Source organism: Cyanistes caeruleus, chromosome 10 (genome assembly GCF_971803275.1).
Source record: "Cyanistes caeruleus chromosome 10, bCyaCae1.hap1.1, whole genome shotgun sequence".
Lineage (NCBI taxonomy): Eukaryota > Metazoa > Chordata > Aves > Passeriformes > Paridae > Cyanistes > Cyanistes caeruleus.
Window position 1 is genome coordinate 12,060,114 of NC_141710.1, and position 69,917 is coordinate 12,130,030.

The 69,917-nt window shown below is 49.8% G+C and overlaps 2 protein-coding genes and 1 long non-coding RNA gene across 7 annotated transcripts; 1 reads left to right on the top strand and 2 right to left on the bottom strand.

The window, feature by feature from the left end:
• Positions 1-28,589: 28,589 nt before the first annotated feature.
• On the bottom strand, positions 28,590-39,533 carry ZIC4 (Zic family zinc finger 4). 5 transcript variants are annotated; one of them, XR_015274306.1, is made up of 5 exons: positions 38,767-39,530; positions 38,041-38,658; positions 33,292-33,616; positions 31,327-31,449; positions 28,590-31,123 (listed from the first exon to the last, which is right to left on the bottom strand). XR_015274306.1 is itself a non-coding variant. In XM_086843401.1 (4 exons), coding segments are annotated over exons 1-4 (1,425 nt in total). In that variant the 5' UTR covers positions 39,248-39,533; the 3' UTR covers positions 28,590-31,448. The 5 variants fall into 5 exon arrangements, 3 of the variants coding, with proteins under 3 accessions (XP_086699527.1, XP_086699526.1, XP_023789051.2); XR_015274304.1 differs by having other exon boundaries at positions 38,041-39,314; XM_086843401.1 differs by having other exon boundaries at positions 28,590-31,449; positions 38,767-39,533.
• A 492-nt stretch (positions 39,534-40,025) lies between these two features.
• Positions 40,026-48,559, bottom strand: LOC147651301 (uncharacterized). Its single transcript, XR_015274307.1, has 3 exons — positions 46,538-48,559; positions 43,625-43,709; positions 40,026-41,504 (listed from the first exon to the last, which is right to left on the bottom strand). It is a non-coding gene; the product is annotated as an uncharacterized LOC147651301 (long non-coding RNA).
• Positions 48,560-49,767: 1,208 nt separating this feature from the next.
• On the top strand, positions 49,768-54,115 carry ZIC1 (Zic family zinc finger 1). The gene is made up of 3 exons (XM_086843402.1): positions 49,768-51,013; positions 52,188-52,351; positions 52,782-54,115. The coding sequence occupies exons 1-3, from the start codon at positions 50,038-50,040 to the stop codon at positions 52,977-52,979; spliced, it is 1,338 nt and encodes a 445-aa protein (XP_086699528.1). The 5' UTR covers positions 49,768-50,037; the 3' UTR covers positions 52,980-54,115.
• Positions 54,116-69,917: the final 15,802 nt, after the last annotated feature.

Sequence of the window (69,917 nt, forward strand, 5' to 3'; positions counted from 1 at the left end):
TGTGCCAGATGGGATTGCTATTTCAGGGTGAGCAAGTGGCCAGAGATGGCGGCAAGCCTCGCAGAAGGACAATCTTTGAAGCTGCCCGGGAGGGAGAGGAAGAGGGGTCGGGACACGGGCTCCACTCGTGGCTCCGGGGAGCCGGGGAGTGCTGAGTGCTCCCCTTCTAGCAAAGAGATGCGCAGCCCCTTCAGAGATCTCCTCCTCCTCCTCCTCCTCCTCCTCCTCCTCCTCGGTGCTGCCATGTGCTGCAAAAGCCCGGAGCGGCCTCAGCTGTACCTGCCCTCTGTGCTTAGCACCGCTCCGGCGTGGAGAGAAGAGCTGATCAGCTGCTCCCTTCTGAAACCTGGGCCCCACTTTGCTGCGCTTTTCTCTTTCCCGTGTTCTCTATAAAGCCAAGCAAAATCAAACCCAGTTGATCAAAAGATGTACCAGACCAAGTCCGTTCTTAGCAGAAATGTCCTTGTTTCAATTTCCGCTGAAGTCTATTGCTTTTTCTTCTCAGGCAGGCAGCCGTGCAGCCACTGTTTTAATGTGCGGGGTGAACTGTAAGGTCATCGGGGTTTTCGGGTTTTCCTGTGCTCTAGGAAACTTTTAAATCTTTGTTTACAAGGGGATGAACGAGAGAGGTCCCCGGTCAATCCCTCTCCCGTTAAAACATTAGTAATTTAGACCCTGCCTGTTGACTTTATCTGTCTGTGATGGGGCGGTGTTACGGGGAAGAACCTCTAAAAAAGAAATCCAAACCCTCCTTCAAGTGGCCAGTTTGGCAGGGCTGAGGTCTGCTCTGCTGTAAATACAGTCTAGTCCCCGCTATTTATACTGTACTCTCCAAAGCTTGCAGGCTTCACGGATGAGAAGCGAAGTGTTCCTGGAATCGGTTCAGAACGTGTTCTGATCTACAGATAAACTTCTGGAAAGTATCTAACCATTGTGCCCGAGTGCACTGACCCGCCTCCCATCGTTGGGAATAAAGCGAAAGCGTTCGACTTAAAGAAAGCCGCAGAACTTAATTAATTCAATGCTTAAATGATTATAGTATCTGCAAAACACTAGTATTAATTTAGACCCCGGCATCTGGTTCCACTGAAGTTCATGTCGATGCGCGCACTGCCCACCCCAGCGCTGCGGCTACCGCGGGCGGGCGGCGAGGGGAAGGTGCCTGGGGCCGGGCAGGCAGGGCTGGGCACGGCTGGGCACGGCTGGGCACGGCTGGGCACGGCTGGGCACGGCTGGGCACGGCTGCAGGGCAGCCCGCTGGGCACGGAGGGGCTGGGCACGGGTAGGAGCAGAGCCCCTGGGCATGGAAGGGCCGGGCACGGCTGGGAGCAGAGCCCCTGGGCATGGCTGGGAGCGGAGCCCCTGGGCATGGGAGGGCTGCGCACGGGTGGGACAGGAGCCCCTGGGCACGGCTGGGAGAGGAGCCCGGCACACACGCAGCCGCAGCCCGCCGAGAGCCGCCCGGCACCGAGAGCCGCCCGGCACCGAGAGCCGCCCGGCGCCGAGAGCCGCCCGGCACCGAGAGCCGCCCGGCACCGCGGCCGCGCAGAGCCCGCGGAGCAGCGCGCCCGGAGCTCGCTGCGGCTCCTGCAGCCGGCCGCGCCGCTGGCTCCGGGCCCCGCGTGTCCTCGGAAGGGCTTTTAGCGCCATGCACACGCCCGCGGGGCTGTTTGTCCACGCTTCCGAAATCACGCAGCGGTGTGAGTCTAGTCGGCTTTTTCCGATTGTGAAATCTTTAAGACAAAGAGTCTCCTTAAATCATGAGACTGACAACTTGAAAGAGAAAATTGATAATGTTAATAAGTGGCGTTTTCTGGGAAGATGACATTTAGAAATTGGTGAGATGCCTCAAATTGAATATTCACTGGTGAAACAAGGCGATTCTAAAAGGCCACAGATGCGATTATTTTTATTAAACGTTTGCACTATTTTAGAAGTTAAACCATAATTCATCTGCACTAAAATTTAACGACTTCGATTCATCAGAAAAGTTTACTCTTGGACTCCGCTTCAAAGACAGAACTGCAACCCAAATGACAGGCTGTAATGATTTTGCCTCCCTGATTTGCAATGGGCTGGCGTGTTCTTGTGCCCAGACCCAAGATTCATATTCAAATCCCAAGGTCATAAAATTTAGACTTTCGCATTTGTCTTTTTCAAACGAAAACTTGTCTAAACCAGAGTCCAGGATCAAAAGCGCACAAGAGCTATCACTTTCTCAGGGGACTGCAAAAGACACTCTCCGCACATACTCTGGCTGTATTGAGGACAATTTGGGAAACATTGGGCAACACGTGTTGTCCCTGGGAACCAAGCTGCACTGCTTCTCCTGAGGTTCCTGTCAGCTCCGGTTTAACAAAAGTTGTCTCCGAGAAGGTTTCCCGGGAAAGGCGTGCAGGGCTCCATAATAGACAGGGGATGAGCAGAGTCAGGGAGATCTGCGTGCTCTTGGGACTTTGGTACTGATCCCGGTTTGGCATCGTTTTTCCCCCAACCCCGGATCCTTTTTAACTATTTTTTTTTTTCCTCCGGTGGCATTAAATCAAGAAAGACAAGTGCAGAACTAAAGATGAGTTCAAGGTGGTGATGCCGAGGCTTTGGCTAAGAAGTGAAACATCATTCCCTAAACATGCATCCTTTCCTGGGGAGCGGTGCCAGGAGGAAGTGATGTGTTCTTACACGACAATATGATCACCCAAGGGAGAAAATCACCTGGATGACAGCCCCGAGACTCAGCCCGGCTCCCACGGCCGGGACAGCTCAGCCCTGGCACCTCAGCTGCCCTGCCGGGAAAAGTGTGTTCTGTCACTGATGGGGGTGTTCCCAACACCACCCTGGCGCGGACAGCTCAGACGCGAGCAGGGCTCGGCAGAAAACTACCTGGCCCGTGTTTATTCTCCAGACTTGGAATAAAAAGATACCGGCTCGTTGCTTCTTGATCTTTTCATTTCCTTTCTCTGGCCAGGGCGGAATCCCCTGCCCGCCCCGCACATTTAAAGCCATGTCTGCGGGACTCCAACTAACCCCAGATCTGGTTTTTCAAACGTATTTAAGCTGCAGAATTTGCTGACACATAAATAAGCCATCAAGGCTCTTGGAAGCTCATGAATCTTTGACTGAAGTATGTGTAAGGACTTACACACTTGTTCCACGTCGTGATACTTTAAAAACTTTCACAAAGACTACTCTGGACCAAAAAAAAAAGCACCTCTGTTTAACAAGATAATTCTTGCTTTCAGTTTTATTTCTGTTTTCAACTTCCTATTCTTTTGTCCCGTGACATGGCGCTTTTTTCTCCCTCGGGGACTCCTTTCTCTTCTTTCTCCCCTTCCATTCTGAACTGTTTTACAGCCCCGCTTTGTTACTGTCAGGAAAAAATGTCTGGAGAGCCCTGTCTCCTAAAGAAGGAACAGAAAAGGGAGGACTGGAGCTGCAATGTTGCCTATGCATGCAGAACATCCCAATCTGTTTTTGTGCATTGAGTTGGGGAGAGGGCAGCAGGGAGCGTGCACCCAGCCTCCTCCCGGACAAAGGGAGGCCGGACAGCTGCGCACCCGCCACAAAAGATTCACTCTTCTGTCAACTCTGTTTACTTAGTGTTGTTTCTGACCTCTGTGCTACACTTGTTGCTAATACATATGCTTATCAAACCATTTTAATTGGCTTTCTTCATAGCAGTAGTCCCAGCGCTTTTTTTTTTTTTTTTCTGCATGTGTTTCCAAACAACTTAATTGACTTCTCTAATATTCATCTTCTTGGGCTCTAAACAACGCGTTTGTCCCTCCACGCTTCCCAGCCTCCGAGAAAAAGGGCCAGAGGTGCCTGCACGGAAAATCTTCACCTTTCGGAAGGCATGGCAGTGCAGGGAGATGAGTACCCGCACCCCAAGGGGACAGCCCTGTCGCCGGCGTCGCTCCGGCTGGCAGAGAGGATCGGGGCAGCTCTTGATGGAGACAGGCGAGCTGACCGTCCCCGACACCTTTTAAATGTGTTTTTGCTTTCTTGGCGGCTCGGCGGACCGGTGCCAACGCGAGAAGAGCCGGAGCCAGGCTGGTGGCTGGCCAGGGATGGGGAGCGGGCTGAGCGGGTGTGCCCAGCCCCAGCAGCGCAGGCAGAGCCCGCAGGCTCGGGGCCGCCCCTCCGGCAGGATCCGCCGGCCCGGGATGCTGGCATGCAGGAGAGCAGCCAACCTGCCCCACAAAGCACAGAGCCCCGAACACCACTCCCCGCAGCCTTTGCCATCTACATTCATCTCTTCGCTTGAGCCTCGCCTTTTTTTTTTTTTTTTTTTTCCTCAATTTCGTAATTAATTGTTGCACTCGGGTTAGTAATGGAAACAATCCTGCCAGGCCGGATGGTTGTTATGATTTGCTTTCTTTAGCTTTCCTTCCCCTTTGCGAGCATTGTTCGTGGTGACTGTCTGGGCTCAGATATGATGTTGGGACAGCGCCTCCCTTGAAATGGAAACAGAGGCCTGAATAAAGAAGGGTGGAAAAAAAGTACTTTGTAGTCTGCATCGTCCATCTTTAATTCAGAGACGCATCTATACTCCTGGGAGCGCCGCCTTTGATCTCTTTGATTTTTACACCAGATCTGTTATGGACTAAAATTCCTAGGTTTTCCATAGAAACATCTCCATTCCTTCGGGATATTGATGTTTTCTTCTTCCTAGGGGTTATGATATGGTAAATCAGATTCAGAAAAGCATGGACAATGCCAGCATTCATGGGTCGGGGGGCGGGGGTGGGGGGGCGGGAGCCTCTCTCTCTTCTCCCAATGAATCAAAATATTGTTTATTCTGTTGCTCTTTAAGCCCAGTCACTTCAGCTGCCTTTCAGTGCCTTCAACTCTGGAAGAGGGGCAGCAGCAGCAGCAGCAGCAGGTTGCGTTGCCATGGGGACCCTACTGTATGGCAGCAGCGCCAGCCCCAAAGACAATGCCTCGCAAAGGGGCTTGAAAAGTGAGGTTTCTCCCTTTGCCACGCAGCCACTTCCGATGGAGCAAGCATTCTCCTTTCGGGACCCTCATCTTGTCACTAGAACAATGTCTATCTTCGCCTGCCAATTTTTTTTTTCTCTATCCTGCCTTTGATCTATAAAAAATCAAAAGAACAAAGTCAGGGGAGAATAGGGGGCTTTTTTTGTTGTTGTTGTTGTTGCTGATGCACAGAACAGGCTTTTATAATTTGGGCCTACTTTTGTGCCTGAGAATTTCAGGGGCAGGGAATGAAGGTAGTTTATTAGTGTGTTGGGCTCTCTCCAGTCCCGACGACCCTGGGCATGGCGTGTGCCAAAGGCCCCCCTCCCTGTCCCCTCCTCCTCCCCAGAGCAGCCAGGAATAAGCACGGGTGCTGCCCAGCCTGGGTGTCCCCCACTCCTCAGCCTTGGCCCTGAGACTCTCCTGCAGGTTGGGGCCTTCCCACCTGCTGGGCCCAGGACACCACTGCAAGGGATGACAGCCACCCTTGCTTAGGGCCCAGAGAAGATCACCCAAGTCTGCTAATGAATGCTGATGTTAATAACAGATGTGTGCAATGAAAAGCATGCCCATCACACTACATTTCAACAAATAACGCAACACGATGCTGTTTCCCAAGTTATGGTTTTGTGTAAATGTTAGAGGCATGAATGTGAGACTAACACCCTTCTCCAAAAACTCAGACAATTCTGGACCATGTGAGGCCATGAGATGCTGAAATGTTGGAAAAAGAACTGGAGTGTCCATGCAAATACGCCAGTGTGCATTTGATTCTTTGTTTGTAAGTGGCAACAGTCATTTTCACATGTGTAGGACAGGCTATAAATAATCCTAGATGAAAAACTGGGGCTAGTTTTGGTTCTTTGCAGGAGGACAAGTGGCTGGTTGAGGTCACATGTGACTGCGTGCATGTAACCCTCCCAAATCTAACCCTCATGATCTGAACCCAGCTCAGCTCCTTGCCTCGCTTCGAACAGCGGGAAGTGTTGATTTCTCCAAGAGGATTGCGTTACAGATACTTCCTTCTCGTTAAAATGCCAGCAGAGGAAATAACAGAAATGACTGGTCTGTGCTGTATCAGTTTCACTGGCTTTGGTGCCCTGGCTAAAACGTGCTCCTGCACGATGTGCTGATTAGCCATCACAGGCTGGTTTCCTACTCTGAAGGAGTCAGTTTCTGGGCAAGAGAATATGGTAGGTTGGGAAGAGAGTGGAAGATAGAGGAAGGTTTATTATGAGACTCAGACATCCTTTGTGAGAGCTTATTCTCTCTCTGCCTACCTTTTCTTACTTATTTTTGAAAGTAAAACACCAGCTTCAAAATGCCTAGTTGAAGTCAATTAACTTAGACCAGGGCATAAGCCCCTTGTCTGGATTTATGCTGCTGGGAAAGATTTGGTGTGGACTGCAAATGGAGGCAGATACATCCCTCACTGGAGGGCTGTGAACAGGGATTGGGACTTGGACAGCTTTCTGGGGCTCAGGGACCTCACTTAATTTATGTCAGACAGACGTGAAACAGGGTGACTGAGGCTTTTTCCAGCAGGACAGTCATGGGTGGGCACATGGCTGTTAGAGCATCATATGTCCCAGCAATACGCTCTAGTGATTTCAAGTCTGGCTGTAGATCACAACTGGAATGTTCTGGGTGCACCATCCAATACATGGAGAGAGACAAGTCCCCACTGCTGCATCTCCCTGGCATCACCGAACCTCGTCTCCCAGTGTCTCCCAGCAATTGCCTACAACCTGTATTGGATATTTGAACCCAGATCCCATGCCATGCCAACAAAATCCTCCCCTCAGTGCCCAAGAGTTGACCCTTTACCATCTGGAGCATCCCCGTTCCTCACAGAAACCACAGAAGTGAGTCTGTCATGAAAATGGTCACTGAGGTGGTGGGTTTGCATGGTGCTGGGCGGGCTTGAGGACACATCCACACCATCCACATCCACACCATCCACATCCACACCATCCACATCCACACTATCCACATCCTCACCATCCATATCCTCACCATCCACATCCACACCATCCACATCCACACCATCCATATCCTCACCATCCACATCCTCACCATCCATATCCTCACCATCCACATCCACACCATCCACATCCACACCATCCATATCCTCACCATCCACATCCACACCATCCCTATCCACACCATCCACATCCACACCATCCACATCCACACCATCCACATCCACACCATCCACATCCACATCCACACCATCCACATCCACATCCACACCGTCCACATCCACACCATCCACATCCACACCATCCATATCCACACCATCCACATCCACACCATCCACATCCACACCATCCCTATCCACACCAACCACTTGCAGGCCGTACCTGTGCCTTACAGAGAAGAGATTGGTGAGGGCTGTGTTTCACCTCTCTGAAAGATAACCACTGGAAGAAGATGTGGCAGGCCTAGGGCTCAAGATCAATTCCTCTTCCCTCCTCCTCCTGTCCTGCACACCCACCCCGGGGAATCGACTTCCCATCCTATCTGGTCACATTCTCTTCCCAAGATTAATTGTTGGGTCAGGGAGGATTCACCATTGTGGCAGCCTGCAAGTGCCTTTCTCCTTTATCTATCTATTTTTTTCTTTTTTTATGTTTTTTTAAGAGTGTTTCAGTCAAATTTCAGGCCCCCCTCTTTTCCCTCCTCCCTCATATTTTAGGACGGGGGGCTGCTACCCTGATCCAACCTTCTGAGCTGAGATGCATCAGCCATGCCTTTTAACTGTACAATTATGCACACTCCCTAAATGTTGCTTTAATAACAGAGTTCGAAAAAAGCCGCAGCGGGTCGGTGTTTAGGAAAGCTGCGAGATGCCTGGAGCAGCTCGTTCTCCCCATCACACACACAGACAGGCTTGGGACAGCTTTGCGGGGGTAAAGCGCACCCACCCCGAGACAGTGACACCATCTCCGCGGGAGCCCCGGCTCCCTCCGGGCTGCATCGGCCCTGGAAGGCGCGGGCGGGGGGATACAGGGAGGTGGTCTGGGGAAGCAGAGTTGGAGTTGGGATCCACGGAGAGCCACGCACGGCCCCCAGGAGAGCCGAGGGCGCGGGGCGGCGGTGTCCCCGCGCTGACTTCAGCGCAGTGGATGGGACCAGGGGATTCGGCTGGGGCCGAAAGCATCGCCCTCCGCAGCCGGCAGAGCCCCGCAGCTCGGTGGGGAACGGGGCAGGACTGCCGTGAGCATCTCCAGCCTCTCGCCGCCCTCCGCACCTGCCCCTTCGCCCCGCCACCGGCACGGGCACAGCGGGGCCCCGGCAGCCGCGTCCGGCAGCCCAGCGGGAGGGGACAGCCCCTGGGCACAGCGGGGAGAGCCCCTGGGAGCTGGGGGAGCCCCTGGGAGCGGGGGGAGCCCCTGGGCACAGCGGGGAGAGCCCCTGGGAGCTGGGGGAGCCCCTGGGAGCTGGGGGAGCCCCTGGGCACAGCGGGGAGAGCCCCTGGGAGCTGGGGGAGCCCCTGGGAGCTGGGGGAGCCCCTGGGAGCAGGGGGAACCCCTGGGAGCTGGGAGAGCCCCTGGGAGCTGGGAGAGCCCCTGGGAGCGGGGAGAGCCCCTGGGAGCTGGGGGAGCCCCTGGGAGCTGGGAGAGCCCCTGGGAGCTGGGGGAGCCCCTCGGAGCAGGGAGAACCCCTCGGTTCGGGGAGAGCCCCTGGGAGCTGGGGGAGCCCCTGGGAGCGGGGGGAGCCCCTGGGAGCTGGGGAAGCCCCTGGGAGCTGGGGGAGCCCCTCGGAGCAGGGAGAGCCCCTGGGAGCTGGGGGAGCCCCTCGGAGCAGGGAGAACCCCCCGAGCGGGGCTCCCCAGGGCTCCCCCGGCCCCGCCGCTCACGGGGCTCTGTCCCGAGGGAAATTCCCACCCGGCTCCCGCTGCCGTGTGAAACTCCAGAGCCTGCCACTCACTTTCTTTCCAAAGCCGCCCTGTAAGGGGTGTTAAGAAGGAGACCCAGACACCTTCATATCTCAATTTTTCTTCTTTGGACAGGAAATGTGTGTGGAGGGGGGTATCGAGATCGTAAATTTCATTGATTACTTGCAGACTGTACAGAGTATATTCAAGCTTTCGTGACAGCTTCTGGAGACATAACGACTGGACAATATTGCCCGAGCACTGCAAACTCTCTTTAACAACTACAAAGAAATCAGCAGGTAATTATAGGCTCGATTGTATACATAATAGGCATCGGAAATCGGAGAATAAGTGTAGGCAGCGATTTTGAGCCAGAAGAAGAGCTGTCGTGCTTCAAACTCTCATTCAATAGCTGCTCATTGTGCTGGGTGTCTTATTCTAATTACAGATACCTGCACAGCATAGCAAATATAGAAGAGAGACACTTCCTTGATCTTCCTGCCAGCAATACTCATCCTTTAGAAATTAAAGATATAAAGGCAAAGCAAGTAATGTGGGTATTCCTGAAACAGGCGATGATGCTGAGCTGTGCCCTCTGCTCTCGAAGAGAGCTTTAGTTCGCAAAAGGAGCAGAATTTCTGACCGGAACTGGACTGCTAGCAAAACAAAACAAAACAAACAAACAAAACAAAACAAAACAAAATTTCACAAACTTCACAAACTTTCCTCGAGGTGCCTAGAAAAGTATCTTTTCCACAGAAAAAGCTAATATATATAAAAGAGCGCCCGACCAAAATTAGCCAAAAACAACAATCGCTTCGGAAACACATCAAGCCCTTATTTAAAGTAGAAGTTATAACATTCGAAATTATTTTTTTCTTGATACTAGGAAAAAAATTGGCAAGCTTGCTTTTCTATACCTAAAGGAATATAAATATTTAATTCTGATATAGAGATTGTTCTCTTTTTAAAATACGGTTTTGTTTTGAAATCATTATGGACAGTGCCCGCGCAGAATAATCTGTCTCTCCCTTAACCGATGATTTCTCCTTCCAAAGGACTCAAAATCCCAGCAAAAACAAGGAGAACACTTCTAAACACTGTAAAACCTCTGTCGGTGTCGATGCCCCTCAGCTGCCGTTTCTCCCAGGGGAGGTTTCCCGAGGAGCTCGGTGCAGGAGCCGGGGCGGTGCGTGCCCTGTGCGCGGCTGCAGCCCCGCACCGCCGCTCCCATCCCTGCTCTCTGCTCCACAAACCAGCCCGCCGGGCTCCGCACAACTTCGCTTTCAATATCATCCGGCCTCAAAGTTCACTTCGGTTGTTTTGCCTCTAGGGGTACGCGCTATGTTATTCTAGGTCACTCGTGACTTACAAGCTTAAGTAAACATGTGTTCACATCAAAACCCAGCAACACAGACGCGAATAATCCAAGGTATCATTTCAGCCTGTGGGTTGTTTGTGGGAAGGTTGTTTGCAGCAGGTCGGGTTTGGCTGTGTCAGGAGGCAGAGCGGAGGGAGCCGGGGGGTGCCGAGCAGGGGCGGCGGGCTCCGACCTTCGCTGCCCGGGTGACTCCGGGGTGACCCGCGGGGCCCGGCGCGCCCCCCACGCGTGTCCGTGGGACGGGAAATGCGCTCATCGGGGAGCAACCAGCCTCCAAAGAAATTACATTCCCGTTCCTTTCCACTGCCAATATCTTATTTGTAAAGTCCGATTGCTGTTTTTCTAAACATCATTTTCCGCATAGTTGTAAACGAGATAATAAAATTGTCGATTTAAAAATATCAAATGATTTATAGAAATAAATTCTCTGTCTAGCTGGCAACGAGTAATAGCTAAATGTCTCGCTCGGTGCCACTCAATCCCGCTTCTGCAACCACTGTTTTGGCTAAACTAGGTTGCTGGTTTCAGCCTATCTCTTTGAGTTTAATGTCAAGTTAACGTTGGATCTGAAGAAAGAGGTTCGTATAAACATGAACCAATTTTTTTTTTTTTTTTTTTCCAAAATGCTCCTGACTAAATCGTGAGGCGAAAATAAAACACACAGAGAGAGGAGGGGAAGTGCTGTTTCCCAAAATTGAAAGACAGTAAGAAATTTATCATCAAAAAGAAAAAGTCTCCAGATGAAGACAGTAAAGGTAAATCAAAGCAGAGCAACTGTTTGCAATATTACTTGTACTTTTCCTGTTGGGCTGCGCAGTATTTTACAGACTGGAAGTACTAGCAAGATGTGCAGGTATCCACTTACATCAGAAACTGCATTTGGTATAAATATTCTGTTCCCGAGAACCGCTTTATCACGTTTCCAAACAATATAAAGTATCCTTTGAAACAAAAGCCGCACATCAGGTGTCATTCTATCAATGAATGATGCGCCGCCTCATAAATACGGAGGGTGACTGTATTTATGCAAGGTGACTGTTTCCTGCTCCCTGCCCCTCTCTCTCCCATTCCTTCTCGTCCGGTCCGCTCCGCTCCGCTCCGCTCCGCTCCGGTGCCGAGCTGTGCCGGGTGAGGCGGAGCGGGGAGCCCCGGCCGCCGCTCTGCCTGTCCGGCAGGCACCCAGAGCCCGCAGCCGGCTCCTCCCTGCCTCCCGAGCAGCCTTCAGGGCGCTGCCTCGGACTCCAGCCTTCAGCCATCAAATTCACGCACAAAACACTCCCGCCAAATGGCAACTTTTGTTTGTTCCCCAAAAGTTTTGTCCGATTTCAGCAAGAGAGGCTAGTGAGAAGAAGGATAGGTCAGATTTACATCAGGGTAACCTGCCTGCCCCCATCCTTTCGCCCGGGTGACCTATGAATTTCTCAGGTGCGCGATTGCACCTCTGCCCTCACATCTGTGCCAGCAGCGGTGCCGGGACAGAGCCTGACCCGAGAGGATGCGTGCCATGACACGTTTGCCATAGCCGGTCCCAAAGCCCAGCTGCCAGTGCAGCTCGACAAAGCCACGCTGTGAATTGGGCAGATTAAGAATCTGTTCATCGTCCTGGCCACAAGTTCGCTTTTCTGACCTTATATCCCTGTACAGCCGATCCTTTGGTTTGGTCTGGTTTGGGCTTTTCTAAGCCGACTTATTTTACGTGTTAAATAGTCGGCTCTTTAACCAGCAACTAGCAATCATCAGACATTAATTTATACGGCTTTTACAAATACCTAAGCTATTTAAAATGCTGAACTGGGTTGTGTGTGGCAGGGAACATCTATCTATTGAATAGGCAGTGTCACACGGTAGCATGCTCTCTTGTCAAGGGTGATTGTGTTTTAGGCAAACATTTGAGCAAACATAAAGGCAAAGGTCAAGTACTGTTCAGTTGCAGTGTGTGCTAATTCACCTAGCTAACCAATGGGGCAAAAGTTGCATTTTCTGCGAGCACCGCAGACCAAACCTCTGCGAAGGGCATTATTAGCTGTGATCCGGCTGTGATCGTTTCCAGACAGCTCCCGGGTGGAAGGGCTGGAAGCTCGGAGGGTGCCCGGGGTGCAGCTACTGCACCATCACCTCCCGTTGCTAACAAGTGCCTTTCCAATAAGCTGGTGGTTTTTGTACTGTTCTGACCTCATCCTTCTTTTCTTTTTTTTTTTTTTTTTTCTTTTTTTTTTCTTCCTTTTTTTCTTTCCTCTTTCCCTTGCTATTTATTTCTTTTCTGGTATTTGTTTTCTCTCCCTCCCCATCCCCCGGACAAACGAAGATGGGCTGTCCATCGCCAGCCGGCTCGGTGCACTGAGCAGCTCCGGAGGAACTGGGCGAGCAGAGACCGGTGGCAGGGAAGTGCAGTTTGGCTCCTCATTGAAAGTGCGTGGGGAGGAGGGGGAGGAGGAACTGAGTTACTTTATTATCCTCATTCCTCCCCACGTCGTCGCAATTTTAAAAAAGGCATATTTTGAATGGGAAAGGCTGGAATTTATTTCTGAGGGTGATCTACCTGCCGATTTTTCCAAGCAAACCTTATTATTTCTCATAGGAATTTTTTTCCTGCTATCTATAAAAAAAAAATAAATAAATAAATAGAGAAGAATCAAAAGAATGGGTGGTGGTTTCACACTCACAGCTTAGAAGTGTCTCTCTCTCTCTGTCTCTCTCTCTCTTTTAAGGAAAAAAAAAAAAAGAGGAAAAAGAAAAAAAAAATGATGACCCATTCCTTCCTTCTCGGTTCAGCCTGGAGGGCTCGCACTTTGAATCAATAGACATTTTATTTGAACCAATGGCTGTGCTTCCACCCAGGCTGTACGTACAGTACTTTTCATAATAAACAGGGAGTTCACAGCTGTGCTCTTAAGGCGCTCAGGTTTGGGGGATGCCAAAATAAATAAATAAATAAATAAATAAATAAATAAATAAAATATGTAAGCAAATGCATAAATAAATAAATAAATAAATAAAATATGTAAGCAAATGCATAAATAAATAAATAAATAAATAAATTACCAACTAAATTTTAAAAAATAAATTACATGGCAGGGGGATGAAAAAGAATTCAACCAAAAAAGAAAACCCTAACAAACCGCCAAATAAAAACGATTATTTTGAAGCCAAGCGAAAGCTCATGAAATTGTTACTTGTTGCCTTGTGGCACAGAGGCACTCGCCTCCCAGTCCCGCACCGTGGGGTCTGGCTCTGCCCGGCTCTGCTGCTGGGAGAAGCAGGAGGATTTTTTTCTTTTTTGACAAAACTCCAGAAAGAACATCAACAACATGAGAGACGTGATTCTGAGTGCAAAATTGGTTTATGGCTAAAATGACTTTAAAATCACGAGGGCATATTTTCTTTGCAACACAAATTTAAACACAAGCATACACTCATGAGAAAACACGTTGAAAATAATAATAAACTTACCCCCGCCTGCCAAACCATCACAATTTGTGGGACTCTTCTTTAGTGCTGCAGACAACTTGACCCTTCAAGCCCTGAATTAAACACGGTGGATACTGTGAAACAGGAATAAAATTAAGGAAAAAAAAATTGGTTTTGTCATGTATTTCTAAATAGTCTAATCTTCAACTGTCTCGGATTTCTTTACAACTCACTGGCTACGGTCCTATAAACACCACCTGGGCAGTTTCACAAGCTTTAAAGTTTTGTGTGTGTGTGTGTGTGTGTGTGTGTGTGTGTGTGTGTGCAGTAAGTTGTTTAAAAGGCATCGTTACCATTCAGAGGTATAAAAGTATTGCCCTGATCTTTGGCGTGATGGGATTTGGGTTTTGGATTTGGAAGGGGTTTTTTTACACGCACCTCTCATTTTACTTAACTTTTTAAAGATGGGAAAAGCTGGAAGCTTTAGTTTTCGAGAGACTTTTCTCGTTATTCATCTGTTTGGTCGCCTTAGCTGCACAAAAGCGTATCAGCTGCGTTATGAAAAATGGCCTAAGCCCAGAGAATGTCACAGTGGTCGACTTATTATTTTAGCCCTTCTTAAAAAAAAAAAAAAAAAAAAAAAAAAAAAACTCAGGGAAAGTTTGCTTTTGATGAGTTCAATAAAAGCGGCACTGCAACGGAAGAGATTTTAAGCTAAAATCATACAGCATGGGGGCAAAAGCTTAAATCAGCCAGATGGCCAAAGGTAGACAGAGTTTGCCCGCTTTAAACCAATCCACCGAAGTTACAGTCCTCCAGACTTTTAGCTTCTTATTATGTTTATGGTACTTTGTCCCACTTCCTCTCCCCCTCCGAAAAGTGTCTCAACAAATAAATAATCAAAAGTGAACTTTTGCAATTCCTATGTCACGAACAGTTTTTCTTTCCTCCTCAACTCAAGATTTTTCTTTTTTCTTTTTTTTTTTTACTTTTTTTTATTAGTTAAAAAAAAAAACAACAAAAAACAAAAAAACAAAAGACATGGCATTCATAGCCCCTGGGCAAGGTGTTACTTTTTAATTTACCAGCACCTCATGTCTTGTCTCCAGGGAGGGCTTCCCGGCCGTAACCAGAAAGGACAAGTCCAAGGGACTGCAGGGATTGCAGCTGAAGGCTGTGCTGTGAATCACCTCCTGTCCTTCTTCTGAGTAATAAATAGATCTAAATAATAACTGCGATTAATTATTATAACAAAAATAAATACCACAGGCTAGCAACTGTGTGGGGCAGGGGGTTGAATTCGGTGTGGGTTTTGTTTATTGTTAGGAAACACCCATAAACATCCCTAAAACCACTAGTAAACTCTGATCTCCTCTGTCGTAAGAGGCTTTGCGATTTTTGTGATCTCAGTGACACTCGGAGTCTGCCATTGGCTTCCAGCAAGTTGTCCTGGCTGAAAGCGAGGGCAGAGATGTGGCGCCTTATCCTGACTCCGAGGCTGTGCCCATCTGCTTTAGTAACAGAGTTCCTGGTGCCGCCGAAGCGAAGGAGACACTTCTGCCTGGGCAGGGGTGACAATAATCTGCAGGGCAGTGCGGACTGAATGCTCCCTGCCAGCCCTGCCCGTCCTGCCAGGGTTCCTCTCGCCTTCTGCCCCTTCTTCCGTAATTCTCCCATGCAAATGTCCTGCCTTCCCCGTGGGAGTGGGGCTGCAGCAGCCCGCAAGTGCCCAGAGCCGAGCTGCCCTCAGCTCTGTCCCGGTGTCCCGGGGGCCGGGGAGAGGCCGGGCAGGCTCAGCCCGGTGCCCGCAGCCCCTGTGCCCCGGGGGGAGGCCGGCCAGGCTCAGCCCGGTGCCCGCAGCCCCTGTGGCCCGGGGGGAGGCCGGGCAGGCTCAGCCCGGTGCCCGCAGCCCCTGTGCCCCGGGGGGAGGCCGGGCAGGCTCAGCCCGGTGCCCGCAGCCCCTGTGGCCCGGGGGGAGGCCGGGCAGGCTCAGCCCGGTGCCCGCAGCCCCTGTGCCCCGGGAGCCGCCGCCACCCGCTCAGGTAGCTCGGGTCCCCGAGGGGCGGCTCCTGCTCCACGGGGGAGCCGCCAGCCCACGCGTGGAGGCTTTGCCAGCGTTTTCCAGGTGCTGCCAGCCACCAAGGGGCCCGAAGGACCTGCCTCTCTGCTGGCGGGGAATGCTGCGGGCAGTGCCAGGGAGCTGAGGGTTATCCCCCAGAGAGGGCTGTTTCCCCAGCACAGTGCGGGAAACACCGAGCCCTTGATATTTGGCTTAATTTGTAAACGATTAAACGAAATAGAAGGAGATCAACCCTCTACTCTGCTAAAAGCCAGCTACGGAGGGGAGGGAAGAGCGTGGTTTTGCGAGTTTGAGCGGGCAAGTCGTGCACTGGACATTACCCCCTTTCAAAGAGCAAATTCCCTTGGGAGTTTCCTAACTTTCCTAAGGAAGGAGCTCCGGGAACGGCTCCCCGACAGGCGCTGCCGGGGTGGGGACTTCACCAGTCAAGACAGTGGTCAGGAGCAGAAACCAGTTTGCAGTGGTTTCCCCGCTGGCGCAGTGGCTTACGAGAAGCGCTGAGTACGAGTGAAAAGATGCTGGCAGGAAAAAGTCTGGGAAAAGCAGCTCCCCCGCTGGTGTGTGGGGAGCTGAGGAGCCCTGGGCACCGGGCTGTGGGAGGACACCTGTGTCCCACTTAGCAAGCCCTGACCCTCGGCAGCCCCGCCGCTGCCCAGCCATGGGTCTAACTTGTGTTCCGGCCTCCACCTGTGGCTGAGCTTAAGGGGTCACCTCGACGAGGGAAAGAGAGATGTCCAGGGGAATCGTGATGACCTTCTAGACTCCTTTTTCCCAAAACGCTTGAGAAATCCGTTAAATCAAAGACCTCGAGAGGCTGGAAATCGCCCCTTACATCCCCAAAGAATGCAGGCTGGGGAAATTTGAAGAGGCTTCATCCCCCTGGGAATGGCAGCGCACCGCTGAGGGGAGTTTAGAAAATTTGGAGGATGCAGTTAAATCGGTCGACTAAAGAAATTTTGGTTTTGATTTAGGAATATTTGGTTGCCCGTAAAATAATATCGATTCTGAGCGGTTTTACAGAAAAGGGAGGAAGGAATCAGAGGAAGGAATCAGAGGAGGAAGGGGTACGACCCAGTCGCATGCTGCCAGAAGCGTACCTGTCCCCGCTTCCACAAATAATCTGGACAAATAACCCTTCTGCCCCTCGGAGCTGCCCCCTTGGCCCTTCCTCCCCAGCGCTTCCCTGGCGTGGGACAGGTCCCGCCGGCTCCCCCTGCGGCGCTCAGCCCCGGCTGGGAAGCCTGTGCAGAGAGCTCGGAGAGCCCCGGGGATTCGTGATGCTGTGAGCGCTCCTGGCATCCTTCACCCCGGCACCCTCGGGGGACACAAGGCGGGGACACCCCGCAGGTTGGAGCGGCTGAGGGGACAAGTTGTCCCGGGGCCTGAGCACTGCCGGCTGGGCTGGCCGGCCCCACCTCGGTCACCAGCTGGGCTTCCCCGTTCTGTCCACCGAGTGAGGCCACGCTGCCCACACACCGGGACCCGAGCCCAGCGGGACCCGGGCCAGCAGCGGCTCCGCCGGGAGCCGGGAGCCAGCCCAGACTGGCGTCCCGGGACGCAGCTTCGCCGCTTCCCTGGAGGAAATACGGACATGCGGTCATGTTTACGGTGTGTAAGATATTAGACAGGCTGGTGTGTCCTCCCAGCCATAGGCTGCCCGTGAAAAGCTGGTGCTCAATCCCCGCCCCGTTATGTTACAGCTCCTCTGCTCTGCGAGGAAACTCGCTCTGGTTCTGAGGCCCCTTGCTCTGGACTTCACACCTTCTGAGTACCGATCCTAGAGCTCCCAATCAACCCAAACTCCCCTAAAGCAAAGAAGAATAGGGTTTTTTTTTTTCAGTTTTGATCCTTCTTGCGTTTTCACAAGTCAGGACTCAGCCAAGGAACGGAGAAATGTGGAGGTCGTTCCCTCCGGCTGCCCAGTGCCTGCTAAGGACGGGCTGGGGGTAGGGGCATCCCCGGCAGTCCTCGCAGCTCTCGAAGGCTGGGCCTCGTTTCAATGTTTACTTCCCGTACTGCAAATGTCACCGGAATGCAACTTTAGTGCTTTGTGGTTAATATTTTTCGCCCGAGGTCTATCACTGGCATTAATTGTCCCAATAAATTGAGATATAGTGTGCATAATGCAATGTAACAATATGGTTATATTCCACGTGTATGACTTAATTAAGCTATTTGCAGCCTGATGCTGCAAGTCAACGGGTGTGCAAGTGGATTAACAATGTACTGTTCTCGTATCCTCAGGATGGTGCATAATTACTTTACTGGTGGTACATATCAATTTTTGATGATTGCAGAACACATGCTCACTTTACCAACAAGCGCTTTAATAACTCTCCGTTGTGTTTTTAAAAAGCGTTGTTTGGAAATATTTGGAAGCCTCTGCAAATAATGTTGGAGGTTGGTGGCGCGAGGTTCAGCCCCGAGCTGTGGCGAGTGCAGAGGTTGTGAGGCAGAGCCCAGGCTCGCTGCCCGCTGCCGGCCCGGCTGTCGGGGCACTCGGCAGCTCCCCGGGGACGGGGCCGTGCGGAGGGGCGGGGGAAGCGTGCCCCAACACATGCTCCTGACATTTGCCAGCGGACTAATGAAATTAGGAAACTCGATTCCAGGGCTGAGGCGAGGCTGGGGAGCCCCGGCTCTTTGTTCCCGGGAAGATGGAGCCGGGGTCTGGCCGGGGGGATTTAGTTTGTGCCTCTCCAGGCAAAGGTGGAGGAGGGCGAGTGCCGACCTTCCCGGGGACAACTGGATTTGTGCAGCCTGGTGGCTCTGGGCAGGGAGGTTCCATCCATGAGAGAGAGTTCCCTCCCTCCCGGCCGGGCCCGGCCCGGGCCCCGCGCTCTGCGGCACCGGGCACAGCCAGTCCCCAAGGCGAGAAAAGAACAAAAGAAGAAGAAAAGAACAAAAGAAGAAGAAAAGAACAAAAGAAGAAGAAAAGAGAGCTGGCGCATGGCACTGGCACGCTCAGGCGTCCCTCGGGAGCCCCACAGGGGTGGCCTCGAGGGGCCGGGCTGGGTGCGCCTGTCTGCGGGCTGGGCTCGGGCTCCGGGCTAACCAAAGGCAGATGGGCTCCTCGGCTTGGGAGGGCGTTCAGCAGCTCCGGGCCGCCGGGGCTGGCCGGACACCGAGCTGCCAGCCCGGCCGGGGTGGCGAGCAGCCCGCGGTGCCGGGCCAGGACAGCGGCGAGCGGCCTGTGCCGGCCCCGGGCCCTGCTCCCAGCACAGGCGTGGTGTCGCTGCTGCTCCAGAGCAAGAAGACGATTTGTTCTTGTACCTGAAGCAGGTGATGTTTATGCAGAGACATCTGAATGACAGCAGGAGTGAAGGACAAATCTAATAAAGCCTAATAAACCGTGAGAGTCTAAATGTCATTAAACTTACAAAGATGAGAATCCAAATCACCAAAAAGGTAAATGTCTTCATTAGCCTGATCTCTGAAGACTGTCGAACATTTCATTAATTTATAATTTATGATTGTTTGACAAATATTGAAAAGTATGTAAATATGAGGGGGATAATGTCTTTTCTGCGGGAGATAAGGAAATGACCCAAACTGTACGTGCCTGCTAGATTACACACGAGGTTCCATCTATCTGTTATCAAACTGTGCTTTCCCTTTATACAACATATTGTGCAACTGACAAGTGAAATAGTGCAGATAAACCAATGGTTTAAAACGTAATAAAGACAACAGCCATTTGCATTTTTTACATTTTATTACAAAGGTAATTTACTATGACACATTTCTGAATGTAATTTATGAAAACATTTTAAGGCAATTATATAATGTATACAGCACTCGGAGACACAGAAAGTCAGATAAATAATAATCTTATGGATCTTCAGAGACTTTCTATAACGCTGGAAATATAGACTTTTGCAGGAACAGCAGTAAAACATAAAATCATAGAAATAAAATGCAGAATGATGTAATAAAGAGGAAATGGGTGTACTTCGAACTGGAATTGCAACATTAGATATTCAAGGAAACAATTTCATCTATTCCAAAGAACTAGATCATCTCAGACTATTTTTTTTTTTCTCCTTCCTCTGGGTTGTGAGATGGGCTTCTAAAAGAAAAGAGTATTTCTGAGCAGAACGTCTTGCGCCCCGGTGCTCTTTGGCGGACCAAGAAGTGGACCTTCCAGTGGGGACCCCGGGGAGCCGGGGAACGGCCTGCCTTTGCTCTCCGGTGACAAAGGAGAATCGCGAGTTTATTGTCACCCCCCGGGGAGAGAGAGGGGCAGCAGGCGCCGCTCGGGGTGGCCAGAGGAGGCTGCACGGGGCCGGGGGTGCGGGTCCTCTCCGCGTCCCACCGGGGCAGGTCCCGCAGTGTCCCCGCTCCTCTGCACAGCGCGCACTCGCTCCTGCCCCGGTCAGGTCCCCGGGGAGGTGGCCGCTCTTTCGGTGGGCCAGGAGCACAGGGTGGCGCCCGGATGGGGACCTGAGCCACCTCCGCCCCCTCTGCGCCCCCGGCTCTCCACGGCTGGCGCAGGAGCGCTTCGGTGCTTACCGTGGAGAGCAGGGAGATGGCCAGAAGATGAGATGGGGCGGCATTCCCAGATAAATGTCTCCATGTGCCTCCAAGGTATTTGCACTCGGAGGGCCAGCAACCCATCGCGTGCAACTGCCTTGAGTTTGGCTTTTGTGTTTGAGCGGGTTTTTTTTCCCAAAGCCACCCAGTAGACAATAAGCCACGCAGTAGAATTTTCTAAAAGCCCCGCATTTCCCAGAATGGGTTCTGTGTCTTTGTCTTTACATAAAACAGTGCCCGTTGGCCAAATGTGTCTGTAACGAGCTTGTAAAACAAACCAGAAATCTCAGCTCGTCCTCGAGACTAAAACCAAGTCGCTTTATTCCCAAATCTTGCAAATATGTTAGGAGTGTTAGAAGTGGGACTAAAAAGCCTCCTAGCAGAGCTGCTTACCTGCTGTGAGCCTCACTGCCACAGACCCTTTCAGCAGACATATTAAATCTCTTACCCTAAGAAAACAGGCACTTGTCACAATTGAAACCCGACGTATGGGGCAGCGGGATGTAAGAGTTTAGGGAACTCTGTATTTTCCCCGGGGGCCCTCCCGAGCGCTGGTCCTAACACACCTCTGCAAGAGGCCTGCAGGGTCTGCCCGGCGTTCCTGAGAGCCAGTCCAGAGAGTGTTCCAGAGAGGCGGCCCTCCCCTCGCCCCTGGACTGGTGCTCAGTTGTTTATGGAGCGAGAGAGGTTTCGAGGAGATGGCAGGTGACTTCCCCCCCAGAACCTCGTTTGTTAAGCTCCCCCTCTCCATCGGGTGTCCCGGCTGTGTCCCCCGACGGCAGCTGCGGGTGCCCGGCCCAGGCTCGGGGCTTGCCAATGGCCACCGCGGCCCCCAGCAGCCTGGCCAGGGGACAGCCAGCCCTCCTCTCCCCGCCCTTCGGCAGCACGCTGTCATTCTTTCCCATCTCTGAAGTATGTGTTTTATTGCAAATTATTTCTTCTGATGAACAACATTCCCACCGCCCTGAGCAGAGTCTAAGTGGAAAAAGGTTTACTTGACATTGTGAAACAGTTTCAATGATAATCGCTTAAAAAAATAAAGACTCAACTAGGCACACACAAGAATAACTGGATATCGCCAGACGGACTGAGCTGGCTTCCACGGACCTGGGCTGCAAGGTTTTCCAACCAAACTAGCCCTCATCTCTTTTTTTTTTTCTTTTTTTTTCTTTTTTTTTTCTGATGGAGACAGGGAACAAGAGGTCTCCTGTCCCACCATCTCTCATCTAGGGCAGGTCCTCCCTGCCCAGTCCTCACACTGCTGTTTGTGACCGTCTTGGATAAAGACTGGCAATTGTTCAAAACTGGCAAAATGTCTCCTGTAGTTTAAGTTCAATGTGTGCCAGGCGACGGAAAGACACTGGCAACCTTTTTTTTTTTTATTTTTTTTTTTTTTAGGGCATAAATGATTTCTTACAACCCTCGCGGGTTTGTAACTTACAACGAAAGGAGGAAAAAGGCAGAGACGGCCGGAGGCTGAGCTGGGAGAAGACCACCGATCCCTGAGTCATAAAAGCATTCAATGAAAGGGCTTTATTGTCTCTCGTTAAGCAGTTCATAAGTGACCCCGTTTATTTCTGAATAGCCATGTTTTGATGACTTATAGTATATGCAAAAACAAACTTTCCCGCGGTGTTTTTTTCTCCGTCATGCTTTTCTTTTCAAACAGCCAGATGATTTTAAAAAGAAAAACACCCAGAAATGATAAATCGCGTCGCATAGCTAATGGCTGGAGGGCGCGTTTACCAATTCATAATCATTTATTCTTGGTGATGTATGACCCTTACTCTTAAATCTCAAAAGCTTCTATTTGAAGGTGTAAATAGCTTTTTCCCCCCTTGCAGTAAACCTTACTGCATTAGCAGTGATTGATCTCCTGTACAATTCGTCCCAGAGTGCTATTTTAGAGGGGGAACACTGGCTTTTGGAGATTAACTGGGGAGTCTGTTACATATTAATGAACCTAGGAGATATACTAACGTTTTGGTAATTTAGTTATTTGTGTCTATAGCTTTCGCCGTTATTTTCTCTTAGACCCCCGCGGTTGTTATACATCGAATTAAAAAGTGGTCCTTCAGCATCATTTTTTCAGTGGCAACTAAATGCCATTTAATGTGAAAAACAAATGTTGACTTGTCTCTTGAAGGAAGTGTGTTTCTTGGCAAGACATCAAAGTGTTTTAAACTGTATTAGAAGGGTTTGTTAGTTTTCTTACGCGGAGCCTACGGTAATGTAAGGAAAGAGCCTCTCGGTGGAAGCGCCCGTCGGAGGGGGGAGCGGGCGCTGCGCCGTGCTGCACATAGGTGCACGCTCGAGAGGCGGCTTTAGCTGCAGCAGGAATGCACAGGCACCTCTTCGCTGGGATTACAGAGTTGATTAACGTGCTAATGAATAGGGATGCTAAAGACTCGTCCGGAAACCCGTCTGTGAGAAGGAGGAGTGAGAAACTCCTAGGTTAGGCTTAGCCTGCAGAGAGAGCAACTTCACTAAAATGCTATTAACCTACTGCTCTTTAGCAGACACTCGGGCAAAGCACCTCGGAGATGTCTGAAAAAGGGCTGAGGTGGAAGCAGGGGGTGGAATCCCCGCCGGGCTCTCCGCTCTGCCCCCGCAGCTGATGCGGGGCTGCGGGGCGGGCAGGGCAGCCTGGAGCCCCCGGGCCGGGCACCGCGCTCTCGGCGCAGGGACAGCCGCTGCCCCGCTCCTCGGCGGAAAAATAGCGTGGGGAGATGGAGGGCTGGGGGAGAAAGGAGCCCAGAGGTTTTTTTCAGCGATCCCGCTCCCGATTAACTTTGACGTCTTTCTCGGATTTATAAATTAGAGTTCATTATCCTCGAAGGTCGTTAAAGTAGGCAGCTCAGCTAAGAATTAATGCGTGCAAACCCGCTCGCTACAGCTGGCTTCGCCCTGAGCTGTCTGGTGGGCTCAGGAAGTTGGCGGAGGCTTCAGTCACTCCAGTGGTCAAAGAGAGATAGCGGTCCCTTCTGCCCTCCTCCTCGCCATTTATCGCCGGTAGAAGGTTGAAACGCAGCTGCCCACCAGCCTGGAGAGAGCAGCAAGCAGATCTCCAAGGCAAATGGACCTGCCCTTATTTTTGAAGGAAACAAACATGTTTCTCCCCCCTCGTCCTGTCCCAAAGTTAAACGTTTGTTTAGGACAAACTCGAGAAGCAACAGTCTTTGCGAGAACTTTGTTTTCCCCTTCTCCTTGTGAATAACAAAGTGGTCATAGGCTACTCGGCCAGTTGGCGAGGAGAGAACTTTTGTTTTCTGGGGCGATTTATGTTCTTTATAAATATGTGGTTTGGAAAATAAAAAGAGACTTGAAAACGTTGTTACAATGAAAAAGGACAAATTAGAAGACATTTTCTGTGATCAAAGGAGGAAGAGAAAGCGAGTAGGGGTATTCAAAAAGCTTGACTTATTCACACAACTCCTTTGGAGCCCAGGGGCAACAAGCGTGTCTTACATTGAAAAGGCGGCTCTATTCAGAGTGCAGGTGCGAAGTGGTGTGGCACATTCTGCCACATTATGTAAAGGTTGTTGGAGATTAGTGTTCAGACTTAATAACTAAAGCGCTTGATTTACATTGGAAAAAAGCCCCCTCATCCGTGAAAGCAAAATAATTTAACGCGTGATCATTTCGAGTGCTGCTGATATCCTAATACTTGCATTGTTCTCGGCCAAGTACTAGAGGAGCGCGGATTGATGCTTTTGGGAACCTATCATTTACAGCCACTGAACTCTGCTCAGAACTGGAGGTCTGGAGGGGAGATAAAAGAGAGGCACAAGAGAAAAGTTTCGCATTAGGGAAAAAAAAAAAGGAAAAAAAAAAAAAAGAGAGAGAGAGAGAGAGAACAATATAAACGTGACAGTTCTTCTCCTCCCCTCAGAGGACTCCATGCCTCCTGTCCAGTGCCAGGGTGAAGCAGCGTCCAGGTCTACGGAGACGAAAATTTGGCTCGGGTCTCAGGCTCTTCCCTACTCCGCCTTCCCCCGTAGGAGCAGAATTACTTACCTTACTAATTATTCATATTTATGTAAATGTCATTAGTTAATGTAACTTTCTATAAAAAGATAATCAGGCGAGAACGGAGCATAGGTATTACCTTAAGTGCATTGGCTCTGGTTGTTTCATTCATATGTTAATACACGTGATGCAGTCGTGCCAGGCGTGGGGAGGGTGGAGAGGAGGGGAGAGGAGGAAGGCAAGGGAAAGAAATTTAATAATAATAACAAAGCCCCACAAAGGCTTTAAGTTTGCATCGCGGGACCAAGGAACACGATGCCTTCTGATGCGCTGAACAAAGGGGGAGCCGGCGCCGTCCCAGCCGCGGCGGCTGTCCGGGCATTCCGGCAACTTTGGGTGGCTTTTTTGTTTGTTTGTGTCCCCTCCCCTCCTGAAGGAAAATTTTATGCTTCAAACCGTTTCGATCTACCCAAATCCTCGTGCCGAGCCTAGCGCCTCAATTCCCGAACGACCCAAATTAAAGTATCTTTGTACGCGACACGCACCAATTAAAATTGCAATACCTTTTTGCATCTCCCTCTTTAGTGTAAGCATTTTAGGGCTATTTCCATAAATTCTCTGCGAGAATAAAGGCTATAATGGGAACAAGGTGAGAAAGCTGTTAACCATTGTTTCAGCAAGAAAAGGTCGTAAGTCAGGCAATTGGTGTCTGACCTGTCAGGATAAGGTATAAAGGCTTTATTCATGCAGTCGCTCACGATTTTCTCAGCTCTCACAAAAGTGTTTTTATGGTTCTGTTTTCTTACCTCGTTCCTTAATTAAAAAGCTGAATGATTAGAATAGCACCTGCATAATGTCTGAACGACGCCTGCATACTAATTCGCGAGTCTTTACATCTAGTAATTATAACATAAAATCAGAGATTGAATAAAACAGAAGGATTTTGCCCCTAAAGCCCTGCTAATCCTCTTTTAAAAGAGTCTGCTGAAATAATTCAGAACAGTTTCCGGAAGTTGGATTACCGACTCTTTTTTGACTATTTACAATGAAATGATATTTCACACTTAAAGGACTCTCTGTATTTCTACAACAGGTTTTTTAAGGTGGCCTGTTTTCTAGACAATAACAATCCAGCTATTCCTTTCTTTTCCTACCCGTTTTTTCCCCTCTTCCTCTCAGCAAGATCTTCATCTTTATCAAGTATATGCGAGGATTAATCTGTCCTCAGGTAGGGATAACAAAACCTCCCCCCCTTGAAACCTCCCTTTGAGTCCCCTCTCCGGGACTCCCCGTGACGAGGGAAGAGGGAGGGCTGCGGGCGGGCAGCCCGGTTGTGCCCAAGTTCAGGCTCACCCTGCTCTCGGGAGCAGGCGGTGCAGCAGGGAGCTCACATTGCTTCACTCTTGCCCCCACCCAGGGCACAGGATAATTTAAGCCAGCAGACACTAGTCAAAAGTTGAAGACTAATTTTTTTGTGTGTCTTCCCGAAACAGTTGGGGGGATGATGGGGGAGTGGTGGTGTGTCCGCGCTTTTGTCTGATTCCAGGGCGGGCTGTAGCAGGTATCCCCAGGGGCAGCAGCGAGCAGGGGAGGCAAGGGGGCCCAGAGGGAGCTGCTGGCCGCGGGCAGCGCCGTCCCGGGGGCCTCCCCAGGCAGCCCCGCAGGGCTCAGCCCGGCTCCTGCTGCCGGGGGCTCAGCCCGGGCCCCCGGGGCGGCTTCCCCGGTCCAGGCAACCCGCAATGACCCGGAGACGGGTGTGCAGAACCGGTCCTCTGGGTAACATTGACTAGGGGGAAAGAAAAAAAAAATCTGCCGATCTGTTAGAGAGTCCTATTTATTTTAGGAAAAAGGTTTCCTTGTAGGCCGGCGAACCCCAGCCCGGCCATGAGGTTTGCTGCCTCATGACGAGGAAGAAAACGAAGTTGATGCGAGGATTTTGAAAGGCGGGAGCTGCTGCCCGCACCCTCTGCAGCTCCGAGGGGTCTCGGCACCTGATCCAAAGGAGCTAGCGTGGTCCTGGCCTCGGAGCGGGGTGAATCCAAATGGAGAAGAAGTTGATAATAAAGTCAGCCTCGCTGAAAGTTGCAGAGGTTTTTCTGAGATGCTGCCATCATTAAGAACACCTTAGTCTGTTGTGCCATTTTTTTTTTTTAATTGTTAGAGTTGCTTTTGCGGTGACTTTTGTCCTTCCCCCTCCTTCTCCTCCCATAGCGAATTCTGCAAAAAACTCTAAATCAACTATGAGAAAATGGAGTCAAAGCGTCATTCAGCATTAAAAATCTAGAGGCTTTAACTAAAAGCTTTAATTGCTATCCTGGCCCCATTATAACCATGAGAACGACATACTCTGTTGGAAACTCAGAAATGTTACATATCGCTTCAGCAGGCTCTGCCCTTGTTTGTTTACTGTAGCTTACTTTCATTTATATCCCAGGAATATTATTTCACTAGGCGACACACAAAAAGACAAAGGGTGTAAATAAACTAACATATGGCCCAGAGGTTTTAGAGGAGCTGGAGCCGCTTAGCAAGTCATGTGGGTGATACTGGGAATCCGTCTTGTGTCCTTCCCCCGCTCCCTCCTAACCTCCTTCTCCCTGCGTATTCCTTCTACCTCCTCACGATAAGTCACATCGGTGTCGCGACCAGCTTTGGGGCACCAGATGGTTTTTTCTTTGGACGGCAAAAAATCTGGGCAGCGCAGGGGTGGGGAGGGAAGGACGCAGGTCCGTGTGCCTGTGCTTCTACGTGCAGCTGGAGAGAGCCCGTTGGCATAAGAGATGTGTGTGGGGATGTGTGTGCACACGCACTGCAGCCCCGGCCACGGTCGCTCCCGGGAAGGGGAGCCGGAGCGAGCCGGGCCGTTCCGAGCTGGGCCGCCCTTGGAGCGGGCTGCTGGTGAGGCGCCGAGCAGGGTCGAGCAATCTGACGCCCACAGAGACACTTGACAACCTCTTGTTGTTGTTATTGTTGTTGTTGTTTTCAATTGTAATAAGTTTCAGGATTTCTCTCCCGAAAAGCCCAACCGGAGTTGCGTTCCGCTCCGTCCAGGAGGTGCAGAGTGTTTAAGTGCACGCTGCACCTCCTTCCCCTCCGCTTCTCCCGGTAAGGTGGCGGAAACGGGTCTCGGTTACTGATTCATATTTCTAATCTTCCTTTCCTGAACATACAATGTGCTTTTGTTAAATGAATGGTCTTTAATTAATGCACTTGCACAATGCAGGGCCTTGCATGGGGATCGATGATAGGAAGCAACAGGGGATGGTTCCCTCCAAAATGGTTTGTCAGCATTGAGAAAGAAAAGGCAATGTCTATAAAAGGGCCACTAATAATGCCCACACGTCTCTCACCATGTTGTCTGAGGGGACATTCCTTCCCTTGTTGACAGTCAAGTGTAATAAGTACATGTCTTCGCTCAATCATTATAGACCATAGAATTGTATTCTTTAATTAGCATGTACTGTTAGCCCTCCTTTCCTTTATGGGCCGGTTTTTGTCTTTTACAGACCAGCAAAATGTTTTCCTTCATTTCTTTTTCTTGAATTCTATTATTTCTTAAATTATTTTATTTCTTTCTCTCTCTCCCTTCATGTAGTCAAATGTATTCTCTATTGACAATATTCCTGGCAGCTAAAGCCAACTTTTTGTCATCTCTCTGTGTTAGGCAACTTCTTTCAAGTTTTCCTTTTCCAAAAGGAATGCAGGGAGCGCATGCGCGAGGCTCCTGCCGGCCTCGGGCCGCGCTGTGCCCGGGGCTGCAGCATCCCTCGAGCAGCAGAGCTGCGTTTCTCGTGCGAAGGGAGCTCTCAGCAGGTCCGGGAGCTGCCAAACCCCGCAACGTGTTAACAGAGCCATCAGGAGAATGAGCAAGCGAAAGAAGGCTTACTTTCAAATTACTTTAGCTGGCGAAAGAATTCCCTTTCTTAAAAAATAAATAAAATGCCCTAAATCCTCCTAGGAAGCGGATAAAAATGTTTATTTCGCGGGGACAGGGACCCATCCTGGAGAAGGGGGGAAATTCTTCAAAAGAACACTTGCATCCTGTGAAACAACAACCCTTCGGGCAAAGGGGAGCAGCGGCCTCTCGGGGTAGCCCCGATGAAAACTCAGCGCCCAATCCCCCGAGGCTGGTGGCCAGCGTCCTGCTGTTGGTGTCCCCAGAGTGGCACAGTGCCCGTGAGCAGCCAGGGTGACACTGCCGAGGCCCGCGGGACACGCACCCACCCCGCAGAGGGACAGGGCTCCACCTGCGTGACCCCCGGCTCTGTTTCCTCACCCTGCACCTTGGGCAGTGCTCGAAGTACAATCGGTTTGAAGTCTGCGATCTGAGAAATGTTGTCTCAGAAATGAAGCCAAAGAAGGGGTTTGGTTTGTTTTGTTCTTTTAATGGAAATGCCAACCTAAAACGATTAACATTTAAAAAGGTTAAAGACCAACAAAAAAAACACTCATTAATACTTCATTGTACACCACATTAACAGTACACAGGTTTGGGCATTTTTTTTCTACTAATATAAAAACCAACAGAAAGAGAAAGTTGATTACACAGTTTTAGGAATGGCTCGGTATTATCAGTTCAAACACATATTTTAAAAGTGCACATTTGTAAAAATAGCCATAGAAATGAAATGCTTATAAATATTTATTGTAAAAAAAATCCAAATATTAAAAATAAATAGTACATTCAAACACACAACAGAACGTTCCTTCATTGCCAAACATGTGATAAAGAAAAATAAGGAATATAAGAAGTCTGGGAAGAGATACAGCATACCAACATTGTAAATGTTTTCTGCAAGCTACATTTTTCAGAGGCTTCTTCTCTGTACAGTTCACAAAGAATGTGCTAGATTTTCCCATAAATATGACAAGACAAAAAAATAATAACAATAATAATAGTAATACCCACTCCACTCTAATTTGACTCTGTCTTTACTCAGAAAAGGTCCCATTAAATTAATAGTTTGGCTTAGAATGGCAGGATTGGGCTCAGACAATTCTTTAACAACTAAAACAGAAGTACAACGATGAGTTACAACTTCAAGGAATTCATATTCCGAACAGGGCAATGCGTGATATTCAATGAAAAACTACTAAATAAAACTTGATCAGGGAATCATTTCAGTACAACACCGTTATGCTTATAAAATGAAGATACAAAAGGGATGCAGTTCGACTATCCTTACACTCACAGACAATAAAACATGAGAGCATATGGAAGCCATCACTTTGAATGCGTTAACAACTTCGATACATTGCAGTATATACATGCTTGATAGGTATTCGGACTGTTAAATGATCAAAGAATTTACTCTGTGTCTACACTCTTGCTTTCACTCTACTGGAATGAAAACATTTGTTGGTCACTAAGTGGTGCTAATGAAACCAAACATTTCTGCCTTCTCCCAAGAATCTCATTCTGTGCAGAGTGTGTGAAGGAATAATTTATTAGACGGAAAAGTTTAGAGGATGAAATGCAAAAACAATGGACATAATTTCAACTTTCGAACTGTAAGGTCACACAGACATCTATGGACATCTGTACACAGTCAAGAGTTTCACGCAGACACAGCCACATATATCCAGATGTATGTCTATACACAGGATTCGATAGTTTGGTATTTTTTGCACCCTCTGGGCCCCCAAAGTTATCTTTAAAAGTTTGATTTTATCTCTTTAGAAACGGTTTAAAGCTAACGGGCAGGGTGAGTTTGACAGAGAGGAGAACAAATCGCTGACAAAGAACCTTTTACGTTTCATCAGCGTTGTTAGGACGACGAGCAGGAATTTCTCAGATAATAACTCCCACTTCAAAGATTTCTCAGCTCAATAGAAATTGGACCATCCTTTTTATTCAACCACAAGGGCTGGCACTAAAGACGACTCAACTGTTTGAATTTTTTTTCCCCCGTGTTTATTTTTCCCCTATTCACTAGGGTACTTGGATAAAATAAACAACAAGACAATTACTGGAACATGGACTTCTAACTTTCCCGGGCCCATGGCCCAGCGCCCATGGCCCCAGCCATGCGGGTGTCAAGTTCCCCCGCACCGCGGAGCCTCCGCTCGCTGCCGCACGGCGACAGCGGGGCCGGGCGGAGTGTGAAGGGGGTAAGGCCATCTCCCCCCGGACCTCACCCCGCTTTCCAGGTCCTGGGGGACTTCCATCGGGACACCTACTCCCTGAGATAGAGGCAGCCCAAGGAGGGGGATCTTCCGGTCCCCATCCTGTCTTCCCCTCCCACGTTAGGTGAGGCGGAAAAGGGAAAATATTCTCAGGCTTTGTGGCCAGTTTTGCTGCTACAAGCTGGTCAGAAAGGCTGGGGACAGCGGGCGGGAGCTCCTGCCGAGCTCGGGGGGCTGCCAGTCCCTTACTTTGGGGAGAAAGAGACCGGGGCTACAGCGTCGGAACGGAGCCCGCCTTGGGGGGAGGGTGGAGCCCAGCAAAACCCAGCTCCGCCGAAGTGCATTAGGTGGAGGAAGTCTATCTCTAGCGGGGAGCAGATTGAGTGTATTAAGCTAGCATGAAACCAAAGGTCAGTGCAAATGTATCTTAATAGACTGTCTCAAATGGAGTGTGCCTCCTTTGAAGGCCGCTTGCTATTGCTCTCCTCATTACCATAGCGATCCTAACGTGGCATGCTGATGCACCATAAAACTCACACTTTCAACCCCAAAATCAGGCCCTTTGAACAACCCGAGCTTGATTAGACCTTTCTCCTTTTCTTTCCCCCCTTAAAAACCATTTCCTTGCCTTTAGAAACTCGCCCTCAAATCCCAAATGCATTCTCTGATCCTGGCAGAAAGCAGAAACAAAAGTGAGCTGAGGCGACGGTTCAAGCGGGCCTTTTCTTCCTGACAGTCTTATCCATTTTTATTATGGTCTGGAACAAGTGCCCTGTTCGCGTGGGTTTTGTTTACCGGAAATTAAATGAAAATGATTTAGTTCGCGTCAAACAAAAATATATACTTGTATACACAAGAAAAAGGGCCTGTTAGACGTAAATATTATGTCCTTAATGAAAAGACTGGACGGGCTCCAGACTTCGCCTTTCACTATTTAAGTATGACTTGCCTATTGCCATAGAAATCCTAACTTACCATGAAGATTCACCGTTGTGAAGAAATACTTCTTTGTGCGAGCTTGCTTTGATGTCTAAGGCATAAGATTCAGGCTTTCAGCTGCGTCTGTCTAGATTACCTTGAGAGCAACGGGGTAGACATCTGTAACAAGCAAATGAAAAATTAAAGGTGATTAGCCTGCACATCCAAATACTTCTGTAAACAGAGAAATAAAGAAATAAACAGATCTCAGGACATGGTGGAAACAACCTCCCTACTCGCATCTGGCTTCTGCACTTCTCGATTTCCATGACACAAGTTTCAGGGGCTGGAGAGGGGCACAACTCTCCCCTGTTTAGGTTTCTCTTTCACATATTGCTCTCACCTAGCTGATTGCCTGAGTTATTCCCGTTAGCGACACGCTGTTGTCACTATCCGTGGTGTTTAAATACAAAAGTTGTTGAGTTTGGGCGAAAGAAGAAAGGAACGCCGGCTTGGTGCCTTGGGAGAAAAATACGGGTGTATAAGTAAGGAAAGCACTGGGCATTGGGGTGTTTTTAGTCACTGGCCAGCTATTTATTTTCCTGTCGTTTTTACATTTCTCGGTATCAACACAAACGTGTGTATGTGCTTGGGTGTACAGTTGTGCACACACAGTAACCCAGGTCACCTAGGTGTGGAGGTGATCTGTCAGACACGGGAGGATGCGGTTACAGCAGCCTTCTGTCTGCTCTCCGCATGCCATTGAAACCCTTTCCAGCAGCCTATGCTATCTATTTGCCTATACTATCTGGTATTCTTAAACATCATTAAAGTAATTAAAACGGCACCATTCGGTAGTTTCTACCCCAGCGGAGAGGTTTGTTTATTTATTTTGGGGTTTGTTTATTTTTTTACCCCCCTCCCTTCCATCTCTGAACCGGTGCAGTGAACCCTGTAGGTCTGAGACTCTGGGACAGGATGGAGATGCTAAAGCCGCGTTATGGGAGCGGTTCATTTCTCCTCGGGGCTGTTGGCAGGGCAGAGCCGTGGAGCAGCGGCCCCAGGTCCCCGCTCTGCCGGGGGCTGCCCGGCCCCCGCCCTGGCAGTGACGTGGGAGAATGGTCCCCCCCACTCCGTCAGAACCGCCCCCCCGGGAGCTTCAGCGCCCACGGTTCAACAGGAGCCGCACTCTGGGTGGGGACGGGCATGTTTAGGTATTAGAAGTCATTACCAGTGGGAGCTAAAATGGACAGTCAATCATCGTACCCCCCTGGGCCTTTCTTTATTAGCGACTACTGGGTGGGGGGAGGAAATATATATATATGTATTTATATACAGAAAGAGGGAAATGTAAGGAGATATTTTACAGAAACGTCATTCGAACCGGTTAATTAATCAAAAAATTTAATGGATCCATTTTGTACAAATTTGTAACAAATAATAGTTTATATATATATATATATATATTTCTTAAAAAAAACCACACTCTCACAGAAAATCGTGGGCAAACAGAACAGAGCAGCACACAGTACTGTTGACAAGAGAAAACCTGTACAGAGAAAAATCTGTGTGAAACCACTGAAGCGAAGGGGAAAGGAAAACGGGAAGAGGAAGGGGAAGGGAAAGGAAGGGAAGGAAAGGGAAAAGGACAAGGATAAGGAAAGGGAATGCAAATCAGTTGGCATGTAAACAGACCGGAGCAAGGCGGTCAGAACGGGGGTGTGTGGCACGGCGGGAGGAGGCGGCAGCGCCCCGGCCGAGGCGAGCGCAGCCCGCCCGTGTGCGCGGTGCCGGGGGCAGGCAGGGCCCACCCGCAGCCTCTCTCCCTCCGCCAAGCGCCTCTCGCTGCCGCTCCCGCTCGGCTCCCCCGTGCCCGACGCGGCGCTCCCCGTGCCGGCCGGGCCGGGCCGGGCCCCCGGCGCTCCCTAGCAGCGGGGCCGGGGCTCGGCGGGGAGGCGCGGCCGCGGGGACGTGCCGGGGGGCCCGGGGGGGCCGCGGGGCCCCGCGCCTTGACACACGTACCATTCGCTCAGGTTGGCGGCGGGCTGCGCGGGCGCGGAGGGCTCAGCGTGGGAGCAGGAGGCGGGGGGCTCCCGGCCGGAGTCCGAGGAGGGGGACACCAAGGAGGGCGTGGAGGACTCGTAGCCGGAGCTGGGAGGAGGGGATTTGCAGTGCACTTTCATGTGTTTTCTCAGGGAGCTGGGGTGGGTGTAGGACTTGTCGCAGCCTCTCACTTTGCAGTTGTAGGGTTTGTCGCTGGTGTGGACATGCGAGTGTTTCTTCCTGTCGCTGCTGTTGGCGAAGCGCCTGTCACAGCCCTCGAATTCACATTTGAACGGCTTCTCCCCTGCAGGAGGCAATGGGCGAGCACAGCCATTAGCGGCGGCGGCGGGGCCGGGAGCAGAGCATCCCTCACCCCCGCAGCCCACAGCCTCCCCGGGCCCCTGTCTCCAGCCCTGCCACGGCTCCTCTCCCCGCGGAATCTCCTCTCTCTAGCTCTGCCCTTCCCCGCGGGCCCTGCCGAGCATCCCCCGGAGCCGCCGCTCCGTGCCCACCCGGATGCGCGGCCGGCTCCGCACGCCCTGCCCGGCCAGCTTCTGCTTCTCTTTCCTCTGCCCTGTGTGTGTGTGAACCTGGTGGTTTGTGCAAAAGACAAAGCTTCGAAACAAGGAAAATTTAAAGGAGAACAGCTCGTTCCAAACAAACTTGTGCTGTCCCCGCAGACTCCAAAGTCCTGCAGAAAGAGCGGTCAGTGATTTATTCCTTCGAAGGCTTTTAGATTAAATACATTTCTCACAGTCCCCCAAGCACGTGGAAATATTTTTCATAACCTGGCTAGATCATATTTCATACACTTCATACTTGCTCTGATTATAATCCCATGGAAGATCCACATCCCCTTCCTCTCCCCGCTCCCCAGCTTGCTAATACTATGTGTTTAAGTACAAAATATTTCAGAAGGACATTGATTGAGAAGGAAAAATGATAAAGATTCAGCAGAAGGATGACTAGGCCAGTGCACAGCACTGTCGCGAGGGTGGGATTCCCTTTTCATTTCAACCTACACTCTCACTGAAGGGGTTGCAATCAAGATATAATTGTTTGATCATGTAATAAGTGATGTTATGCATAATAGAAATACAATTGTGTTGCTGGAGTAGTGTGGAAGTTTAACCTCGAATCGTGTGGACCTGGCATGGTAGACGACATATAGGAGGTTTTCAAGGAAAAACGCCACAGCCAGATGCAGGATGAAATGCTGACGGCATTATTGTCGCTGACAATAGCAAGCTGAAAAACCCTGCTTGCCAAGGGGTACCCAGGTCCTGTACCAACCGACTATGAAAATATCCTCCTCACCCGTCAAAAGTCAGAAAGTAACAGGGCGGAGAGGACTCCACAAAAATACACGGCCTAACCTTAACGTGAAGTGCAAACAAAGCAACTGTGTTCACCATCATGGCGTATGTAGCCAAAAGGACTTCCAGTATTTGGTTTTGTGTGTTTGTTTTGGTTTGGTTTTTTTAATTTCTTGGGTTGTGCGTTTGTGGTTGTAGTTTTTATTTTTTTCCCTCTCAATTCGTCATGATTAAATTTAGGACAGACTCAGCCTACATCGGGCTCGACTGCGAGCAGGAGCAAATAAAGGAAGGCATTCCAAATATTTCACATGAATGCACTTTATGCAAGGTGGGTGGGAAAGGCTCACGGCTCCGCGTTTAAAGTATGCCCTTTCCACACTGTAATAGTCAATGGGGAGCGCTGACATCCTGCACCGCTAACATTTGCACAGAGGATGGGTAAATACCTGGCGTCGGAGGGAAGGGAGGGAAGAGGTTAAAAATAAGGTCTCAAAACCGATGCGGATTCTGTAACCAAATACTGTCGACATACAGCGGTGCATATGCATAGACACACGCCAGCCTATAATCTAATTAGAGATCCACGTAAGGAAATAATTTGACCTTCAGCATCTAAGTTGAGACAACAAATCAAGGATATTAGTGTAGTACAAGCAAGCAGTAAGTTAGGAGACCCCAGGGAAAGCCATCCTCATAAGCACTCTGCTTGTGCAAAGTGAGTTCCATTCAGGTAAAAGCGGGCTGCGCCGCACTGCGCTTTGCCGAGTTGAAAAATGTTCAACTTCGCTTAACCCCCTGAAAGAGCCACTGAAAGGTCCGTCCGTGCAGCCGGGTTTCAAGTGGGAAGAGGGCAGCATTTTCTCAGCTGCCCGGGTTGCATTCCCTGAACGCCTCAATAAAGAGGAGCCATCCGAGCCATTTGCAAGCATTCCTTTGGCGAGAGCAGGTTTTCTTACGCGGAAATCCCTGCCGGGCAGGGAGAGGACACCGCACAGGTCCCGGCTGCCGCAGCCACGCACAAAGTTCCGCGGGCGATGGAGACTCAAGCGCCATTTTACCCCCACACTTGTAGCTGGGCAAAAGTGTTCAGTGAAATTCAGCTCGGAATTTGTGGCATAATCCCCCGTCTCCGGGAGTGGATTAAGGTATTTACCAACTTCTCCGGGTGGGTGGTGGCGGGGGGAAGCCGGAGCTGGCGGCTGCGGGGCTGCGGGCGAGGCGCGGGGGTGGCGGGGCCCGCAGGGAGGGAGCGGGGCTCCGTCCCACGCCTCGCACCATTGTTCCCGGCCCTCAGGGAAGGCGCTGAAGCGATCCCAGCCCGTCCTGCTCGTCCCGTTGCCGCCGCCTTAACGGCCTTATCCTCCAACCTGGAAAACTCGTACATCGCCAGATATCCCTCTGCCTGCTCCCCAGCCTCGGAGAAATCAGAAGTCATTAATATTTAAGGAGGCAATAATTTTCCTGTTGAATCTAGAACTGTCTTCATGAATAATTCGTAGTGAGTTCTATTAGGGTTTCAGAAACATTGCATTTTTGACAACTTCTGGGTGTTTAATAGAAACGGTGGAACCATAAAGGCCCTGCAGGAGTTTGCACAATACAGCAATTAATCACCGAGAAAGTTAAAGCCAAAAGTACAGACGCGCCGAATGGTGTTTAATAAACGCAAATCTCCGCTCTCGGGTTTGCCCTGAACCTGCATCTCCGATGTAGGTCAGTTTTCCCAAGAATTTAACCATTTTCTGCTTCAGAGACTTCAAACAGTGAGGCCGTTAAAGAGCAGTAAAAGTTTGTTTACTTAAGAAAAACACTGTCATTAAGAGATGAGCTCTCCCGGTTAATGGCTGTACCTGTGCTGATCCAACAAGGACCTGGCTGGGATACAAGTTACGTGACCCGGGGATACCCCATTTTCGAGGGAAAAGGGGGCCAAGAAGGCAGCCGAGGAACACAACTATTCTGTCGTCCACCTCCTCCCCCCACCCCCCCGCCCTGCACACAGACTTACTCCTCATAGAGCGATGGAAAAATAATGAGGTGACGAGTGACGGTCGCTGTAAAATCTCGGTGCTATGTTTAGACGATAGCGATACGAAATTAGTGTATGTTCTGCATATTATATCACGTCGCTCTCTATCATAAAAAATGCAACTCCTGGAAGGTCAAGCCCTGCACCGAGCATGGGGGAAGGGGAATTTTATGAACTGGAAGGCGAAAAAAAAAAACGTTTGGCTGTAAGCAGATCTTACAATAGGATTATGTAGTTTCCCTCGCAGTGCATAAGGCTGTACAGAAGGGGGTGGGAGGTGGAAAACCCTACACTGGAACAGATTAAATTTTCCAAAAAGGGCTTATTTCTTATCTTCTTCTTTAGAGAAGGGGAAAAAAAAAAAAAAAAAAAAAAAAAAAAAAAAAAAAAAAGACAAGCCAGCGCTATAGACTACAAACACCGGCTGCTAAACTAATTAATACAACTTCACAAGCTGCTCCTGGAAGTGTGAAAACTTTCTACGTGCAATTTCATTAATTATAAATGCTTTCCTGGCCGGAAGAGTTCAAACGTAGTTTTGCAAGATCGTCCATCGTGTTACTTTATTTTCTGTTAACTAGAACTAACAGATGTTTCTGACACATGTCCCAATTTCGCTTAACAGATCTGCAAATGACATTTCAGAATGTACAGGCCGAAACAATACCAGGGTTTCTTTTCTTTCTTTTCCTTTTCTTTTTCCTTTTTTTTTTTTTTTTTTTTTTCCCTCACGGGAATCAGAAATCGCAGCTCCCCATATTTGCGAATGTAGAAAGTCGTTGGAAGGCAATGCTCATTAAAAATGTCAGTGTTATTCAGATCAAACATTTGAAACTCCCTCTGCCCAAAACAGAACTGTTGAACGAAAAGGTCGCAGCTTTGTTATTCTCACAATGTTCGAGCAGCAGCATCTCAGCGACATCAGTCAAAACTGACTAGACAAGTTGTAACTTCCATTGTTCACTTTTAATTTGTGAGCTTGCACAATGATTTCATTTTTTTCCCCCGACTACTTTAAATCGAAAAAAAAAAAAAAATCCTCGCCTGTGTGAATTAGCAGAAATAGTAGCTATATCACTCGATATTTACACAGATCTTCCCACATAAACATTACAGCAGCCTCTCCGCATAACCAAAAAAAAATATGGATGAGAATTCTGAGATTTGCTCTCACTCTCCCCTTCCCCCCCTTTCCTCCCCTTCTCCAAACGGTAAAGAAGCAAAAAATCTGAGAATTTATTTTCCAGAGGTACTTGGCGTGCACTCAATAACAACTCAAAGGATACATTAAAAAAAAAATAAATCAAAAAACCAAGAAACCCCAAAACAGTACACTGAATAACAGAGAGAAAGAGAGTAAAGAGAGCTTTACATACTGACCTGTATGAGTTCTTTTGTGTATTTTGAGATTCTCTGATCTGGCAAACACTTTGCCACAGCCTGGGAAAGGGCAGGGGAAAGGTTTTTCACCTGTGTGGACTCTGATGTGATTTACAAGTTTATATTTGGCCTTGAAAGGTTTCCCCTCTCTTGGACACTCTTCCCAGAAACATATGTGATTGGACTGCTCGGGTCCTCCAACGTGCTCCACCGTGACATGAGTCACCAGCTCGTGCATCGTGCTGAAAGTTTTCGAGCATAATTTTTTGGGAGTCTGGTCCAACTCAATCCACTTACAGATGAGTTCCTGTTTGATGGGCTGCCTCATGTAACGAAAGAAGGCACCCGGGCCGTGATGTGGAGCCAGGTTCACGTTCAGATTCATACCACCGTAGTTATGAAGCGAAGAAGCAGCAAAATGATCTGTCCTGGAGGCTGGTACTTGAGTGAAATGTTCAGACCTGGCGTACATTTCTCCAGGTAACCCCAGTCTGAGCTGTCCGTTTAGATGGCCACCTGGAGCTGCATGGGGAGGCTGCTCATGGAGTCCAGAGAACAGAGAGGGATTCCCAGCTTCTGAGTGGTGGTGGTAGTGACCATGGTGTCCGGGGTAGCTACCTGTTGTTGAGACAAACAGTCCGTGGTGAGAACTTGCAGCGGGGTGCTGCTCGGTCAGCCCTGGCATGAGTGGGGCCGGCAGGTCTCTGCGTATGAAGAAGTCCCTACCTGCTGCCAGAGCCTGGGCTGGGTGAGAGACGGGGTAAGGGGCTGCTGGTGACTGCGCCGGGCCAAACGCTGCCGTTTGACTAGAGACCACCTCGGCTTGGCCTGCCATATGATGATGATGATGATGATGATGATGATGGTGGTGGTGGTGGAGCTGGTGGTGGGGATGAGGGGCAGGGCTGATCTTAAGGGCCGCGGGGTGATGCTGAGGAGGAGGATGAGGAGGAGGATGGTGGAGGTGCCCCATGTGTTCTGGCCGGAGCTGCTGCGGCCCGAGGCGGGACTCGGCGGCGTGTTCCCCCGGCTGCGTGGGCGCCGTGGTGTGGGGGTGCCCGGCGACGCCCGGGAAGCCTGTCATGCTCTGAGGGGGGTGGTGATGGCGGCGAGGAGCCCCCGCCAAGTCTACTAATCTCAGCGCCGTGTTCCGCCTGGAGAGAGCAGCAGGGTCCATCACCGGGATCCCCAGAGCATCCACGCTCATTAGCTTCTAACGCTAAAAAGTCACCTGACAGCGGGAGGAGAGATACACAGGGCAGCATGGGGACGGGGGGTGGGAGCGGGGGAAACAACTTTCTTTCTTTTTTTTTTTTTTTTTTTTTTTCTCTCCTTTCTCCCAAAATAAAAAAGTTTCCTGGTCCCGCTGCCCTGGCGGCGGGATGCATGGGCGGCTGTGCCAGCGGGTGGGCTCGGGGGGCCGGCGGGAGGCTTTGCCGGGGCGGTCCCGCGGCGCGGCCCGTCCCGCCCGGGGCCGGGGAGGCCCTCACGGCGCGGCGGGACCGGACGGGCCGCGCTCCGGCCGCGCCGCTGCCCCCCGGCCACACAATCGCCGCGCCCGCCCATTGGCCGCCGCCGCCGTGACGTCACCGTGACAGGTCCCGCCGCCGTCTGAATGAGGGCTCGCCGGTGCCGCGGGGGGCGCGCGCGGGGACGGGTCGCGCATGCGCCGCCGCGCCGGCCCTGCTCCCGGCCCGGCCCGGCCCGGCCCGGCCCGGCCCGGCCCGGCCTGGGCTACCCTGCCCGGGGCCGGGCACTACCGGGCTTCCGCCTGCGGCCGAGAAAAAAAAAAAAACTCGTCGGGAGTCGAGGGCATCGCCCCGGCCTCCCCCTCGTCTCTGTCCGTTCCCGCTGCCCTGCCCTGAGGCATGGGGCAGCCGCGGGTTCGGGCCCGGGGGAGCACTGGCAGCCCCGCCGGTCCCCGCCGCCCGGCCATTGGAGCGGCAGGGGAGCGGTCCCGGGGCCGCTCCTGCCGGCGGGCCCTCAGCACTTGTTGCCAGCGGGGAAAGAGGGTCCTTGGCCGGCAGAAGCTGAGGCGGAGCCGCACCGGCCGCTCGCTGGCCAGGCGTGCTCGGCCCGGGACTCGGGCTCCTGCCCCGGTGCCTGAGCCCGGACAAAGGATCCCTGAGAGACTCCCCATCCCCTTCCCCCTACTCTGACAAGTTTTAGCAGTTATCTGATTACTGGCCGCCGGAGCAATGAGAGAAATAGTGATGTTCAGGCTGAATCTGAATGTTTAACCCAGAAGAGGGAGTCTCTCCCTTTCCCTCTCTATTTCCCTCATGCACACTTACAGGGTAGTTCCACATAAAATCCCCGTCCTTGGCTTGAAGGAAAAGCTTTGCCAAACATTCATAATGGACTCGGTTCTGGTGATTCTCACCTGAAGGAAATAAAACCGTCTGCAGGGTTTGCGTGCTAGTAGTGGAAGTGTAGGTTTGGGTTTCAGCTGGACACACTGAGGCCTTACTGGTTTAGAAAAGCTTAGGGCTTCAGTACAGGAGGAAGTATCTGCTTAAGTTTTTAAGAAGGGGATTGTGAACTTAAAAAAAGTAAATGAAATATGGAGAAAGATTCTTCTGCTCCAAGAAAGAAAAACACATCTTTAAATATCTACCCATTGTATTACCACAGTACTTGGATCCTGACACAAAAACGGTTCCACCAATAACCTCACAGTCTTATTAAATACAGAAATGATTCATTCTCTACCCATCCTGCCAAACTCTCATCATTTTAATGCATTGACTCACTGTTAACTTGCCAGCGGATTCTTTATCAGGTGCATGTCAGGTAAAGCTCCAAGCATAGAATTTTGCATTTCCGTAAGATTTTAACAGTGTTGGTGATCAAGAGGCTTTATGTGAAACAGTAAAACAAGAAAATATTTGGCAATGTCAACCCAGCTACTTTCATAACAGAAGCTACAAGCCAATGATTGGAAACCAGATTAAAGTTTAGGACATACATAACCGCATAGTGGACATCTTAATCACAGTTTCTCATATTCTAGGTTGGCTGCAATTACATATTTTGTTTCTGCTTGCATTGACCATATTTGAGCTGTAAAACTAGGCTGATATTCAGGTAGCTAGCTACAGATACATCCCCTTGCTCGCATCTTTCTGAGTGGAGATGATGAAAAGTGACAAATTATGAAATTAGCTCCCCAACCTTACATAACATGTTTACGCAGGCATTTTAAACCACACACCATACTCACAATATCTCAACTTTCAAGTCTGCTTGCTCTACGAAATGGATTTGACAGTCCTATTCATGACCATCTCAATAGGAGTGAACAGAAGAGACAAACGTTAGGAAGTATGAATCTGTTACTTACAAATGTACTGAGACTCTGAATCCCAAATAAAGCTGCTTTCCTCATACTTCCTTAAAACACTGCATCTCTACATACTTGTTATCCATCAATTCTGACACTTCTCAGTCAAGGGAGAAAACATCTGCAAGAGTTTGCCAATTAAAAAAAATGTCATAACCATTTTGCCCTAAGTTCATTTCAAATACTGTGATGATGTCTTGCCAGACACTCATGGCTCTCAGCTTGCCCCTCACTCACTCAGGGCTGTCTCTCACACCGTTTTGCAGGCAGTGTAGGGAAGCCCGGCCCCCGGTGTCCCTCTCCGCTAGGTGAGGTTGCTGTGAGCCCCGCTTGGGTGCGTGGGGCAGCGGGCGGGGGCCGCCACATGACTGCGGGGAGGCGGAGAAACGGGCAAGAGGAGGGAAGCGGGCCCAGACCCGGACGGGCTCCGTGCATCTCCCACAATGTTTTGAAAACTTGACCGCCTGTCTGTGCAGCCCTTTGGCAGCTCGAGCTCATACTGCTGCCATTCGAGAGACCACCGAGGTCTCCCGCTTCTTGGCAGCGGCCTGAGCCCCGCTTGACCAGACACGCCGGGCTCTCGGCAAACTCTCAAATTGTCAACATTAACTTCTGCATGGCCAACAGACTGGCAGCTTGATCCTGAGCACGAATCTTCCTGCGGCTGCTGTGTGTCCGCGATCCCGTCCCCAGCCCCTGGCTCCGAAGCGAGCCCGAGCTGGAGGGTGGTTCTAAAGAAGTGACATGTTGTGAAGACGAGCCACAAGCGCTTCTCTGGCGCCCGACCCGGCTCTCGTGGAAGAACGTAGGGGCTGTGCCCTGGGTGAGGGGCTGAGCTGTGCCCCTGCTTTCCGCTCCGGCTGCCGCAGCCCGGGGTGCGGGGCCGGCGGGCACAGCCCCAGCCCTCCGGCCTCGGCAGCCTCCAGCCCTCTGCCCGCACTCACCCCCGCCCCGCCGGGCTGCCAGGCCTGGAACGGGCTGCACATCCCTGTGCGGGCTGGCAACGGCCCCAGCTGCTCATCGCCTTGGCCTTAACCTTGGTTTCTTGGTAGTAATCTACTTAAACATCAAGATGCTTGTCTCTAACACTGTTTCGAAGACACAGCCCCCTTTATAACCCTGCTCAGCTCAAGGCACAGCTCCTGCCCTCGGCAAGCCAAATTGGACCTTCATCCGCCTCGTGTTCTCCCACTTCCACCTCTGCGGAAACTTCCCGACCAGCCAGCTACAAAATATCCAGCCAGTGCCCAAGGACTGGGCTGGGCCGGGATGCTCTGAACACTTCAGACAGGCTTCGGGGGTTACAGGCTTCAAATCCCGAACGAGAGCAGGGGAACACATCACCCTGAAAACCCCTTATATTTACTGTGAGAAAAAGCCGAGCAGAAACAGAGAGGGCCAACAAAGTCACCCTGCGCAGTTCCTTATCCCTTAAACTCACTTTGGCAGGGAGGGATGAGGGAAGCTGATGCAGGATCTGAGCCCGAATCTCTGCCTGCCCCGGCAGAAGGCACTGCTGGTTAGGAAGAGGTGGTTCAAGAAAGCCTTTCGGCAATCCCAGCTTCACCTCAGGGAGGAGAGGGTACCGAGTAGCTCGAGAGCACACTCTGCCTTTGTTTTTATTCCCTCGCCCTATTTCCACTTATGGGGACTTCTTTATTTCAGAGGTCCCGAACAATGGTAAGTCAGCTACCAGACAAGCAACGGTTTGTGCCTAGGTTTGCCTCTCACATTTTGTGACCTAGAGCTACCCTAGGACAAGCAAATCATATGCTTATTTTAAATAGAATATTTCATTCAGGACCTCAAGATTAAGGTATTCCTGTCAGATAAGCTGTCAGTCACTAACTACTTAGACACCACATTGTGGAAGCCTGGTATCCCTGGTAAAGATGATACATATCATGTAAACCCCATCAACAAGATCAAAGTCTTCTTCTTTAATAGGATCCAATACATGTCAAACCTCATTCCAATCAAATCGTCCGTAAATGAATTCAAGATGAATATGTCATAGAATAATGTGACAGTGCAATCACATGGGGTCAGGGGTTGTTGTTTCAATGAGAGAGTCGTCAAATATTAATTCTAGAACCTCCAAATGAATAGGCATTGAGCAGGATTAGGCAGCTGCTGGTGGGGAGTTCTGTCGCTGATTTGTGTTTATGCAAGTACGTTAAACACTAAGCTGAAAAAAATACAGTCTCCTTTGAACTGAGAAAAGGACATATTTTAACTTACTTGACTTTTCCAGGATGTTTCTGTAAAGTCGTTTTCTTTTCCTCATTACAAGGGGAGTCTTGTGCCTCATTTCCTGACTTTGTTCCTGTTTGGAGAGAGAGGTGGAAAGTTAAGAGTAAAACCATTTGTGTGTGATATGAAGTAAGGCACTCTAGATGTTGGCCATCATGGATTAAAAAAGAAAAGGAACAAAACCCAAAAAACCCCCAACCCATAACACCAAACCAAAACACAAGTTAGGCAATAAGAGGGGAACAGAAGCTTTCTCCGAGGGGAAACTGGAGGCTGTCTCCCCAGCAAAGCAACACATGTTTTATGGAGTCATGAAGTTTCCATGGCTGATTTAGGGAGAAAAAAAATATGAAAGGACATCTTTTCAGTTCTCCTTTGATCTGACATTCACCTTCTGGCAGGCTATTGTGAGGCAAGTTTTTACCCACTCGGCTATATTGTTTACAGATCCTTCCGTCCCGAAATTAAATTCCGGACTCTCTGCGAGCCTCCAACACAAGTTGTTGTCTCAGCAAGGATTAGTATAGTACCACCCTGGCACTTCTCCCTGCCTATAATTTTCAGCTTGCTCTTTGCTCTCTGTAAGGCAGAGCACTGCCACTGCTACAGGCAGAACTTTGCACAGCTTGCTTTGAGCGGCAGCAATAGCTCTGGGAGCAGATCTGAGGCTGGATACAATGTCTGAATCTGAATTTTTGCAGATATTTTTGAAATTCTTAGAATTTTGTTTGTTTGGTTTTTAATACAGAAAAGCACTTTCCGAGAATCTGGAATCAGTTACTTAAAATTACTTTATTATTATTATTATTATTATTATTATTATTATTATTATTATTATTACTCTTGATACTATTATTATAGAGACTTCAGAGATAGTAAACAAAAATCTATACTAAGACAAACACTTGATGATGTTAATTAGGAAACTTCATCGTATCACTGTCATAATCGTTCATAAGTAATTTGATGTCTTCAATATTTTCACTGATGTGATGCAAATTATTGCCAAAACTTTAGCAATCCCTTAGGAATTAAAATTTCTAGTCAACTTCCATTCATCCTCGCACTTTTCTCAAGTCAGAGCGGCCAACACTGCCCCGCTAGTGAGAGGTTTGCAGGAGTTGTGCTTTATTGGTTAGGGTGGGAGGCTGGAGGAGTGCTCAGTTCCCAAGTGTTCCCCAAAACTTGTTGAAACTGGACAAAAAAAAAAAAAAAATTAGAAATCGCTGCATTTAATATTTCAAATGGTTACCAGACGACAAAAAGGAAGGCAAAACAGTTCTGCATTTCAGAGTAAATATTGGCTAAAACTCTGGCTCGACCTCTCACGCTTTTCTCATCTGCACTGCGCCGTCGGCGGAGCAGGAGGGTGAGGATGTCCCCTTGCCCAAAGTGTTGGGATGTCGGGCGCTAGTGTGGGGTACCAGTTCCCCTCCGGGGCTGCCGTGGGACCCGCCCCCCTTCCCTAAAGGCTCGCTCCAAGCGTGTCCAAGGTGCCCCGGCTGAGCGGGGCCGGAGCAGCCGCCGCCCCGCGGGATCCCGGCGCCCCCGGGCGGGGTTGCGAACCAGACCGAGTGGGCGGCAGCAGGCACGGCGTGTGCCCCGCCGCCACCGGCTTCTCACGCAACCTGGACTTTCCGCGGCCGCCCAGGGCGGAGGGAGCGTTCCCCGGGAAGTGATCCCTGCAGAAATAAAGTTCCCCGTCTCTGGGTGGAGGGAGCCCCGAGACAAGCCCGACCAACGGGCTGGACTTCCCGGGGCTGAGGGATGGTGCGTGACAAAGGAGTGACGGGCAAAGGGTCGGCGAGAAGCCCACGCCAGTCCCCATCGGTGGGCTCTCTGCCGGCGCTCGGGGCTGGCACACTGAGTTTTGCTCGGGTCAGAGGTCACCTTCGGATATATCACCCTGGGCAGGGATTTGGGAGCTTTCCCCCTTCCCCAGCCGGCTTCAGACGCCGGACGCCCCTTCGGGGCCGGGAGCGGGCTGGCAGCCCCTCCCCGGGCTCTGCGGGAAGCGGGCGGCAGCACCCAGTTCCCTGAGCGGCCCCCCCGGCTCTGCCGGAGGGGGGGCGGGGAGAGGCCGGAGGGGGCCGGCCGAGCTCCCGGGCTCCGTCCCTGCCGCAGCCGCCTATAAAGTGCGGTACCGGAGAGCCGGCTCCCCCGGAGCGCCCCCGTGGCACCGGGCGCGGCCGCGGGAGAGGTTTGGGCGGGGAGCGTCCCCCGGGCCGCCTCCCCACGGGGCTCGCCACTGGCAGCGCTCGCCCGCCTCTGCCCGCCGCCCCGAGTTTCTGGCCCTGCCTGGGCGGCTGCGGGACCCGTCCGGTCTCGGTGCTTTCCCGTCCGAAGCGAGCCCGGCCGCTGTCGGGGTCGGGAGCGCCTGAGCCCCGCTCTGCGCCCCCGCTGCCCTGTTCCGCGGACCTCCGCCGCTCTACATTGCACCGACCTCCGGACCGAGCCTCCCTTTGCGTTTAGAGGGGTGGGTGCGGCTCCCGGCGTCCGGCAATAGGTGTCGGACCCCCTTCGGTGCTTCCCGGGCTCTTGGCCCTCCGCCCGCCCCCGCCCGCTGAGGTGCAGCCGGGACCCTGCTGCACGTGGGCGAGGGGCAGCCGAGGCACTGCCCCCCCGCAAGGTTCCAGCGCTTCTTCCCGGGGTGGCCAAGCCTCCTCCCGACGACCCCCCCCGACGACAGGGAGCTATCGTCCAGCTCTTGGGGCAGGCGGGGGTGGTTAGCCTGCTACCCGGACTGCACAGGCACCCCCTACACCCAGGCACTTACCCCTGCGACCTGTTGAAGGTTTCCCTTCTTTTCTGAACTGGCAAAAATAAAACTGGGGGTGGAGGGGAAGGGAAAAGAAAGAAAGAATGAAAGAAGAAAACAATAACCCCCCCCCAAGAACCCACCACCTCTTTGGCTCTTCCATCGAGGCGGTCATCCTTCATTTCTTCTTTTCTTGCTTTCTGGAAGCAGTTAGGGAATGTATGATGAAGCAGAAATGAGCCGTCAGGATGATATTTTAATGGCTTATATGTCACGTTGGTGCATGTGGCTTTGAACTGGAGCAGCTTTCGTTTCCTGCAGAGAGCGCACCGCAAATCCCACTTGATAACTTCTACAACCCACAACATTTTTTTTTTTTTTTTTTTACATTCACTCTTACTCTGTATATTTAGATACGCTTCCTAAAAATACCTTCTCGTCTGCCTTCTCGTATATTTTGCACCGACCCGGAATGATCGCTGGTCTCCCCTTGCACTGGGAGGCAGGCTAGCACTGAACTACCTAACTTTCTAGCTCTCCGAATGCCACAGCCCAGCACACTTCACAATAACGCTGGCAACTCTGTCCTCCGCTTCATTTTAGCCCCAAATACAGAAAGTAGTGCAGCACCCGCCTTAAGACCGTGTCCACACCCAGGCGCTCCCTAGAGCGGGTATACCTGTTGCTATAAGCTATTGCAATTCCATCAAATAGATTTCGTAGAATAAAAGCAAACGTGTAGATTCAGCTCACCATTATTCTAAAAAAATCTACAACCCCACCAAATCCTGCAAAGCCTTCCAAGATCCAAGGAAAATTACATAATAGATCTTCTTTGAAAGCTATCTCCACACACCGAGCAGAGGCACCATGCGTCTGCAGATAAACTGCAGTGAAACATTCCATCAAGGCGTATCAAAGTTTATTTATTGTCGTTGATGTTTGTTTGTTTGTTTTCTAGCCGCAATGACTATTTTATACCTCTCAAAATGAGGCAGTTCTCACCCGAGAAGGGTTCTCGCAGCAGCGCTGCTGGTCCGACTCCCCAGTACCTGCGCTGCGGATTGCTTACCAGCGGCTTTAATTAGAGAGGATGAGTTTAAAGTTTCTTTGTTTGGTACTAGGAATTGGAGGGGCTCGGATTGAGCTGCGAAGGAGGCAAGTGAAGGGCTGAACAAAGGCGAAATGTATGGAGTCTGACTCTTAGCGAGCTTTTGGTGTTTTCGTTACTAGAAAATAATTAGAGCTAATGAATATGCAGGCGACTGAGTAAATAAATAATTTGCCAGTTTTATATATGTACGCACATGGGCACATATGTAAGTGTATCTATACATACACACACAAAGACGTCTATATTTCAAAGTTTCTTGAGATCTTTCCTTTTTTTTTTTTTTTTTTTTTTTTCACGAGCCGAAGCATCGTTTAAAATATTGTACAAATGTTGCTTAGCTTAATTGATTAAGGCACAAAGGTTTTCTGCTTTTAAATACCATACTTATACCTTTCAACAATCATTTTAATATATAGTCAATGGCTCTTTGTAGCGGGAACAAAAAAGAACTATCCACAGTTTTTCAATAGACTTTGAGCTGGGGAAAGACAGGTTAATCGAGGGTTGCATCTAGAAAACAACCAAGTGTTGTATGTTTGCACTGAATCCAAATGTCTGCATTTTTCTAACTAAATCAAAGGGAGTGTTATTTCTTTTTCTGCTCACTCATCTGAAGGTAAGTAAATTTTCTCTGGCGATCAAAAGCCTGGTCAGCAACAAAGACACCGCCTGCTTTTTCCACCGTCCTGGTGTGGCAAGTTGAGGAATTTCAATAACTGTGACAAGGGTGACTGATTTGTGAACTAGAAAAGGTTTGAATGTCAGAAAATTTACATTGCTCCTATCGAGGATTTAAAATAAATTTTTACAAAAAAAAAAAAAAAAAAAGAGAGAGAGAGAAAGAGATGGAGAGAAAAGTAATCGTGAGTTACATGCAGTAGGAGGAGAAATAATGTAGGTTTGGAAAATTTACAGTTTTACCTGAATGAGAGAGACTCCGTAAAAGACAGAGCAAGCGACAGTGAGAGAAAATGAGAGCGAGAGAGAAAAGAGAAAGAAAATAATAAAAAAAGAAGGCGAAACAACAAAAACAAAATTAGAAAGTTAAGAGTGCTCACCCACCTGCGTTTTGATGGGTGCAGAAAACAAGATTTATTTCAGAAACCTGATGGAGGGATAGAGTCAGCTACACAGAGAAATCACGCCTGGTGTTTAAAAATAAAATCAAGTGCACCCAGCACGTACTCTCGGAGAGCTTCAGTTTTAAATAAGAAGAAAACACCTTCAAAAGACGCGAATCCCTATAGGGCTTCTCTTTCCAAAGCCTAAAAAGTTGCTCAGTGATCTTAAAAATTCAGGATCACCACGAAATCATCATAACCATCATTATCAGAATGCTGGAGACAGAGGGACAGAGACAGGGAGAGCGGGGAACAAAATAACCCTAATAATAATAGCAGATAGCAGATATATATATATATATATTTTTCCTTAGCATACACATACACACAAAAAGATGCGCTGGAAATATTTTGGTGGGGGGGGAAAAAAAAAAAAAGGCGAAAGCAAAAAAAATAAAAAAAGCTTTATATATATATATATATATTTAAAAAAAAAAAAAAAAAAAAATAAAAAAAAAAAAAAGTTGGGGCTGCCGCAGCCCCGTTTGTCAGAGCGGTGTCAGGACGCCACAATACCTGCGATGGATGAGGCGGCGCGGCCAATCAGCGGCCGCAGCCGGCGGGGCCGGGGGCAGCGACGCGGGGAAGGGGGAGCCGCTGCCGGCCAATGCGCGCCCACGTCCGCCCGCACGGCGCTCCGCCCCCCGCTCCCATTCATCAAGGGGGGGGACGGTGTCGTCTTTTCAATTCATTTATCTGCAGGAATGATTGCCGCTATCAGTCTCGCGTTCACCGCCCGGCTGAGGAGGTGAAAGTTTCTCCCCAGGAAGATAAACCGCAAAAGACAATATTGTGTATGATTTGCGCCTTTTTTTTGCGGAGCGAAAAAAAAAAAAAAAAAAAAAAGGCCCCCCGAAAAAAAAAATCGGGTGAGTGTGGGGAAGCTCGAAGAGGAGAGAGAAACAATCTCTCGGCCACTTTGCAACATTCCTATAGCCAAAAAAATCACTGAAGGAAGTTTCTTTTTTGTTTTGGTTTTTTAATTTTTTTTTTTCTGCTTGTGTTGAACTCTCGCCGTTATTGTTATTTGCAGCCAGTTTATTTTTGAGCTCACCCAACCCCCCCTTCCCCACTTAAACCTCCCTGAAAAGTCAAAGCAGAGAGACAGTGAATATTTTTGGGGCACATTTTTATTATTATTATTATTATTATTATTTGCGACTGCGAAGATCTCTTCCCCCCTTCCGCAACAGCCTTTTTTTTTTTTTTTTTTTTTTCCCTTTTTTTTTTTTCCTTCCCCCTGCGCTGATGCCGAAGGGGGTGTTTTTGATGTGGTTGCTTTGGTGGTGATCGTCGCTGACTTTCCAAAGAGGGTGTTTTCGCTGCCGCCGCTGCTGCTGCTGCTTCTCTCCGCGTTGTGTGTGTGCGCGCGTGATTTTTTTTTGGTTGCTGCATCGACGCTGGGAAGATGCTTCTGGATGCTGGACCGCAGTATCCCGCCATAGGAGTCACTACCTTCGGATCCTCTCGCCACCACTCCACGGCCGATGTCACGGACAGAGAAGTGGGGCTGGGGATCAACCCCTTCGCCGACGGCATGGGCGCCTTCAAAATCAACCCCAGCACCCACGAGCTGGCCTCGGCCGGCCAGACCGCCTTCACCTCGCAGGCGCCCGGCTACGCGGCGGCGGCCCTGGGGCACCACCACCACCCGACCCATGTCAGCTCCTATTCCAGCGCCGCCTTCAACTCCACCCGGGACTTTCTGTTCCGCAACCGCGGCTTCGGGGAGGCGGCGGCCGCCAGCGCCCAGCACAGCCTCTTCGCCTCCGCTGCCGGCAGCTTCGCCGGACCCCACGGACACACAGATGCCGCGGGACATATACTTTTCCCGGGGCTGCACGAGCAAGCCACCAGCCACGCTTCGCCTAACGTGGTGAACGGGCAGATGCGCCTGGGCTTCTCCGGAGACATGTACGGCAGACCCGAGCAGTACGGCCAGGTCACCAGCCCCCGCTCCGAGCACTACGCCTCGACCCAGCTGCACGGCTACGGCCACATGAACATGAACATGGCAGCCCACCACGGGGCAGGGGCCTTCTTTCGTTACATGAGGCAGCCCATCAAACAGGAACTCATCTGTAAGTGGATTGAGCCCGAGCAATTGTCAAACCCCAAAAAGTCCTGCAACAAAACTTTCAGCACGATGCACGAGCTGGTGACTCATGTCACGGTGGAGCACGTTGGAGGACCCGAGCAGTCCAATCACATATGTTTCTGGGAAGAGTGTCCAAGAGAGGGGAAACCTTTCAAGGCCAAATATAAACTTGTAAATCACATCAGAGTCCACACAGGTGAAAAACCTTTCCCCTGCCCTTTCCCAGGCTGTGGCAAAGTGTTTGCCAGATCAGAGAATCTCAAAATCCACAAAAGAACTCATACAGGTACGGTAACATTCTCTGTGGCTTTTCTCTGTGCGAGTGGAAGCGCCGAGCGCCGGGGCCGGAGCGGGACGCGGGGCCGTGCCGGAGGGCTCGGGGGGCCGGCTCGGCTGAGCCTCGCACGGGGAGGACGGGCTTTGCTCCGGGGACCGCTGCTTTTTTTCCGGGAGAGGCCGGTTCGGAGCTCCGCTGCAAAACGAGCTCGGTCACAGCCACGCCAGCAGCAGCAACAAAAAGAAAATGATCCCTGCCGAGGCAGAGGGGGAGGACGGCGGGGTTTGCTGCCGGGATTGTTAGGGCGGAGGGGGTGGGGTGGGGGATCGCAGCAACCTGTCCTGTTGAAATTTATAGGTTTTAATTAATTATTGTTCGGCAGTTTTGGCTGTGGCACGATGAGAAATTGTGCTAAGTGTTGCGGGCAGCTCATTCGTCTCCTCTCTGCAATTCAGGGCTTGGTAAATATTTAATTCCGTTGAGCGATATTAAACAAACCGAGCCCGGCGCGTTAGTGTGTTATTGTTGTGCGGAGGGGAGGCGCCGGTATTCCTGAGAACTTTTTCCTCCGTGGGAGGTGGGGATGCAGCAGCCTCTGGCCGGGAGAGCGATCTCCCCTCGCTCTCACCCCCGAGCGCTGAAAGCCAGAGCCGCTTTCCCCAGCACTTTTGCCGAGGCTTTGTGGAGCTGCCCTCTCGTTGATTTCCCGGGCCGGATAATTTTCAATATTGCAAGAAAATATGGGGGAGGGGGCTGGGGTGGGTGAGAGAGTAAAATCTTACGAGAACGAGCTATAAAATGGGAAAGCAGACGCTGAGGATCGTGTGTAATATCGCAGCACGCCTGCTCTCTCGCTCGGAGCGTTGTGAGGAGGGAGAGGTGCCCGGGACTGGGGTCGAAAGGAAATTCGCCCCTCCAAAAGGAAGGGGGAAAAAAAAAAAAAAAAAAAAGTTATTTAGCTCCCCCGCTCTCCGAAACGGGCACTTGGTGGGAGTCGGAGGTCCGGAATGGATAGAGACTAGAAGCAAGGCTTTGGGATTTGAGGCTCGCTGAAGTTAGAAAGTTGCAAGTGTTTGAAATGGAGCCCTGAGCTCCGTCCGGCGGTGCGGTGACAATGAGGGATCCAGCCGGGCCCTGCTTAATCAGATCCCTTTCCCCCCCCTCCCCCTTCCCTCTGCAATAGGTGAAAAACCATTTAAGTGTGAGTTCGAGGGCTGTGACAGGCGCTTTGCAAACAGCAGCGACCGCAAAAAGCACATGCATGTGCACACTTCCGACAAGCCCTATCTCTGCAAAATGTGCGACAAGTCCTACACGCACCCCAGCTCCCTCCGAAAGCACATGAAGGTAAATGGAGGGCGCCTGGCGTGCGGGCCTGCCCGGGCGGAGGGCGGCGGGGCCCCGGCTCCGGGCCCGCCGGGCCGCGCTCGGGCCCCAGCCCCGCCGGGCCGCGCTCGGGCCCCAGCCCCGCCGGGCCGCGCTCGGGCCCCAGCCCCGCCGGGCCGCACTCGGGCCCGGGCCCGGCCCCGCCGCGGGGCCTTGGCTCGGCGCGCTTCACCCGGGGAGGGGCAGGGAGGCAGCGCCAGGACGCAGCCGGGGGGCGCAGTCCGGCCTTGCCCGGCGGGCAGGGGCCGGGGCTGGAGCCGGGGCCGCCGGGGAGCCCCGCGGGAGAGCCCGAGCCTGGGGCCCGCTGCCGGCTCCCGTTGTCTGGCGCGTCCCCAGGCCGAGGCCTCCGTCCGCCGCCGCTCTCTATCTCTGCCCGGGTTTTCTCTTGCAGGTCCATGAATCATCCTCGCAGGGGTCCCAGCCTTCTCCCGCCGCCAGCTCAGGCTACGAGTCCTCCACCCCTCCAACCATCGTGTCTCCATCCACAGAAAACCAGACTGCCAGCTCCTTATCCCCTTCCTCCTCCGCAGTCCATCACACGTCCAGCCACAGCACGCTTACATCAAATTTTAACGAATGGTACGTCTAAAACGCTAAAACAAAACAACAACAACAACAACAAAACACAAACCGAAACAAACAAAAAAAAAAAGCCCCAAGCGAGCAAACAAATATCCTATTTAAAGACTCCAAAATAATGGACACTCTGAAATCAAAATTTAAATGGGCAAACAAAAATAAAATGCTGCCAGTAGACCCAGGACTGAGTAAAATGAAGACTTAATTTTTAATTTTTTTTTTTCTCTGTTATTTCTCTCTCTTTTTTTTTTTTTTTAATTTTTTTTTTTTTTTTTCCTGATTGCTCTGCTCTGTTCCAAGGCTTGGTAGGCGAAGGGGTTAGTAGAATGCATAAGAAGACAAGGTTTACCAGGGCAAATGCCAACTGTGTAGGGCTTTACTGGAAACCACTGATTAGAGATCGCCAACTGCATGTCTGCTCGGGCAGCGGCCTTCCCCCCCATCCCCTCTTGTAAATACAGAATTATTAGCTTCAAAAACAAAACAACAAAAAAAGTGTACTGTTTGATTTTGTAAATAGTTATATCGCAAGTTGAATAAGGGGATATGTGGATTTGTGGTCTTTGCATATATGTGGGGGGAGGGGCGGGCGGGCGGGAGCGGCGGCGGGGGGGAGGAGGAGGTGGGGGGGCAGAGGGAAGAGGTAGAAATTCAACTATTTGTACTGAATGGCAAGAATGTTCTAGTAAATGTGTATCAAAATGTGAATTACTTTGTATTATTACAGTCTAAACGTCGATCTAACAGAATATTATTGGTATTAATGTGCTTTTTTGTATAAAGTGCAACATTTCGTCCCAAAGTCCAGTCTAAGTAGTGCAGTAAAATGTTGTTACACGTCCTGTCAAGAAATTCGTATAGTGAAAGCCTGGATCTGCGTGTCAAACTGTTACATTTGTTTATGTAAAGTGATATTAAAAAAAAAAAAAAAAAGATATAAACTATATCTGTCCGTTGCTTTTGGCAAATACAAGAACATAATGTATATAAATCCTAATTTCCATATTTATCCGCATGTAAAGGTCCGGTTATACCTGTTACAAGATATTCAATATTTATGGCTAGAAGAATTGGTATGTAAAATTTAGTTTACAGAACTGTTTGGTAACATTTCGTACCTTATTAAAGATTCTTAAATCCCAAGAATTGTGGTAGGAATCCTTATTCACTAAGTCAACCTGCTGCAACTCCTACTAGCTTTAGGATATTAGAATAAAACTGTCCCAGTTTTTCACTGCTTTCCATTATGTCATCACTAAAGCAGCGAAGGTGATATAAATGTGATAAATGAAAGGATCCCTGCTGGCATTACTATAGTGTGTAATTAGTATTTATATCAAAATTTATGAAACAAATTTTCGGCCGCAGTATAATTTAAATGACCTTTGCAGACATAGAATAACAACCATAAAAATAACAGAAATAGATTGCATATGCTACATAAATATTAATGTGGGGAATTGTTACACGAGAAGTGCTGCATTCCACTCCAACACTGTCCATGAATCTGCATAGACTGGGTCCCTAAATTAAATTAATTCGGATAACATATATTAGGAGATTTAAAACAGAGGAGATTTCGGTTGCTATTTTAATTTAAGGCATTTATGACCATAACTAATTCTTAGGCAGTGGATTCATGACTTTCCTTGGGCCTTTCACTCCAAGAAGTACAGCACTGTTTCACGAAGGCCGTTGTTGTTGTTGTGTGTATTTTTTATTTGTTTTTTCTTCTTTTTTTTTTTTTCTTTGCTGATATTCCTTAAGACGTGATGTTAATTTAAATCAATTACTTCTTATGTTATGTTATTATTATTACTATAATTTTGCTAGTGTTAATAGCTTTCTAAAAAAATAAATCTAGGGCATAAGAATTATTTTATGTAATTTGATTATCTTTCTATCTCTTTTATTTATTTCTCATTTACTTAAGAAATTCGTTCCATTGGCTGGAGTTGATACAGTAAATTTGTAAATGAGAAGACAATATAAAAAATCTAAATTACTTGTGCTTAATGACTGTAGCAGAACGCCTTTTCTCTAAATCAGATTGTCTTCCTTGCAGTTTAGTTTGATAGATTTGCAAGCTGTACTGCTTCCACTAACTTAGCTACGGTTGTTGGAACTGTTGGGCTTTGTTCCTGGTTGTAGCTTGCATGATCGCCCCATTAAGCAGACAACATATCAACAGACAACACAAATCATGAGGTTGGCTAAAGCTGCGAGGGCTTGTGATATGTCATAGAGTGAATTGCACAAACTGACCTTCCAGTAGACCAAGATGACACTTTAACAGCTTCTTTAAAGAAATATTATGTGTACAGCGAGTCAATAGCCATATTAACCGCTCGGGGGGCGGGGGTGCGGGGGAAGCCGCTCTCCCCTCATTTTCGTGCGGGCACTCGGCAGCCCCGGCGGTAACCCGCCCACAGCACAGCCCGCTGCCTCTCCGCAAGAATTTCTCTTTGTCCGTAACATTTGGGGGTCTCCCTCTGAGACTTTCCACTGCCCGAAAGCACAAGCCTCACCCCCCCCCCACCCCTAAAAAAAAAAAAAAAAAAAAAAGAGCCAGAGTTTGTCTTGCTCATCCTAAGCCCCACTCCTCCCAGTTCGGCATCGCTGCCTGCTCCCTGCAGCACCCGTGGGAAGGCTTCGCTTTAACTTTACTTTTTACAAAATGTTATTATTATAAGGCTAATATCAGTTTTCAGTGAAAAGAGCGCCACCTTGCAGGGTTTGGCGAGATAGGAAAAGTTGGAGCCCGCCGGGACCGGGGCAGAAAGTGTTAGGGATTGAAGAAATGTAGCCCACCGGGCAAAAGAGCCGGGGAAAAAAGTGTTTCGTGCGCCGAAAATGTTGCTTTTTGCGAATCTTTCAGGGTAACTCTCTCGGCAACTTTACCGGACATCGGTTATAAAAAATGTAACTTGAGCGTATCTGAGAAAAAAAGAATCATTGAGCTCGTCTGAGTCACCCATCTGTAAAGTAAACCCGGAGAAACGTGGTGAGGGTGAGATATTTTAAAGATGTGTATTGCAAGTTTCTTTGAACTTGTGTACAGTCCCTAGTGGTCGCTTAACACAGATCTGTTATTTGTGTGGATTGGAACACTTGGCTAATGAGTATTCTTTTAAACTTTCAGTCTGACGTTTGTTTGAGCGTCCTACAACAGAAAGGATGATTCTAGTGTTGTTGTTGCTGTTGTAGGTTTTTTTATCTGGGATGAGGGGGAACCGTGCGATGTTGGTTAATCTCCATCCCGTGCATGTTCTGAATTAGCGACGATCACTGGGGCTGGAATTGTTAACGCTGAATTCAAGTCCACGCCATGCTGATGCTTGTGCTGCTCGCTTGGCTCTGGAGAGGGGAGCAGTGCTTTGAAATCCCCGTCAGAGCGAGGGGTGTTTTTTGAGGCAGAGAGGTTGTGAGGTTTCTCTCGGTGGTTTCTGCGCTGTTTTAGTCTCTAAAGTCAACTTTCCTCTAGCAAGGCTCCCTTTGCGGATTTAGTCACGAAGGCTTGCGAGGAGAAACACTGAGCCCAGCTCTCCAGCCTCAACGGGGGCCATAATTTTCTTTCTGATGTCTGGCTCTGGAGATGCTGTCGCTGTACTTTTCCTTCGTGGGAAAAGTAGATTTCGGAGCCCACGGCAGGCCGTGCGGACAGCCCCGCGCTGCTCCGCGCTGCCTGGTCCGGGGCAGAGAAACGCCGAGGTCCGATATCTGCCGGCCGCCGTCTGTCTCCCGCACCCGCGGAGGCTCCGCCGCCGCGGGGGAGTGTTTGAACATACCCAAAGCGGGACGGCGGTGCCGGCTGGGGAGAGGGCAGGAGGCTGTTCGGGTGCGTGTATGGAGGGCTGTCTGTGCTGGTCCCTCTGGGGTGGCAACCCCCGGCCGCGCTTGTGCCGTTTGCACGCAGAAAGTTGAATGCAAAACAATAATCAGTCGATTCCACTTCCCCCGCGAAAGACTCGCCTTTCAGGTCGCTTTAATGGTTTGTGAGTGATCGCTTGAATTTATTAAAAGGCAAGTCCGGCATTCAGAAGACAAAGTTAGCTTCTTTAGTCCAGACACTGTTTGAAATGGGGACACCCGCTCCGCGCTGGCCTCGTCTGGTTATCGCCCTTCTTTCAGCCGTGGGGAAGCAGCAGTCCCTGGGCTGATGCACGGAGCATCGGATCTTTTATTTACTGCTTTTCTGGCCACGCTGGCAAACGTCTCTGACTTCGTGAGTTTTCCTGTGTCCAGAGCCCTTGCTCCTCTCGCAGCAACTTTTAAAGGGAGCGAGCAGCGAGCCGGGCCGCGGACCGGGCCGGGCCGGCGGGCGCGCAGGGGCCCCGGCCCGGCCGGCGTGGAGCCAGAGCCCCGCTGCAAAGCCCGCTTCCAGCAGGCAGGACGGGGAAGGAGATCCCCTCTGGACAGGGCAAAGTATTTCAAGCGACCAGACGCTGAAAGAACCCTTGTGCGCTCTGCCGCTGGAGCTCAGAGGGAAAGGAATTCGTGAGCGATACGCCCACGAAGGAGGCTGTGCAGGTACCAGGCACACCGTGCATCACCATTTCAAAGTTTACATCTGCATTTGCACACACACGCACCCCGTTCGCACCCTCGGCACGCCTGCGAAGCCGCGCACGGCTGTGCCCGCACACGTGTGCGCCGGGCACCGCGACAGGACAGCTCCGCTCCCCGCGGGCAGCGCGCCGGCCCCGCGGGAACCGACACAGCTTCCTCAAAAGGTGCTCGGCGATTCCCTGCCGAGAGGGGCTTTTCTGCCGGGGAGAGGCCGGGGAACGCAGAGAGGCCCGGCCGGGGCCCGGCGCGGCCGCGCAGCCCGGCCTGAGGAGCGGCTCCGCGGGGTCCCGTGCTGGGCACGGCCATCGCCGGTGCTGTGCCTGCAGCTCAGGGACACACGGGACACACGGGACACACGGGACACACGGGACACACGGGACACACGCTCGTCTGTGCTGTGCCTACAGCTCACGGGACACACGGGACACACGGGACACACGGGACACACGGGACACACGGGACACACGCTCGCCGGTGCTGTGCCTGCAGCTCAGGGACACACACTCGCTGCCGCAGATGCACTCAAGCTCACCGAAACCACCGTTCGCGCTGCTGATTGTATTACAAATGTGTCCGTATCTGTACATCACCCCTCTCTCTCCACGTTTGTAAAGAAAGAGCGGTGTTTCTAGAAAGACACGCATTCATGTGCTTACACGGAAGTATATTTTCGAAGGCTCACGGAACCTCTATTATTCAATGTAAATGGTTCTGTACGATGGGTGGCATTTGTAACAGGATGGGTGTAATTCCCAAATTCACCCGGAAAGATTAATAATTGAGATTTCTATTTTGAATGAGGGGTAGGTCTGATTTCCTGAACCTGCTGAACGTATGAAGGTGGGTTCCATTTCACCGCAAATATACTGCGTTTTAGGGAGCATTGTTTATTAAACATGGCTAAGGTTTTTATTTTGCATCAATTTTTTTTTTCCCCTGCTGCGAACGTCTATGGGTCAGATTTGGTTCATCTTCGATAACATGAAACACGATCCTGTGAAGCGAAGGGGCTATTTTTATCATGCAGCTGGAAGCTGTCATCAATTCATAACATTTATTTCGGCTTTAGAACGATAGTATAAAATAGCATGAAGTTTCCAGATGACGCCCGTACTGCAGACAGGATTTTTCAAGTATAATAAATCAAATTAATTACCTTTTAGATATATACGATCATACTACCTCTCTATGAAACTGCTATTAAAAAAATGCTCGATGTGTGCATCTGTGATTGTGCATGTGTTTACATCTGGGGACCCAAACACAGAATTAGCTGTCTGGGGTGGCTGCAGTGAGGCAGGGTGCAGGATCAATGGGGTACACTCAAGTCCGAGTCCTCACATACCGCTTGTCGGGCCGTGGGCACGGGTTTGCTTAGCAAAAAAAAAAAAAAAAAAGAAAGTTGTGTTTTGGCACGGGGCAGAACTGTAAGATCCTTTAGGACCCTTTTCACTTCCAAAAATCCAGTGAGGAAATATGACCAAAGAGTGAAGAAAAAACAAGCCCCGGAAAATACCCCACTTCAGCAAGCTTCCCCCCTCCGGGCCATGTGTTTTGTGCTTGATGTTGCCTCTTTCGGGGGCCGGGGGGCAGCGGGGAGGTTCGGGACTGAGCACCTGGGGCCGGGTCCTGGAAACCGCGGCTGTGCGTGGGGGCGGTGCGTGAGTGTGAATGTGTGAGTGTGTGTCAGTGGGGTGTGTGTGAGTGTGTGAGTGTCAGTGGGGTGTGTGTGAGTGTGTGTGTGTGAGTGTCCGTGGGGTGTGTGTGAGTGTGTGTCAGTGGTGTGTGAGTGTGTGAGTGTCAGTGGTGTGTGTGTGAGTGTCCGTGGGATGTGTGTGTGTGAGTGTGTGAGTGTGTGAGTGTCCGTGGGGTGTGTGTGTGAGTGTGTGTCAGTGGTGTGTGTGTGTGTGAGTGTCAGTGGGTGTGTGTGTATGTGAGTGTCAGTGGTGTATGTGTGTGTGTGTGTCAGTGGGGTGTGAGTGTGTGAGTGTCAGTGGGGTGTGTGTGTGTCAGTGGGGTGTGTGTGTGTGAGTGTGTGAGTGCTCTAGGAGTGTGTGTGAGCCCTCCTGCGTGTCAGCGCGGTGTATGTGTGTTCGTGTGAGTACTCTGTGTGTGTGTGTCAGCGCGGTGTGTGTGTGTGTGTGTGTGTGAGTACTCTGTGTGTGTGTGAGTGTCAGCGCGGTGTGTGTGTGTGTGTGTGTGAGTACTCTGTGTGTGTGTGAGTGTCAGTGGGGTGTGTGTGTGTGTGTGAGTGTCAGCGCGGTGTGTGTGTGTGTGTGTGTGTGAGTACTCTGTGTGTGTGAGAGTGACGCGGATGCGCGTGTGGTGTGTGTGCGAGCGCTGTGGGAACGTGCGAGTGCTCTGTGCGAGGTCTGCGTGTGTGATGCGTGTGTCTGTGTGTGTCTGTGTGTCTGGCTGTGTGTCTGTCTGTGTCTGTGTGTCTGGCTGTGTGTCTGTGTCTGTGTGTCTGGCTGTGTGTCTGTGTGTGTCTGTGTGTCTGGCTGTGTGTCTGTGTGTGTCTGTGTGTCTGGCTGTGTGTCTGTGTCTGTGTGTCTGGCTGTGTGTCTGTCTGTGTCTGTGTGTCTGGCTGTGTGTCTGTGTGTGTCTGTGTGTCTGGCTGTGTGTGTGTGTGTGTCTGTGTGTCTGGCTGTGTGTCTGTGTGTGTCTGTGTGTCTGGCTGTGTGTCTGTGTCTGTGTGTCTGGCTGTGTGTCTGTCTGTGTCTGTGTGTCTGGCTGTGTGTCTGTGTGTGTCTGTGTGTCTGGCTGTGTGTGTGTGTGTGTCTGTGTGTCTGGCTGTGTGTCTGTGTGTGTCTGTGTGTCTGGCTGTGTGTCTGTGTGTGTCTGTGTGTCTGGCTGTGTGTCTGTGTGTGTCTGTGTGTCTGGCTGGCTGTGCGGGTGAGAGAGCGCCCGCCGCGTTCCCTGGGGCGCATGCGCGCTGCCGGCCCTCTGCACGTGCTGTTGAATATTTATGGCGCGGCCCCGCCGCCCGCGGAAGGTGCCCGCGCCCGCCCCGCGCCCGCGCACGGCAGCGCCGCCGCCGCACGTGCTGCCCGCCCCGCCCGGCCCGGCCCGGCCCTGCCCGCCCCGGCACCGGCACCGGCACCGGCACCGGCACCGGCACCGGCACCGGCACCGGCACCGGCACCGGCACCGGCACCGGCACCGGCACCGGCACCGGCACCGCCCGGCCCGGCCCGGCCCTGCCCGAGCTGCCCCCGCCGCGCCGTGCCCCTGCAGCGCTGAGCCCGGGCAGGCACTTTCAGCCACCCCCGGCACGTTGGGCAAACGCCACCTCCCTCCTTTAACGGGCTCTTAGCAAAGCCCCGGCCCCTCCTCACAGACGTTCTCAGCGCCGGGGGTCGCCGGCCGAGTGGCTTTTCGTGGGCTTATGTGTCAAAACGCGACGGGTACAGTCACCAGTAGAGAACCGTCTCTGGGGAAGGGAGAAAGGTTCTCGTAATGGATTCCTTTCTGTCTCGCTCCCCTTAATCCTCATGATATCGTATAGTCCATCATATTTTATTGCTGATATATTGACATCGCATGATAGATCCGAGAAAGAAACACAGGCTTTTGGCATTTATTTCTTTGTAGGCTGTAGTTTTTTTGGTGGCTTTTTTTTGTGTTTTTTGTTTTGGGTTTTTTTTCTTTAACAAATAGTAGTAATTCCCAGTACTCATTGTTCAGAGGCACAAAGTGATTTTAAAGCCTTTTGTGCGGTGGCAAAATCCCATCCCATGGTATCAGAAATGTGCTTCCGCATCTTGGTAATGACGTGGATTTTTCTTCCCCCTGAGCCCGGTGGGGAGCGGGCAGGATGGAGGCAGGAGCCCTCGGAACCCGCGCGGGCTCCGGGGCACACCTGGGCACTTGCCCCGGCCCTTTCACAGCCACATCCACACGGCCCGGCCCATCACCCCCAAAGTTCCCAGAAAGGCCCTTCCGGCTGGTGCCAGGCTGATAGGAAATCGCCCGGCGAAAATTCCCTTTCCGTAGCCTCTCTCTGCCTCTTCCCCCTCCGCCATAACCCATCTCTCTCCATCGCCCCCTCTCCCCTCCTTGCCCGGCGCTGCAGACGAAGGCGCGCCCATAGGTGTGTGCGCCTAGGCTGGGTTGTGGAAGCCTCTCCGGCCAGCACCTGGAGTCCTCATGTCCCCCTCCCCGCATGGCTGAGGCTCCCTCACGCCCCAGCCGACTACAAGGGGCGACAATAAATCCGGTGTCCATCATGTCGCCTTTTCATTTCAGAAAGGGCAGATCCTGATCTCGGTTCCCCAAGTGAAAGCTTATCTTGGGCGCGCACTGTTGTCACCATTAGCTCCAACATTTAAACAGATGTGTATTCATACATATTTCCCCCCTGCTTTCCATCCAGGCTTTTTTCTTGGTTCCATTTTCCCCCTTAGCCGAAGGGGAAGCTCCCCGGTAATTGCAGGGGCGCGAGAACGGCGTTCATGGGGACAGTGGCACCCGGGCACACAGCTGAGGCACATGCCCACACCTCCCTCCGCCTGGGAATCCGCTCCCATCATTTCGCTCCCAAGAAAACTGTTGATCTCTAAGTACGAGCCTGAACCTTTGCATTTAGTGCTCACGGCTGCTTCGTTTCCTCCCTCCCCCCCAGCCCTTTCCCCTCGGGGTCCCTCTGTTGTGCTTCCAGAGATGACCAGGTCCCCCCGGTGGGCTGCGGCAGGCGCGGGCGTCTGCGCCAGGACGGGACCGCGCAGCGCTCGCTGCGGGGGCAGAGGAGGGGGACGTGCCCTCGCTTCTCAGCCAACTGGACAAGAATGGGCTCTATTATTATTGCTGCTGTTGCTGTTGCTGTTAGTAATATTATTGTTATTGTTGTTGTTACTATTATATTAATTTAAAAATTATCCCTTTGCGACTTGCAAAGCGTCTGTAAATTTACCTTAAACCTGCTTTTTTTTTCCTAGCCAATGGTGTCAGGGGCCGGGTAGCCTGTCCCTCTGGAGCATTAACCCTTGTCGCTAGCTGGAGGGAGTGAGAAGCTGAGGTTTGGCCCTGAGGAGCCGTGTGTGTAGATCTGGCACAGCTTTGCTCCCTTAACTCCTGGATCTTTGTTTTGGTGGCGACCAGGGAGAGCAGGGAGCGCTGTGCTCGCATTTCCCTCTGGCTTTTACACACACACACACACACACACACACACACACACACACAAATCCCCCTTTCCAACTTTCTCTTTTTGCGCTTCCCTTCCAGTTTTTTCACTTCTCAGACCTACTGGCAGCATTTGCCGAGATCTAGATCCCCGTCGTGGTAAGTGATGCTTTTCTCCATTGCAAAACTCGCTCAGCTCTCGGATAGCTGTCCCAGGGATGGGTGTAGAAGTTGTATTTGTTTGGAACAGAATTGCCCAACCCCAGTGGTTTCACGTCAAGCAGCACAGAGTAAAACTATTGTCGTGTATTAACTCTGAATGGGAGCAAACAGACCAAATAATCACTTCTGGCTCCGACAGTAGCACGGCACTAATGTCAATCTTTTTAAGTTTGCAAAGCAACTTTTAAATTTTTTTTTTTTTTTTTTTGGTTGTTATGGGGAAAGCAAGCCCGTGTTTTCGGTCGGAACTTATATATTTACATTTCACACCAGATCATAACAAACTATACAAAGAATGCAGCTGCCATATGTGCTTTGTGAACATACAATTATGATTGGGGGGGTTCAAGCATTCAACTTAAGTGTTGCAGACACACTGATACCACTCTGCAAGGTTCGTACAGTACCTGAAAACTCACTCCATCTCTGGGAGAAGGGCTAGACAGACGTTGCATTTTTAAAACATTTATTTATTTATTTATTTATTTAATAAATCAACTTCAGTAAATGCCTCCTGGACGTTTATTTTTAATGTACAGTCTGCAGCTCTGACTGGATCAAATTCACGATTATTCAGATGAGGTTGAATTTGAATAACTTGCTGGTTTCTCTCCCCCTCCCTCCCCCATCACACTCCCCCTCCTCTTTTTTTTTTTTTCCCCTTCTTTTTGTTTGTTTTAAAAATTAAGAAAATGAAGAGAACTGCTGAGTCCGGCTGACCTTTGGCTGACATAATTTAGCAGAAGACCGGTCGCAAATGAGGGCTGGATAAATTAGACGCTCTAATTCTCCGGGTAAAACGATACTCAGCGCCCGGCTCCCAGCGCAAGGAGCCGGGCCAGGGGCTGCCCCTCGGCTCGGGAGCCGCAGGGATGCGGCAGGAGCCCGGTCCCGGCGGAGGGGCTCGGGGAGCCGCGGGCACCGCCAAGTTCAGGGCTCGTCCCCTGCGCGCCGCCGAGGAGCGAGCCCGGGAAGCGCCTGTTAATGGCTCCCTCCCGCGGCTCCCCATCCGCGGCCGCGCACGACTGCCGGGGCTCGGCCGCTCCCGGGGCTCAGCGCCGCCGCCGCCCTCGGGGCCGGCCCGGTGGCTCCGCGGGCTCCGCCCGGCCACGCCGCTGCCCTCGGGGCCGGCCCGGGGGCGGCGGGCGAGCGGCCGGGCGCGGGCAGCGATCCGCGGGCAGCGATCCGCGGGCAGAGATCCGCGGGCAGAGATCCGCGGGCAGAGATCCGCGGGCAGCGATCCGCGGGCAGCGATCCGCGGGCAGAGATCCGCGGGCAGAGATCCGCGGGCAGAGATCCGCGGCGGGCCGGGCTCCGGGCGGCGGCCCCGGGACGCGGTGCCAGCCCCCGCCCGGCCCCATTAGCTTGTCAGGGTTTATCTCGTGAAGTTGTGCAGGACCTTACTGACGTGAGAAGGCACGGGCAAACTCTGGAGAAGGATTAATCTCCAGAAGTTGCTGTCACAAACAGAAAAAAAACAAAACAAAAAAAAAAAAAGAAAAAAGAAGAAAATAAAAAAGAATGCAAAAGAGATGGAATCGGGGTTTGGTATTTTTGGCGATCGTTTGTTGAGGGTGTGCGGGTACTGGTGCTCTGCTCAGGCTGGCTGGGATCCCTGCTTTAGGGAGCGGAGCGCTCGCGGCGCAGCGCGGTGTCCGCTCCCGCGGGAAGGGCCGGCAGCGACAGGGGCACGGCAAGGGGCCGATCCTGAGCTCCCCAGGCAAAACTTCCAGCTCAAGCGGCACCGAGCTCCCAGCCGACAGCAATTTCCCTCTCTCTAATGAGTCGCCTCTGCTAATAAATGGTGCCTCTACTCAGGTTCCTCAGCGGGCTGCAGCTGAGTCCGAGAGAATTTGATCCTTTATTCCAAGAGGTGTTTTAATAAAACTGCTATAACGCTGGCATTTTATTAGGAGCCTATTGTTTCCAAATTAATCCTTAATCTACAAAAACGTCTATCCTACCCAACTGGATTCACCTCTGTGCACCCCTTTCTTCATCTACTTGCATTTTACTACTAAGAACCTAGCTCTACATTTCCCTGAATCATCAGACCATTAATTTGCTAGGCAGCTAACTGCTTCACCCAGATGGAGATAATTCTGAATAAACTCAGAAGAAATGCAGAAACATGTACTTTTCTGTCATATTACTCCCCCCCCGCCCCCTTTTTTTTTTTTTTTCCTTTCCTCTTTAGTCCGTTTGTGTTGAGCAACGCCTCAGAAACTTCATTATCTAAAAGGCAGACCTAGAGGGCAGGGACTTTGGGAATAGTTCCCTTTTATTCTGAAACTGTCTAAACTTGGAGCAGGGTTGAACATGTCCTCAAATCTGCACCTTCCAGGAAGAAATGAATGATGTGCCAGACACTTCACTTCTAGTCAAAAAAATATAAACCAAATGCTGTGAGGTTCAGAATTCTTTCTCAGGCCTATTTTCTGCATGCATTTTACAGTCTGAATGTAAAATGGTCCCCTCAGAAGCTGATAAAAAACTCATGTAGATGTTATGGTGTATCTTGTGCTCCGTTTTACGTCAAGTAGATTTTACTAACAATTCACACGAAACGAAAATGGACAGCCAACCTGCCGGGATACCTCTGCAGGCTGCAGGCCAAGCAAGCTCAAACAGCTCACGTTAGACATAAAGTTGGACTAGCTGTAATATTTCTGAAAAAAACATCCTACTTCCCCCTTCTTCCCCTCCTTTCTTCCCCCCCACCATGCAAATATAATTTTGCACTTAAAATTTCTCCCTCCTTTGACTTTCGTGAATGGTTAAAGTTTACAGCCAGGTCAGCATGAAGCGCTGTAACAGACGGTGGTTTGCAGTGGAATTTTAAGTTTCAGGGTATTGCATACAAAAAAAAATCCCAACAGAGCAAGTGTAGTTTTTGCTTGATACCTAAAAGAACTGTCATCTAGGAAACACCCTGAAAATGCTCATCTGCGAGATAACACCGGTGCTGAATAGAAACATATTTCCACTGGGTCTGTGATTCAAATCAAGAAACACTCTTAATATGTATGATTGAAAAATCAAGAATTTGTAAATACAGTGTCAGCATACAGAACTAAAGGTTTTTTTTTCCCATTTATAAAAATTAAATGTTTAATTATTCAGGTTCGGATTTTCCTTGTTGTATCTTTATGCTTTATTGGCATATTAGGTTTAGGAAGTGGGGTTATAATTCAGGCAATTACATGTGAGTATCTATGTTTGAATCAAAATCATTATCTTTAACATAGATGAGTGAAACAGGTTATTTATACTTACAGCAATTTTTGTATCGGTCATATTTTTTTATCATTTAGATTTTGTTATTTATTTTTATTTACCATTTCTGCTTGCTGCAGGACTTTCACTGAGATGGATATCTCTAATATGAGCATTGATAATTGTTTTGTTAGTTTGTTTGAAATACTCAGGATATTTTTTAAAAACTAAAATGAAAATATACTTTTAATGCTCTATTAGTTATCTGTTGTGATATTTGTAGGAGTTGTCTAGCCTCTACGTATATTTGGTCAATACAACCTGGTTCATACTTCCACAGACATTTTTAATCATACAGCAAATTGTTGAATGTTCCTATAAGGAGCAGTGGACAAGGGGTACCACGAAGGGAGACTACATTAAACTGGCAAACACATGAGTGCTGAAATAAGGGACTGAACCAAACCACACTGAAATCAATGGGAGACTGCTATTGAATTAGAACAGGCTTCAGGCACAGTGTAAATCACTGTACAGGTACAGCACGTTTCGTCTCTTTCCAGTTTTGGTTCGGTTTATAGTGTGCTGTTCACAGGTAACATTCTGGATTAAAAATTAGTGATTCATGTCTGGCATAAAAACATCTGTATTTGGATGCAAGTGCAGATAAGAAACCTGGACTGGTATTGCAGAGATGATGGAAATGACATGTGAATCACCTTATCCAAGTAGCTGTTGCTTTCAGGATATTTCTTAAAATATTGTTCTTTTAGACAAACGTGTGTTTTTGTAGGAATGCAGCAACTAGAGAAAAGATTCGGTCAGGTCCTTTCCAGTAAATATTTTTTTTCAGCCACATGACTAAAAGTTGAGAACTTCCCAGGTTACCATATCTATATTCTTCTTTGCCAAGGAGTAACGGCAGTGAGGACCCCCCCCAACCCTGCTGCTCTATCAGCCTTAGCATGGTCCTACAAATATAACATAATTATTAATTCACTGCTAATATTGGAACTTGACTGTGAAAAAGCTGTTTTCTGCTAGGAAAATTCAGATGCAGTAAACACTGCTACAGCAAATGGAGTGTTTCTGTTGGGATATGCTATAAATGGTGTTTAGTCGGTTCCCACCGGAGCCATAAGTTTAGGATCAGATCCTGCTTAATATCATATTTCTCCTTCTCGTGATACTTATTGACTGCAGCTAAAAGCACAGCTATTTAAAAAACCCTGCCCCTTAAAAAATATATGGGCTTGCTTATCTAGAAAATCTCAGTATCAATGGAATTTTAAATTTTCTGCACACATTTGCAAAGGACTTAGGGGCTCCTTTACAAACTTAGCCTCATACTTCGATACTCTCTCCTTTTTAGTTCTATTGTGTACTGAAGAATAGCTCATTTAATTAAAAAATCCTAACAGCATGAAACTGTGGAGTGTTGTCAGTAGTTGCAGAGAAAGGGCCAAACTCTTGTTTTCTTATTCTGGCAAAATTTCTGATTGGTGCTATATTCTTTATGAAGCTTGGACATATACTGTAAGACCCCACCAGTAATAAAGAAAATTGTTTTACTCTTACTTAAGCATTTTCCTGCTGGCTAATGGTAGCAATCAGAAAACTGGTTGCTCCTAATTTTTCTTGTCATAAACTAGGAAGTGTTAATATGAAATCCTAAATGTTTCAAAAAGCTGTAAACAACTGACTTCTGATATGAATCTGTGCAGGAACAACCTGTTCATCCTCTTCCAAGAAGGACTTTGAGTTAAACTATAGAATAAGTTCTGCAGCCTTTTAACTTTTCCCTAGCCAAAGCTGTCATTAGTTAGAATATTATTTTTACCTGTAAAAGTACAATGAAAGGGCTTTACAATGAAGATCTGTTTATACCCTGTAGGTCTGGTAAAGAACCAAAGTTTCCCCTCTGCCATGTCCAAATAAACAATGACCCTATTTTCAAGTTCTGCTCAATAAGTGTGTTAAATGCAGAAAGTATTTTGAGTAAATGTCATGCAGCTGTTTGGTCACTTGCAATTCCTGTGGTATCGTGTCTGCCTGAATTCTGTGTACTGCTATGGATACTGCAAGTGGACACTGCTATTTCTGACACATCTTGTCAGATTTTCTATAAGTGCACAAGTTTTGTTCCAAGAAGATGAAAATAATGAAACATTATAAATATTAGATGGCCTTGCTCCAGTGTGTGGTGCTGTAAATCTCTGGAGATTTACAAAGAGACAGTGACAACACGAATGCAATTACACACGATACTACTTTATGAGCTAATTCTATAAAGCAGCATCTCAGCTGTGCCCTGACAATAATTTTTCACGGCGACTTTTGGAATGTCCCATGGAACCTTTTAATAGATTAATTATTTGCTCATCCCAAAATAAATTTGCACGTGGCTACAACTAAACAAAAGGCCTGCCACTGCTTCAGGAGTTTTGCCTGAGAAGGAACTCGGGACAGAACCAGTTGTTTCAGGGCTCAGACTAAAAAGCTGAAATGCTGTGATGATCTGCCAGGACGCTCTGCTCTGGCTGTGCACCACAACCCTCTGTGCCTCTGTGAAGCCCTTGCACTGTCCACTGCTCTCTAAAGATCCTAGGCTGGTGAAGGAGAAATATTTCTTCTCTGTTGGTTCAACAGGTGACTTTGAAATGACCTATGAATTCTTCCACTTTTGTCAAGCTGAGATCAATAGCTAGCGTCGTTCTAGGAAAATACACATAGGTGTTTTCTCAAGGCATGCTAATTTAAAAAATAAGATCTGGAAAAACACTTGTAGTGTTAGAGGATTCAAAGACTACTCAGAAAAAAAACAACAACTTCGGAATTGTTATAGCAGCTGCTATAATCTATTATGTAAATCATCTGGGAATTAAACCAAAATATTTTGTGAGATAGTTTTTGTCAAATAATAAATATGCTATCATTTAGACTTAATGTTTTTACAGAGGTGTTATTGTTATGGGATGAAAGTGAAACCTCAGAGTACTCCTTATTTTGACTGATGAGGATTTAATATTTATTTATAGCCTTGCCAATGATAACACCCATATATCTGTTCAAGAGAACATATGTTTCTCAAAATTGGGTGTTGGAATTAACGCTGTTGATCCATACCAAGATATATTTGTCTTCTAGGTGTCACCTATGTATTTTCACCAAATTTAATCAGAGATACTAAAAGATAAAAATATGTGAAAAGAAACCCCAAAAGGCATTAGTGCCTTTGGCCGCACTATTGCTTATTTTAATGTTCATTTATATCACTGTAAGCCTCTCTGTAGAACCTAGGTGGTTGCTTTTCATTGCCTGAGTGTTGCAAACTGGCTTTTATAAAAACAAGAATCAGGGCCTTTAATTCATTTTACCCTTCTGTACAGGGCTGCTGTTGGGACATGTCAGATCATCAGCCTGTTGACTAAAGTACAGTATGATTTCACTAATGACTTGGATGCATACTGCAGATTACCACATTTTGCAAATTAGTGAGTAATCAAACACCATAAAAATCAAGGATACTGCATAATGAAATATACTTTATTCATTTATTTTTACAACCATATATTAGTTTTAATTATTTGCGTTAGCAATTCACTGGGTGCTGGAACATGGAGCTATAGAATGTGTTTCTTCTAAAAATTCTATTTGAGTATCCAAAGCCCCTGTTGTAGCACACTGATATACAATCCTTTGTGAGAAGATGGGTGAGCAGCTCTCCCTCGAGTGAGGAGCCTTGTTTCCCTAGGAAGGCCCTGCGTTCTCAGGGCCAGCCTGGTCTATCCTGGTGAAGGTGCTGGGGAGGACTGGCTGT

What these genes read in the sequence shown, in the direction of transcription:
- ZIC4 (XM_023933283.2), bottom strand. Translation starts at nt 39,247, where the DNA reads ATGAGCGTGGATGCTCTGGGGATCCCGGTGATGGACCCTGCTGCTCTC. An exon ending in ACACAAAAGAACTCATACAG is followed by an intron (nt 33,617 to 38,040) that starts GTCAGTATGTAA and finishes TGCCTCCTGCAG; the next exon opens with GGGAGAAGCCGTTCAAATGT.
- ZIC1 (XM_086843402.1), top strand. Translation starts at nt 50,038, where the DNA reads ATGCTTCTGGATGCTGGACCGCAGTATCCCGCCATAGGAGTCACTACC. An exon ending in CCACAAAAGAACTCATACAG is followed by an intron (nt 51,014 to 52,187) that starts GTACGGTAACAT and finishes CCTCTGCAATAG; the next exon opens with GTGAAAAACCATTTAAGTGT. An exon ending in CCCTCCGAAAGCACATGAAG is followed by an intron (nt 52,352 to 52,781) that starts GTAAATGGAGGG and finishes TTTCTCTTGCAG; the next exon opens with GTCCATGAATCATCCTCGCA.